Here is a 72,089-nt window from a genome sequence, read left to right on the forward strand (position 1 = left end):
GGCCATACAACTGCTTAGTATCTTATGAAGAATTTATTAAAAACACAAGACAAATGTCAAATTTGATTTGGATAGTCCACCACTGGATTTCAAGGAGCCCCCCCCCCCTCTCCTGGACAAACACATTGCTTGGGAACATCAACATATTCACCTATTGGATATTACTTTTAAACTGTGGATAGGCCAGTATCCCCCAACAGTACTTTACACAATCATCTGCTGTTTCACTACAGCTAGTGCTCACCTTGAGCAAAACTGCTATGTTGATGCACATTACCCAATGCTTCCCAGGGTGTATCACTTGTGCTCTTTTGGTGCACATCACCTCGAGCATCTATGCTGAAGATCTTACTGTGTATGTGATGCACAACACCTCTATCTCTTGTTGCACTAGTTAATGTGTGGCGATTGCTCTGTGTGCATGATTGTTGTGAAAATGGTCTGTGTACATGCTCTATTTGTGAAAGGGTATCCCTATACCTGTGAGGCGCACACACTGTGTGTAGCACAGAGCCGCATAGAGTCGGAGAATAGTAGATGGTTGAACCTGGGGTTCAGGCTATGTGTAGAAGGCAGAAAAACACCCTGCCAGGGTGGCAAAGAGATCCAACTGGTGGTGGAGTTTTTCCTGACATCTGGGGTTCTGAGTGCAATTTTGGCGAGTATAGATGCTCTGTAATATCATAGATTGGTGACCAGTGACACACTTTACCGTGAGACCCAATATCTTACCCGATGGAAAAATACAGAGCGAGGAACGAGACACTAAGCATTTACACTGAAAGTCCTGGTTACACATTGAATAGAGGCTGTTGAAGCTACCTGCACAGCATTATGTCACAGGTGAAGACAAGCAACAGAGGAGAAAAATAATTTTTCAAATCCAAATGACAAATCTGGAAGATATGAAAAGTATGTTGGTTTGAGGCGCACACAAAAATTCTGGAGTGAAGAGCTGGCACAGCGGGAGGACTTGGAATTGTAAGCCCTCTTGCAGTTTATTCTCCAATTGTAAAAGTTGATACATTTAGAACATGTTATTCTATGTATTTTACTCAAATAGGACACATTACAACGCATGCCTTTACAACGCGGTTTTTACATCGCAACATCCATTACAGCGCATGATTTTACAATGCATGCCATCACAATGCATTTTTAGAAACTACATTTGCAACGCATCCCATTACAACCCATATTACTTTTAGGGCAACAGTAGGGTAAGTGTTGGACAGGGTAGAGGTAAAAAATTACTATTCCAACTCCAGTGAGTGCAACAGTAGGGTAAGTGTTGGACAGTGTAGGGTTAAAAATTACTATTCCCCATTACTTACCTTATAATGCGTTGTCTGGCATGCGTTGTAGTGACATGCATTATAATGGCATGTGTTGTAGTGACATGTATTGTAATGGCTGCGTTGTAATGGCTTGTGTTGTAAAGATAGTGCGCTGTAAAGACTACGTTGTAAAAGTTGTTTCCCATTTTACTCCTATGTTTAAATTATAACAAAAATATTATTTTTTCCAGGATCAATGTAGACTGTGGTAAACTCGGGGTCTGGCATGAATTGACCGGTGAAACACAAAACTGATAAATGGGTTTTAAGCTCAGTTTCCATTCCAAATTCTCTTTCATGGGATGATTATGACTTGTGCTTCCCTTGCGTCACAGAAGGAATCGAGCCTCAAAAAAACAACTCGCCTTTTGTCAACAATATTATGGTGAATGTGGTTCCCCTTAGCAGAATCGAGAGCACGAGGTTTATAGTTTCACAGAGAAAAATCAAACCATGAGCCTACTTCCCCCGCACTATACTAAAAAAAAACACAGAACCGCCTTTCCTGCTGCACCAGATGAGGCGTGTATTCTGGTTCCATTTTCACAACTGCAGGATGTCTGTGGTAGGAGGAGAGGCCGGGAGGCTGTTCTCGTCCATTCAGGGCTTATTTATAAGTAGCCACCCGGCCGAGCCGCAGTGGTTCTCCTCAGCGCAGCCTGGCCCTGTGGCTCACACCCTGACCACCTTCCAGAGCCGCAGTGGAGCTCCTCAGCGAGGTTGTGGCCCGTGGCGTAGGCTCTAACCACCCTCCAGAGCAGCGGTGGAGCTCCTCGACGAACCAAGGGCCTGTTGGCGGCTAGGATGGAGGCCTGCCGCGTAACGGCTGCTGCTGAGCGCCAACTACCGCGCTGCGCCTGCGCACTCTTCTGGTGTCTCCTAATAGGCAGCGCGCGACCATCCCTTCTGCAACGCTCCTCTGGTACGTTATGCGCCTTGCGCGTGCAGGCACACGCCCTCCCACTCCGACTGCGTGCCGGCCCTCGCGCTGCACACTCCTCTGAGGAGGGGAGTCTGCTGCGGGGCACCGCGCGACCCCTAGCCAGTCACAGTGCTACGCCACTTTGGTGGTACGTACTGCCTTCAGTGTTGCCAGATTTTTTTTAACCATTCTCTAGCCCAAAGCCAACCAAAAAGTAGCCCAATATTGTTACTTTAAGGAATGAGGGGCAGGGACAGCGTCAAGCAGGTGGTGAATGCATTGGAATTGATGTTGCAACAGGCTGCCAAGTAAATATTAGTGTACTAAAGCGCTTTACCATACTACTTTGATGGAGCGCTGTATATATATATAATCTGGCAACTAGCACAAACCAAAATTTTACTGCACAACCGGGAAAAATATAGCCCAATTGTGCGTGATCTAGCCCAACCTGTCAACACTGAGTGCCTTACGTGCGTGTGCACCACCATGTTCCTTGCCTGAGATCGCGCCACCCCCACCCCGCGTGGCGCTTGCGCACCCCAATGGGATTTGCTGTTGGCCAGCACGCCGGACCCTGCTGGAAGGCCTCTGACCGCGTGCTAACTCCCGCCCTGCAGCTATGCCGCTTCCCTGGGGTCGTTTGCAGAGTAGTGCGTGACCAAGATCCGCCTTTATAAATTGCAGATGTTTGTCTTATTTTAATAATGCTCGACATTTAAAGATGCCTACAAGTCACAGCAGAGAGGCTGTCCCCTCCCCCACAAAAACATAGTAGCGAGAGACAGCAGTGTAGAGGTTGCTTCAAGGAATTAAAATGAGTCATATTTCCAAAAACAACTTTTTTGCGCGCTTTTCAAAATGTACACGTATGTTGGAAAACGGTGTTTAATTAAAGTTCTTTTCCAATAGTTAATCTTTCGAAATGTAGGTAACGTGATATGTAAAGGATGCCTTTTATTAATGGAGCACAGCTACCTTTTAAAATATCATTTTCAATCAAACACTTGGCTAATTGAATTGTATTTGTGATTTTACAGTTTTTAGTTTTAGAACAGTGTTTTCAAACTGATTTCCGAAGAGCGTCAGTGATGTAAATGCAGCTTTAGGCAGCAGAACTATAATTTGTTTATTGTAATTGTAATTGTAATTGTAACTGGGTTTTATATCGCGCCAGGTCACCGAGAGGTCTCAAAGCGCTACTAACCAAGTACAGCAACAAGAAACATGATAAGTATATAAAAGTGTCTGGGGCAAGTGACCATCAACTAAAGAATGAATGCGTCTTTGAAGAGTAAGGTCTTCAAGGACTTCCTAAACTGGAGAAGGTTGGACTCTCTGCGAAGTGCCTCCGGTAGCTTATTCCAAATAATCGGGGCCTGAACTGAAAAGGATCTGCCACCTTTAGTTGCCAGTTTAAAGCGTGGGCAGGATAGCAGAAAGGAACCGGACGATCGTAGGGCGCGCTTGGGTTCGTATATTTCAAGCCTCTCTTTTATATAGGCTGGCGCCTGTCCGTGGATTGCTTTGTGGCAAATACACATACTCTTGAATTCAGCTCTTTGTACTATAGGCAACCAATGAAGCCTATAGAGCAAAGGGGAGGCATGGGTCCGCCTTGGCACTCCAAATATCAGGCGCGCTCCGTCATTCAGAGTAACCTGAAGACGGTTGGATACATTTTTTGGGAGGCCAAGGTATAGAGCATTGCGATAGTCGATTCTCGACACTATAGTGGCTGAGACAATGGTTCGGAGCATGTTCCTTGAGAGTATGGGGACGAGCTTACGCAGTTGCCTGATTAGGTTGGTACAGGAACCAACTACAGCAGACACTTGGTTAGCCATCGAGAGTTCCTGGTCAATTTTCATCCCGAGGCTCTTGACGCTAGGGCACGGTTTTGGTGTAGGTCCAAGTTCTTGAGGCCAAAACAAATCATTCCAGGGGGAGGTCGAGGTTGAGACTACGAGAACCTCCGTTTTGTCTGGGTTGATTTTTAATAAATTGGACGACATCCAGTTTACTGTAAAACGTAAGATGTCTTGGGCCATGGACTGAGCCGATGGTGTGTTGTCGATACTCAGCAGCAGCTGAGTATCATCGGCGTAGTTAAAAACTTTGCAGTTCATGTTTGCCAGAGACTTTATCAGTGGCTGTAAGTAAAGATTAAATAGGAGTGGAGAGAGCGCAGAGCCCTGCGGGACTCCACATGTTAAGGCTCCCGTATCGGAGACCTGATCTGCTACCTGGATTCTCTGCGTCCTCCCAGATTTTTTGCGCGCTTTTCAAAATGTACACGTATGTTGGAAAACGGTCTTTAATTAAAGTTCTTTTCCAATAGTTAATCTTTCGAAATGTAGGTAACGTGATATGTAAAGGATGCCTTTTATTAATGGAGCACAGCTACCTTTTAAAATATCATTTTCAATCAAACACTTGGCTAATTGAATTGTATTTGTGATTTTACAGTTATTAGTTTTAGAACAGTGTTTTCAAACTGATTTCCGAAGAGCGTCAGTGATGTAAATGCAGCTTTAGGCAGCAGAACTATAATTTGTTTATTGTAATTGTAATTGTAATTGTAACTGGGTTTTATATCGCGCCAGGTCACCGAGAGGTCTCAAAGCGCTACTAACCAAGTACAGCAACAAGAAACATGATAAGTATATAAAAGTGTCTGGGGCAAGTGACCATCAACTAAAGAATGAATGCGTCTTTGAAGAGTAAGGTCTTCAAGGACTTCCTAAACTGGAGAAGGTTGGACTCTCTGCGAAGTGCCTCCGGTAGCTTATTCCAAATAATCGGGGCCTGAACTGAAAAGGATCTGCCACCTTTAGTTGCCAGTTTAAAGCGTGGGCAGGATAGCAGAAAGGAACCGGACGATCGTAGGGCGCGCTTGGGTTCGTATATTTCAAGCCTCTCTTTTATATAGGCTGGCGCCTGTCCGTGGATTGCTTTGTGGCAAATACACATACTCTTGAATTCAGCTCTTTGTACTATAGGCAACCAATGAAGCCTATAGAGCAAAGGGGAGGCATGGGTCCGCCTTGGCACTCCAAATATCAGGCGCGCTCCGTCATTCAGAGTAACCTGAAGACGGTTGGATACATTTTTTGGGAGGCCAAGGTATAGAGCATTGCGATAGTCGATTCTCGACACTATAGTGGCTGAGACAATGGTTCGGAGCATGTTCCTTGAGAGTATGGGGACGAGCTTACGCAGTTGCCTGATTAGGTTGGTACAGGAACCAACTACAGCAGACACTTGGTTAGCCATCGAGAGTTCCTGGTCAATTTTCATCCCGAGGCTCTTGACGCTAGGGCACGGTTTTGGTGTAGGTCCAAGTTCTTGAGGCCAAAACAAATCATTCCAGGGGGAGGTCGAGGTTGAGACTACGAGAACCTCCGTTTTGTCTGGGTTGATTTTTAATAAATTGGACGACATCCAGTTTACTGTAAAACGTAAGATGTCTTGGGCCATGGACTGAGCCGATGGTGTGTTGTCGATACTCAGCAGCAGCTGAGTATCATCGGCGTAGTTAAAAACTTTGCAGTTCATGTTTGCCAGAGACTTTATCAGTGGCTGTAAGTAAAGATTAAATAGGAGTGGAGAGAGCGCAGAGCCCTGCGGGACTCCACATGTTAAGGCTCCCGTATCGGAGACCTGATCTGCTACCTGGATTCTCTGCGTCCTCCCAGATAAAAAGGCTGTCAGCCATTTGAGGGCTTGCTCTCCTATCCCGAACCCAGCCAGTCTGCCCAGGAGCAGTGCATGGCTGACAGTATCAAACGCCGCTGAAAGATCTAGTAATATCAGGGCGCTTGGCTTTTTACTGTCAGCCATACATCTAAGCTCGTCTAGAACAGACAGCATTACTAGTTCCGTGCTATGGTGGGCACGGAAACCAGCTTGCCGCTCCTGGAGAAGGTGGTGAGATTCCAGGAGGGGTGAGAGAGATTTAGCACGTGCTGTTCTAGAACTTTTGACAGAAATGGCAACTGGGAGATAGGCCTATAGTTCTTCAGGCTAGATGGATCTGCCCCAGGCTTTTTTATCAGGGGTCTGACGCGTGCTTCTTTAAAGGAGATTGGTAATGATCCAGTGACTAGAGAGGTGTTTAGGAGGTCTAAGATCTGATCCTCTAGAATCGGAGCAGCTAGTCGGAGGATGTCGGGTGGGCACTGATCGGCAGGGGAGCCAGACTTGGTGGACGCTACCAGTTGTCTCAGGGTGATAGGGTCGATTTCGGGGAATCTGGTAAAGATAGGGGTTGAGGGATTTAAAGGAGGCAGTTGTTCAATGTATGATACTGGGTTGTTTTTCTTAATATCAGACAAGATGGTTGCTACTTTTTCAAGGAAGTATCCTTGAAAGGTATCACAGTCGATGGATATGACTATCTTTTCCTCCTTCTTACTTAACTCCTTCAGAATTTGGAAGGTTTCTCTCTGGATGTTTGTAGCGTTGTTTATGCGCGTCTCGTAGTAGTCCTTCTTAGCTGACACAATAAGTTTTTTATATATTTGAAACAATGTTCTATATGATTCCCTATCAGTATCCTTTTTGGATTTCCTCCAACATCTTTCGAGGTAGCGAAGCTTTCTTTTTTGTTCACGTAGACTTTGGGTGAACCAAGGGGCTCCTTTCTCTGCACCCTTTACTTTCTGTACCTTTTCAGGGGCTAACTCATCGATTGATTGCCTAAGGATGGTTGTTATGGCATCATACTTTGAGTCAAGGTCAGTCTCATCTATGCATTTATGCTAAAAGCAGCTGCTTACCTTACCTTGAAACAGTTATAGTGTAAAAGCAGGCAGGCTCCGGTGGGAGGTCATCTAAATGTTTGAGTAGTGTAAGTCAGAGTAGAACACCCATAAAAACATTGAAACAATAAAATAATGTCCATATAGCTCAGCACGGCCTTCAGTTTACAAGCACAGCAAAAGACGTAATCTTTTCAAATCGCATAAGGACGGCAGGATGACTCTATACTCCTGCATTTAAAGTTGTCTCTTGGGGGGCAGATAACATCACAGCGAAACACTCACCGAAAACCCACAGGCAGTTGAACATGTGGGGACCCCTAGACCACGTCCTAACATCACATAAACCCCCATAGGCGTAGAATCCAGACAACAATAGAGGGGGCACACTTTTTGCGGACCCGAGCACTTTCTCTCTCGACCTCGACCTCTATCCTCCCCCTTCCTCACTATCGCCCGGGGCTTGGGAAAGAGATACCAACAAACAACGAAGCATCTCAAAGGAGGAGGCATAAGACAACGACCAACAGAACTTGGACAATCAAACTATTACCCCCCCCCCCCCCCCCCCCTGCGCTTTTTTCTTTTCTTTCTTCTTTCTTCTTCCTCTGGTCTTCCACTCATGTATATCCCATGCTCCATGTAAATATATATTTTATTACACAATAAAAAAGTACAGAAATTTAAAAAAAGTTGTCTCTTGTTGACATAAGCGCCCTTTGGCCTGACGTCATGATGGTTTCCCCAAGCCACGCCTTCTTGATTGGACCACAGCACTTCTTTGCCTGCAGGGATGGCCAAGTCCATACTTAGCAAAGTGAAAATACAACCTCAAGAGTCAAAAGTGCTGCTGGCTCAATGTCAGGACTGGTTTAGGGAGTCCCCTATGTCAAGAAAGGCACAGTTGGGAGCTAAAAACAAGAAGAAACAGACACTTTCGAGCTATGTGAAAGGCTGTGAGTGTGAAAGAGCAATTTCGAAATGGAACTGTGAGAAAACCAAACAAAGCTCCTTGAAAAGGGGTTTCACTAGAACAGAGACAGCCTGAGTTTAGCACAAGTGTGCACTGGAGCAGGGTAATAATCACACCTGTTAATAACTACAAAGAGGTAATGCTGTTTTTGCTGTGTACTATTCTAATAGTCATTATGCGTGCACTCTTTTTCTAAGTTCTCTGTGTGTGCTGCTAACGTTCACCAAAGTAAAACTGTTTATTTACAACAGTACACAAGAGGCCACTAATGGATGTGCTCTAATTTTGGCTGTGTTATAAAATTGGGGGAAAGAGGGGGTAACACAGGCTAAAGTGTGACTTGGAGCAAATGTCTGCCTTAGGCTTGGTATCTATATATCAATTAAGCCATACTTGTATGATGCTTACCTATACTTGTATGATGCTTACCTATACTTGTATGATGCTTACCTATACTCGTATGATGCTTACCTATACTTGTATGATGCTTACCTATACTTGTATGATGCTTACCTATACTCGTATGATGCTTACCCATACTTGTATGATGCTTACCTATACTTGTATGATGCTTACCCATACCTGTATGATGCTTACCTATACTTGTATGATGCTTACCTATACTTGTATGATGCTTACCTATACTCGTATGATGCTTACCTATACTTGTATGATGCTTACCTATACTTGTATGATGCTTACCTATACTCGTATGATGCTTACCCATACTTGTATGATGCTTACCTATACTTGTATGATGCTTACCCATACTTGTATGATGCTTACCTATACTTGTATGATGCTTACCTATACTTGTATGATGCTTACCTATACTTGTATGATGCTTACCTATACTTGTATGATGCTTACCTATACTTGTATGATGCTTACCTATACTTGTATGATGCTTACCTATACTTGTATGATGCTTACCTATACTTGTATGATGCTTACCCAGCTGGGAAACAACAGAGCACTAAACAGCAGGCAAGATACCAAAAGTGGGAATAATCATGATTTAAAATGAGACGGGTAACACGTAGATTTGACATGGGGTCTTATGTGAATGGGTGGCAAGATCTGAGCCAGGCTGCACCTCTCACTTCCCCTGAGTAATGTATCTCAATTAAAAGAAAAACCTCTAACTTCTTTGCTGCTTGTTAATTTATTTTTGTTCCTTTAGTGAGGTGCAGTGCTTCTTATGCAGTAGGTTTGACCATTACCATGATCAATTATTTTTATTCCTCTATTGAGGTTTAGTGCTTCTTATGAAACAGTTTTCATCATTAACTTGTGAATCTAGTTTTGTTCTTCTGTTGACGTGTAGTGCTTCTTACAAAATAGTTTTGATGTTAACATCAGGAATGGTAGTTGATTTTAACAAATAAGTTAAATGATTTACTCTCAGTATTTCTTCAAAAGTGTACGTATTTAGCTCTTAAAAGACACCTGTGCACAAACTTTAGGGCATATTAGCAAGAACCTCGTTAAAAATGATCGCTGTTTAAGCGGCAGGAAACTGCCGCTAAAACGGCGATAATGGGCTTGCTAATATGCGTAATAGAATTTCAATATAAGCCCAGGTTAGATGTCCTACATATCTAACCTGGGCTTCTATTGGAATTCTTAAACACGTATTAGCATGCCCATTATTGCCGTTTTAGCGGCAGTTTCCTGCCGCTAAAATGTCGGTAATTTTAACGAGGTTCTTGCTAATATGCCCCCTTTGTTCTGCGATGAAATTAAGAAACTCTTGTGGCTGAACTGGAGTCAGAGTGACTAGGAAACTGGTCCTCAAATCCTGTTTCACCGCTTAGCTGAATTGGGAGTTCAAGGTAAATTATTTCACCTCATTTGTGCTTCCATTTTCCTGAAAATCAAAAATTAGTAGCAGTTAGAATTGATGTAGCTGAGAGTGTGAGATACAGAAGGAAACTCATCTGTATATAACAAGACAACGATAATGCTTCTGGTATAATAACAATGTGGACCATTATAATGGTTCACACCAACATTGTAATTGCCTTTTAACTCCCTAATAATTGTTTTCTGGAATGTTTCTGGACAGACTGTAATAACTTGATGTCCATAGATCCAGTTTATGTAACAGTTTAGGTTTAATGTAGATTAAAATAAGGTCAAGTAGACAAATAGAATAAGATTGTACAATGATAGAAATAACCCCACCAGGGGCAGATGGACTTCAGCTCAGCCTCTAGATGTAACTGTTCCAGCTTTCAAGCAAATACAATTGGAACACAGATGACATCATAGAGACATGCAGAGCTAGAAATGAGAAACACTAAGGAAGGACACAGAAGAAATGAAAGCAGGATGTAACACAGACTAATTGTTTTTACTGAAACCAATGGCTTCCAAACATCTAAGCATCAATTACAAGTTTTAGAGCCACTACTTCCACATGTAGAAATTCAAGAATGATTGAATGAATAAAAATAACATATTTCAACCATCACAAAACACCAGAAGCAAGTTGTAGTAATGAGAAACGCCCAAGTGATTTACTGGGTTCTTTATTGTGGAAAGTTAACATCAACAAATGCCGTCAGCTTGTCAGCCTGGGAGCCGGGTCACAATCTCAACATTCCACTGTGAGCGCCGGCTGTCCAGGAGACTGTACCATCATATGATAAGGAGGAGGGGGGAAGCGGGAGCAACCATGTGAAGTGTAGCATAATCAATAAAACGGACCCTAATGGGTTTGGCATAAAACAGAAGTTACAACACATCATCCCCCTTAGGGAAAAACACGGTGAAGAAGGATATCCCCCAGCGGGTGCTGCAGGGCACCTGTGTCTGGTGTGTAAGTCATCTCATTATGTACTGTTTGTGCCACTGCGGTGAGGTCCTAGGTCTGTCACCCCTTCTGTCTACTCTGAGGGTCTCACTGTTATCCCTACTTCCTGCTCTTCCCATCTCTGTCCGATGTTCTCCTCCTCCTGCTGGGATCACGCGATCATGACTCCATAATCTTCCGTCGTTTACCACTACTGAGTTCCTGTTCAGCCGCCGGATGGTCTTGGGGGCATAGAACCTACTTCCACCTCTCCATTGTCTCTCTGGTTTCTTCACGTAGACTTCTTGTCCTTCCTGAAATTCCCTCTCCTTCACTCCCCACTTCTTATCATACCATTCCTTGTATTTCTGTTGGCTGTCTTCGATTCTTCTCTTGATCTCCTTATGATCGGTCTCCTCCATTTGTCTTCTCCCCATCCAACCGGGTGTGAGTTTGGTGCCCGCTTTTCTTCCCCTCAGCAATTCGAAGGGTGTGCATCCTGTGGTATTTTTCGGCGTGGTGTGGTATGCCCACAACCTGTCCCTTATGGCCTCCTCTATGTTGTCCCCCGCTTGGTTGGCCAACTGTATGCATTCCTTCAACATTCGGTTGACTCTTTCCACCTTTCCGTTGGCCTTGGGACAATACAGCGGTGTACGGACATGAGACACTGAACAGTCTTTGAGGAAATCCCTCATCTCCTCTGAGATCAGTTGAACTCCGTTGTCAGTCACCAGTGTGGAGGGTATGCCTTCTAGTGTGAACACCTCTTTAAGGAAATCCACTATGACTTTGGTGCTCACGTTGTGAACGATCTTACAGGTTACCCAGCTCGAGAAGTAGTCTACTAGGACCAATAAGTACCAATCCTGAGGCCCTTTGCCACGGATAGGACCCGCTATGTCGAAGCCTAGCTTGCTCCACGGCACCTCCGGCACTTCGACAGGAGACAAAGGGGCTCTCCTCGTGATCTTGGATTTGTCACTCAGGGAACACGCGTAGCAATCACGTACCTTGTCCTCCATTTCTCTGTCCATGGTAGGAAACCAGTAGTCTGCTCGAAGTCTGGCTTTGCACAAGCTTCTGCCTAAATGTCCCTCGTGAGCCAGTTCCACTACTTTACTTCTTAAGTCCTCCGGTGGGACCAATTTCCCTGACTTCAGAATGAAATCGCCTTCCACTGACAGGTCCTCCCTCACGTTCCAATATGGCTGTATTTCTGTTTCGATGTCCTTGCATTTCTTAGGCCATCCAGTGAGTATATGCCTCTTCACCTTCTTCAATACTTCGTCACTCGCCATCTGGGTTTCCCATGATGCTTTTTCCACTGCTGCTAGGCGAACCTCCAGAATGGAACTACTCTCCTTTTCTTCCACCACCTCTTCTCCGTCTGCGGGTGCCCTTGAAAGGAAGTCAGCGACTCTATTTTGTTGTCCCGGAATGTAAGACACTCTGAAGTTGTAGGCTTGCAAACCCACTGCCCATTTTGCTATTCGGGGTGTCATGCTTTCCATGTCCTTCTTGGTGAAAAGTGAGACAAGGGGTTTATGGTCAGTCTGAACCTCAAACGGTATGCCCCAGATGAAGAACTTGTAGTGGCGAATTGCCCAATATACCGCTAGAGCCTCTTTCTCTATGGTAGAGTAATTCTTTTCCGACACTGTGAGAGTTCTTGATGCGAAGGCTATCACGTTGATCCTGTTACCTTCTCTCTGCGTAAGTGTTGCCCCGACACCTCTGTTGCTGGCATCCGTGGAGATGATTGTTGCAGCATTTGGGTCGAACTTCCCTATGTATGGAGCTTCACTAATCGCTTTCTTTATGGACTTCATGGACCTTTCTTGTTCCTTTCCCCATTCAAAGACACTGTCCTTCTTTATCAAGTCTCTTAGGGGCTGCGACACCATCGCGAAGTCCTTAATGAACTTGGCCATATATTCCGCAAGACCTAGGAATGAGAGTACGTCTTCTTTACTCTTTGGTGCGGGCGCATCTTCCACGGCCTTCACAAGGTCATGCTTAGGCTTGATGCCGTCTTCGGATAGCGTGTGCCCCAGGTAATCCACTGAACTTACTCCTAATTTACATTTCGATGGCTTGGTAGTAAAGCCTACGTCCTTCAATTTTTCCAAGACTTCTTTTGCCATTTTATTGTGTTCTTCTTCGCACCCTCCATAGATCAATATATCATCTTGGAAGCAGATCGTGTTCTTGCAGTCTTTTAACACATGCTGCATGACTCTTTGAAAAGCCGCAGCCGCCGATGCCAATCCAAACGGCATTCTCTGGAACTTGAAATTGCCAAACGGGGTGGTGAATGCCGTTAGTATTTGTGAATCTGGGTGGAGTTTGATTTGATAATAAGCTGAAGACAGGTCTAGCACACTAAAGTACTTGGCCCCCCTGATTGTGCTTAGCATTTCCCCTATTCTGGGAAGGGGAAATCTGTCCACCAGGATGTTCGCATTCAAATCTCTCAGGTCCACACAGAGTCTTATGCTGTTACCTTTATCTTTGGCCATGATAACTATCGGGCCAACCAAGCCGAGCTTTCAATTTCTTTGATGACTCCTTCCTTGACTAATCTCTGAAGTTCCTGTTGTAGGGGCTCTCTCATGCGCAAAGGTATGGACCTTGTCTTGTGTACCACTGGTACTGCCCCCTCCTTTAGCACAATCTTGTGCATGTAGTTTTTAAATACTCCCAATCTGTCACTGAACACATTTTTGAACTCTTTGGTAAGATCTTCTGAGATTCCTTCCGGGTCAATTAACAACACTTGTTCTTTGTTATTTGGGTCTAGGGTGATCCCCAACTGCTTCTGATGCTTCCAGCTCAATAGGGTCGACCCTCTCGTGGACACATACACTTTTCCTACTGTGTGCCTATCTTTAAAAGAAATTCTCATGGTCACCATGCCCTCTAGAGGAATTTTCCCCTCGTTGTAACCCTTGGGACTGATATCAGGTGGCAACAATTTTACAGGATGATTGGCAAATTTATCATCAAACACTTTCTTATCTACTAAAGTATATGGGGAGCACGAGTCTGCATACATGCTAAACATTACTCCATCTAGCAAGACATCACATTTAGGATATACATCATCACTGTTATCCTCCCCATCCCCCACTTGGAAGACATAAGACTTTTCTCTTTCCTCTTCATGGTGCAACTCCTCAATAACATGCACTGCCTTTCCTGGTGCCTTACACACTTTAGAAAAATGCCCCCACCTGTTGCACTTTCTACACTGTACATTCCTTGCTGGACATTTCCAGTTGTTGGCTAAATGATTGGGACTACCACATTTATAGCATACTGAGGAACTTGGCTTGCTGCGATTAACCTCTTTACTCTTGTCCCCTACTTTACAGACCGTTTCACTCTCTGCACCCGATTTGCTTTCCATACTCTCTCGGTTGTTCCCCTCAGGTGCTTTCATTTCCCTCATGCAACGCGCCGTGTGCTCAAGTCCCTTAGCTATGTTTATTGCTTCCTCAAGATTAGGGTTCTTAGTCAGTAATTCCTCTTGTGTCTTGGTGTCATTGGTGCATCTCACAAGTTGGTCTCTGATTAAAGAGTCTGTGAGTTGACCAAACTCGCATGTGGCTGACAGTCCTCTCAATACTGCTATATAATTGCTCACTTTCTCCTCCCTCTTCTGCGCTCTCTTGAAAAACTTATGCCTTTCCATCACCACATTTATTTTCTCCTTAAAGTGTGCCGCTAATTCCCTCAGCGTGCTTTCATACACATTGACACCTTCCTCCACCACCTCTTCCTCATCCTCAATTAATCTCCCAGTGACATCTTCATATATCTTCCTCCCATGTGTGCCCAAATTGTGTAGCAATATATGTTGTTTACGTATGTTAGTGTAGTTGCTACCCCCAATGGCTATTAAATAAGACTTGAAGATGCCTTCCCACCTTCTCCAGGGAATAACTGGTTCACCTAACTCATTGAGGAAAGGTGGGGGTTGGCTCATTCCTGCACCTGCCATGGCCATAAAACACTGGGAACCTTATTGTAGTTCAACTTAGTTTGAGGACAAGCAAGATAATCTGGGGATAATTAACTCCAACCCCAATTTGTTGTGGTTCTTAACCTGATATTTAACAAGTTTTCCCTTATGTGCTTCACTATTTCTCCCTTTTTTCACACAAATTCAATAACACATGAGGAAATGTCATAAGCATAGAGGTATCTGCAGTCCCCTTTCTGCTTTCACAGCTCTTTTCCTTGGTATCCAATGAACACTAGCCGCCCCTCAAGCAGGCGGGAACTTCCTGTGGTGAAGCTTCCCCTCAGCACGGTTCCTGTCAAGGTGAAGTCGTTTTCTCAACAGAGCTGCAGATTCAGCGCGTTCCCTACGCAGGACATCGACTCATTCTCCTTCATTTCCTCCCCGACCACACTGCAGCAGGATCCAGACAACGTCCGAAGGAATTGCCGGTGAGCGCGCTGCCTCGCACCAAAGTTATACAGTGCCCCGTAGATGGTGCGCTACTCGGGTTTAAGTTGAGAGGGTAAGGCTCGAAATCCTATCAGAGCGTTGCAGGGTGCGCAGAGTCTATTGCTGTGATGAAAACAGGAGCGCCGTGCATCAGTTGGGCGAAAGATAGTCGCGCTGTCCCCCTTTCTTGAAATGCTGAGACAGGTCTAAGGTCGCCTCTTCAATGGCGAGGACGCGATTGCACAACACTCCTCTCCCTCAGTACACCATTGGAGTCAAGCCAGGCACTCGCTAGTGACTAATTGCGCCTCGACGCCTTAAATTCATACTCCTCTCCTCACATTGCCATTCCTCATTCCAAGTAATACTGTCACTCGATGCCCGACCTGGCACCCGAGCGAGTCCCAACCCCAGCTGTGTACTGTGTTCAAATTATACAAGTCGGAATGCCTTCAATTTCCTTTTTTTCCTTACTTGTGATCTTGAACTTTATTTATAACGTTCTCTGGCTCCTGCTTCGCTCTGCTTCACTGGCTCCTTTGTTTATATCCTTTTCTTCCTCTCGTTGACAAGCACTCACATCAGCCCAGGGAAACGGCATTGACTGTCCCTGGCTCAGTTTCCGCCTCCTCGTCGCCACAGAATGTAGTAATGAGAAACGCCCAAGTGATTTACTGGGTTCTTTATTGTGGAAAGTTAACATCAACAAATGCCGTCAGCTTGTCAGCCTGGGAGCCGGGTCACAATCTCAACATTCCACTGTGAGCGCCGGCTGTCCAGGAGACTGTACCATCATATGATAAGGAGGAGGGGGGAAGCGGGAGCAACCATGTGAAGTGTAGCATAATCAATAAAACGGACCCTAATGGGTTTGGCATAAAACAGAAGTTACAACACAAGTCTTTACTTAAGGTTCTGTATTTATTTACAATCAACTCAGTTTAATTTCAGTGTCTGCAGCCTGCAGACCACACAACTGCTGTTATCACCTTGTCTCATACTTTCTTCTCTCTTGACACAATCAACCATCTAATCCCAATCCACAATCTTGTATTCTGCATCAACAAGCTCTCACTTCACCCTAACTCCTCCACAATATCTACTCTCACCACATCCACAAAATTTCTCTGCATCCCCTCTCACTCCTGCGTCAACCTAACACACCATCACACGTGCACCAGTTGGACACTCCCTGCTCTCTCACCGCTAATCTCCTAGCCACTGTCCATATTTGGAAAGTAAAAAAAAATAAAGAGTCACTATTTCACTTAAAACAAACACACTTATGAGGTTTTAAGACTCAGTAGCTTTTAGAATTGGTATCTTGGCCTTTGTGAAAGCCTGTTTTCTCCACTTTTTCATCTCGTTTCAGCTCTGTAGAGTATTATGTTGCCCAGGTGACTGTTTCAGGGGACCATGAAAAGTGTGCATTAGGAACTTTTATATCCAACTATGTCTTGTAACATAAATATAGGATTAGAGAATTCCACTGGCTTTATCAAAATTTTACAACAGGTTGGTGTGCTGATGACCAGGTAGGCTCTTCCTGACATGCAACTGAGTGACTCTGTCTCAGCCCACCTGCCTTTGGTTCCACCTCTGCACACTTGCATTTTATATTAAATGTAATGCACTTGTTTTACATTTTGAAGACAAGATACCCTAACAAGTGTTCCTTCTTTTGCAGTTGATAAATACATGAGCTCAACGCACAGTTCAAATGAATATCCGATTATTTGAGACAAATAATTTTTAACTGGCAGACCCTCGTTATTCTTGCCCAAAGCTAAACAAAATGCCACAGACATGAATGAGAGATGTATTTATTTTTTTCATGTATTCTTCCATAGGGCAAATAAAAAAGGTGGCCAAGTCAGCAAGAGAGCTAGGGATTAAAATACTCTCTTTGTTGACTGCACCATTGACATATTAAGGAGTTTGAGTGGTTTTTGGGCCCTTTGGTTCCTAAAACAGTAGTAACTAAAGGCAAGATGTTCCTTGTTTATATTTACTAATCCAGAATTGTAATAATTTCCACCCTTTACATCACCGGGTTCTGATATATTTAACCATTGGACTTAAAAATAATAAACTATTTTTGAATTTTAAACAGATTTTTTCTGTTATCTGGTGCACAGCTCACAAATGAACTTTTTGTGGCTGGGCTTGGACGTTGGCTTTAAGACCAAGACAGATCCATGGCACCGCTCTAGCTCAGCATTTACTATGCATTATGTGGCATGGCGTCATGTACAATAGTAGTTATTAGCCTGTGATCCTCCTACTTGGGATCACAACTGTTTAGAAACTAAACAATATTAGCAGGTTAATCATATATAAATTAAAAAGCAAAATTTTAAATTGAAACATTTAAAATGCTGCGAAAATGTGAAATAATTTGAAATTGGAGCCTAAATATAAGTTGATATCCTTCGCTTGATTCATGTGAGCTGCACACGTAACAGCAAACGGGATCTAGTATGGAAGATTGGGTGTCTCAATTGATGCACCGGTAATTTCCAGCAAAAATATAGCGTACATTAAGAGCTTTAGAGTTAAAGTGATTTGTTAGAGTCTAGCATTTCATTTAAGCTTTTATAAGTACAACTACATTTTGAAGTGCTCCAACCTTCCCAGTAAATTAAAATTTCAACCTTGGATTCTAGAACGATTTTTTTTTTATTTCAACATTGTACTTTCATTTATATAAGTACACATTTCTTATATCATTTTGCTGAACACAGTATGGTCTAGTTTTCAATTCATTTAATTGTCATATGGCAGGGATACATGAATGATATCTATGAAAATTCATAAAGTGTCCATAGATATATACCATTCTTATAAAAAAAAACACACATTGGCCATTTATCCATGCCCACTTATGCGAAGATGTGTGTAACACATACACAGAGCTGTTTCACTTTTCTATTCCCTCTTCTTTAAAAGCAATCTGGTTATGACCGTTCCCATAAAAAATACTGTGTACACAGTTTCGACCCTCCCTCTAAGCTCCGATGGACTTCCTCAGCATAGTAAATATTTTCAGATTCTTCATACTGTAAAATATCCACTTTTTGTTGGAGCTTGAATCTAAAATCAGCACATTTCGGTCAATACAGGATCACGAAATCCACAACTAGCATTATTTTTGCTTTTTGCCCATAGGTATATTACTTATATAGTGTCTTACAATCTATTTATATGAATAACCCTTAAAGACAAAATCTATGTATTATACAAATGACCATTTAGTTCCACAGGCATGTTAACTCCACACCACAAACCTCTTTTGCCTAAATAGCCCTAGTTCAATTGGAATGTTTTGCTAAATGAACTAACTGTCCCCTGACCTTTGATCTATTAGCCTTATCATTTAATAGGATGTGCTTCTGTCCTTTTGTATGACAAAGACTTAATAAAGTGGCAGAAATAACTCTACACTTGAACAAAAAAATATGCCTGATTAGGCCACCTTATCTAATTCTCAAGAAAGTAGGTACTAGATTAACTAATAACTCCCTATCAGACCTGAATTTTGCTGAAGTCTTTCTAGGTTCTTAAGAGCTTGCATTTATGTTTATGTAGTCTTTTTAGACTGCCCTTTTGCAAGAAAGCACCAGTATATTTTTCTCCCGGGGGCAGATGATACTTCTTCTTGGTAATTGTAATTTCCCCGTCTTTTTGATAAACTGCAGCATCTGTTATGATACTCATTATTGTGATCATATGTAAAGTGCTTTTTACACCACAGGCCTGGTTTGCACTAAAGAAAAAGTAAATAATAAGTATGTAATGCAAAGATGAATTTGCATCAATACTGAATCCAAACATGTAACTAACAAAGAAACAATCATTCTTTCCACCCCAATTGATCACTGTCAAGTGCTCAAGATTTTGTTTCCTGTTGCAGACGAACACTCCACCCCGGTCAGGCCACGAGAAACCTACCGGCCCGCTCGCTATGTCGAGTCAGATTTCACCAGGGCAAGCATTTTTTAGGGCCTACTGGGCCTGTCTGGTGAGAGAGCTCAAACTGGCAAAGAACAGGTGTTCTGTTCATTCAGAAAGTGAATAAGAATAAAGATGCCTTTAAATCTTGTTTTTATCTTGTCACATTTGCTGTTGTTCAATGATAGTGGTCAAATGTGAGCTTATGTCTGCTTACAAACTGATGCTTATTATATACAAGAGTTTGGTGTTTGCAAAGTCACTCTAACTTTGCATTCACAGGAAGAAAAGCAAGCACACTGCCTGGCAATTGTGATGAGGTACAGGCAGTGTGAAATGAAAGGCTGTCAGATATCAGTTTTTTTCTAACAAAACAACATTTAGATCGCTTGTAAATGAACTGTTATAGCCTGTTTTCGGGCAGACTGTGCATTTCTAGAGCAAAGGGCCCTTTGTGTGTATTTGATGACTGACTGCTGTTTAAAGCTTTCTTTTCTGCATTGGAAGGAGTTCAAGTTTTATGAGTTTCAGGCAACATTGTCTTGTTGGTCAGGGGAGGGGTGGTGGTTGTTGGTGAAGGGATTGAGTTAGGAACTCAGTGTGTCAAGAGGGTGTCATAATCATCTGAGGTATGGAGAATGTGAGGATTTAGACCACATTTGAAAAATTCAAGGCGGAGCATCTTGAATAATCTGGATGTGATGTGGTGGGCTTAAGTTGTCCTATGTGAGAAGGTTTGGAAGTTTAGGATGGAAAGTTAATGCAAAGCAGTTCATCTAGCCCAGAGTGATGGTGTGGTAGACACTATGAGTTATTGGGGTTTGAATGTCGTTGAGCCAGGTTTGTTCTTTATCTTGTTTATTGCTGTTTGTAAATAACAGGAATTTCGTCTTGGTTGAGCTTAACTTCATGTGATGCACATCCAGCTGTGGAGGATGTAAAAGCGACGTATGAGGCGTTGGAAGTCTGAATCAGCTGAGACTTTCAAGTTGGGTTTGAAGATAAATGCTGAGATGACGAGGTCAGAGGAACCTTCTACATAGTGTTTTCCACCCTCTGTGGTTGTGGTTTAGGTGGGACGTGGCATGTTGGGAGTGGGGGAAGAAAAAACAAGAGAAGAACCATTGTTAATGTCATTGGTGAGAGAGAAAGGAAGGTTGTGATGGTCTGAGTGACTTTTGGATGATGCTGGCCTCTGCCAGTTTGTGAGGGCAGAAAAGGTGATGGATGTTGTACCCATGTGAGGTGGCATCATTGGCAAAGAAATTAATGGAAACAGGACTTTGTGATGATGAGTATGTCTAGTTTGTGCTTAGTAAGCAGATCTGCAATGTTGACTCATGGTGAAATGTAAGTTTATTACTGTTAGTATGAGAAACTTAGGGAACTGGGATTCAGGTTGTGGGTGGTGTTATGTATTGCATTGGTGAGTTTTGGACTTGACCCTCTCTGTAGGGTCAATACCAAACTTTTTGCCTCCGTCCCTCCTATTTTTCAAATCCCTTTTTGTTGGCTTTTAGAACTCTGTGCACTTTACCACCATTAACCAGTGCCGAACTGTTCGTGCTCCCTCCTTAAAACATGGTCAAATTGGCTTAGACCCAATTGGCATTTTCTAATTACTTATAAGTCACTAGTACAGTGGTTCAACTTGTACTCAGGGCTTTTAAATTAAATGCAACTTGTGGGCCTGCACCACCTATTATGCCACCCATTTAAGCCACCCTTTAGAACATGTCCCAGGCCTGCCATTGCAGCCTGTGTGTGCAGTTTTAAACTGCCAATTCGACCTGGCAAAATAAACCTTTTGTCAGGTCTAAGCATCTCTTTTTAATATTTTATAATCCACCCCTAAAGAAAGTCCTAACCAGCCTATAGGGAAGGGTGCCTGTATTTAAAAAGTAGGACATGTTTTTGTGGAGTGGTGTGGCTCACCAGTTAGAGGCGGCAGACCTGGGAGCAGAAGTCGGCCGGGACCAGGGTTCAATTCCTGACGTGGCAGGGTCGTGGACTTGGGTCAGCGGACTCGATAATTCTCGCTTCGGTGCCTACTCTAATCTGGGGGTCGCACTCGGCAACTCTGGGCATTAGCTAGCCTAATCTCCACAACGCCCCCCCCCCCCAACGCCGGGGATGCCTGGCTCCACCCTGGGGACTCCCAGCAGGGACCATCCCACAGGGAAAGGCAGGACGGGTTCCCCAGCGTTGCACAGCGCCAGGAAACCTCCGGGTAGCAGCGCGCTTTACAAGTGCAAACATAATAATAATAATAATAATACGTTTTAAATTCTTTGGTAGTGAAAGAACTCCTACTTTCACTTCTGCAAGGCCTACCTCTCCCATAGGATAACATTGGGTTGCCTTAATACATGTAATAAGTACTAACGTTTGATTGGGAGCAGGTAGAATTAGGCTGTTTGGACTCGAATTGAATGTAATTTAAAATCCTCTTTAATGGTAAAGCTGTATTTTAGATTGCAATTTTGAAAATGACACTTTTAAAAAGTTGGCATTTCCTTGCCTTGAGCATTCTGAGGCCTTCTATGAGTTTCCAGCAGCCTGGCCTATTGATTGCTCCCCAATCAGGAATGCATATTAGGCCCAGACAGAGAACAATAGGACTTGAGTGTAGCTGGGAAAGGGCCGTACTGCCTGGATGGGAGGGGCTGAGGTGTTACCTTCCTCACTTATATTTCAAAGGAGCTGCCTCAGCACACTCACAAAAAACTTCGCAGCAGGCTTTTATCACCCTACACCCCTTGGGGCCTGGGTAGGGAGGAAGGAAATTCTAGAATCATATGTGGGAGGAAAACTCCACATATTTCTTCATCTTCAAAGCTATAAAAATAGGACAATCATACCCACTCTTCAGTACACTTCTAAGTCTGCTAAAAACTACTGAAGGACTGCCTTGTTCTTCAGAAACCTGCCCTCCTGCATGAAGGTGAAAGGACCATCTCCTTGAATGCAGGACTACTAGAGTCACTCCAGTGATCAGTTGGCTGATGACCTCTTCTGAGTTACAGTGACACAGCAAGCTTCAGATGCTGTTCTGCACATGTCCAGCTGACCTAACCAACTGGCACTGCCTGGATCTGCAAGTAGACCTGCCTGAGCCATGAAGCCTTGCTGGAGTGAGTTCCTGAACCCCAATTGGTGTCTCTCTAGGCCCTGGAACTTTGGCTGCCATTAGTTTTCCTCCTCCTGTGAAATCCTGAAGTTTTTAACTCTGTGCGCCAGACTTGGAGACGGATAACCTTTTCAACTAGACAAACGTGGTCCCTGTATCCATCCCACACTCCATTGTAGACAGTCTGAACCAGGCAATAAGAGCAAAAAAACTCATGTTCATGAAAACAACTACAGCTCTTGTACATTTCGTGCAGAAAATAGGAAAAAGGCCGCCACAAGAACGGATTAAGATCTATAAAGCAAAATTTCTTAGTGCGGTGATACATGGTGCCGGGATTTGGGGTTACTGCAATGTGGAAAAAATACAAAAAGTGGAAAATGCCTTTATTCGTTACATACTGGCTGTTCCTCTGTCAACCTCGACTTTTATCTGTCTTACAGAGCTGGGTTTAGAATATATAACGGATACGATAAGGGTCCAACCAGTGCTCTTATGGCACCGAATCTGGACCTCTACTAAAACAACGTTTAACCAACAGGTCATAGAAGACTCCCTTAAATTGGATAACGCCCTAGCCATTAGCTGGTTAAAGTATATCAGAGATTTTATGGTGGACCTAGGACAACCTGAGTTATTTCATAATCCAGTAAAAATGAAAGAGATTTCCAGGAAAGACCTTAAGAAACAATGTATGTCGCATCTTGAAGAACTAAGATATACATGTGAGTGCCAAAAAACAACAGTGCAACTACATCAGACCACTCTTTCCTCGATAAAAAAGCAACCCTATTTGTCTTACTATGGTACACGGTACGATAGATTTGTACTCACCCGTTTCAGATTGGATTCTTTTTTCCGTTTAGTATCATTCCCTATAACAAATGATTGGTCAAGACATCTAGATCCCTGTCCTTGTGATGGTACTGAGTCTCAAACCATTATTCATACTGTTTTATTGTGCAAATATTACAGGGAACAACGGAAAAGGTGGATCCTTCCAATTTTAAAAATGTGGGGTCTGAGGCAATGTCGGCCAGCGTACTTTGCATTGCAATTATTGGACAATGAACTATACACAAGAAATATTGCACTATTTTTAAAAGCAGTAATTAAGTCTAGAAAATATGTCAAATGAAACATAGGGGTTTTATCTGGAAAATATTTGTATAGTAATGTCATATGAATGGACAAATGTTGCTCACTATGTAAAACAAAGTAATGGAATGCCAATGTAGCAAGGTTTTGGTAATCTCTTAAAAAGATATCCAAATAGATTATTCAATATGTGTAAATCGAGAACTGAACTACTGTCCCATTTTGGCAAAAGAGTATTAATTAAGTTTGCGGAAGCAAATTTAATTTTAAATATATGTTTTTAAATGGAAAATGGTTTTAAAACAAAACGTGCCATGAATTGATAACATTTTTATACTGTAACTTGGGAGTAGGGGAGAACTGATATAATAGGGTTTTGTTACTTTCCGAAAAAATGAATTCTAATAAGCACGCTCAAAATGTATAAATTTATATCTGTGTATTATGCTTTTATGGTTTTTAATGTAAACAAAAACCGAATAAAGTGAATTTGAATTTGAATTTTGACTTTATCCCGGTCTAGCGCAACTGGAAACCCACAGTACGCTCTTTCTGCTTCTTGGCGCTATTTTTACTTAAACCTGTAAAATTGCATATCTCTGGTTGTACTGATTGGATTTTTCTCATTTTCGTCTCATTTTATGTATTACATTTTACTCTTTTTCTGAATTGGTGTGGAATTTCTTTTTGTGTTGTGTTTTCACTTTATTTTCATTTCTGTGGTGCATACATTCTTCACACATTCCTACTAATTTAAGCCTGACTGCTTTCGTGCAAAGCTACCAGAGGATTAAGCCCAGGTTAATTAAGTGACTTTTGTGGTTCATTGTGACTTGGATTTTGGCTGTTGCCTGAGAAGAGTTTTCACCCCCCCTTCAATCGAAAACCCACTTTCTTACAGTGACTGTGTGTTTTTTGTGCAGTAGTGCGTGCATCTATGTGAAGATTGGAATGAGGGATATTGAGATGAGGCAAAAACTGACATATAAGAAGGATAAAAGTATTGTTGCTTAGGTTCAGATTTGCACTTGAGAGCCTTTGTTTTACCTTCTATTCTTGCACAGTTCATTTGCATGCAGTCTTGTCATGAAAACATATTTTTGCAATCGTTTTAGCACAGTTTGTGTAAATATATATTCTGTCATGGCATAGACAGTCTTGTGTTTATTTAATAATTCACCCAAATGCAAGTTTTGTCATTGAGCAGAAATTCCAGAAAATATATTTAGCAAAGTTCACTCAAATGCAATATTTGCCAGGAAAAAGATGTTGTTCAAGAATAGGTTCTCAAAAACAGAATAGAGCATGTGGTTGCAAACCACCTCAGTTCATGCTGACTTCAGGACATTTTGAATGAGGTCAGAGGCGGACTTAATCTGCACTCATCCCTCTTTAGCGAATTTACGCACTCACTTGAATGTCGAGAACCTGATATTAAAGGGAATAAGAAGAAGGAATGGAGCAAGGGAGGATGCTGGGTTCGATTGGTAGGAGGGGCTGTCTGGAAGGCGGGAAAACACTGACCAGTCTCATTTCTCTTTTAGTGATTTGGGAGGATTATTTAGAAACCACGACAATGAACTGCCAGCGGTATCTGGGGCAGAGTCGACCCCATATCAAATTCTCCTTTCAGTGAGCTTGCCTCTAGCTTCGGAATTTGCAGCATCCTTCCCGGTCAGTCTTAACCTTCCTAAGTTCATGGCCATCACTTCACTGAAATGGCATGGGTGATGAAAGTGGCCGCACGCACCCTTCGAGTGCGGAAGTCCCATTGTTAGCCCCTCAACCCTTCCTCTTTGCTGTTGTGGGTCCAATGCAAGGGCAAGGAGTGCAAACTTTAGAAAGTTGAGTGCTCCCACAGCTCTCCCCTCAGGCCCTGATTTAACTCCTTCCGGTGCTCATGACGAGCCCAGCTTGTCATGAGTCACAGTGAAGCTGTGCTCATGACGAGCTGGGCTCGTCATAACGGCTCCGCTTCACCCACGCGCGACTGATTCCCCGGCTGTGCGGGCAAATTAATCAGCTCACCCCCCGCACCGTGGGGGAATTACCCCCGCAGCAAAGGGGTTAAACTTAGGTGGAGCGAAATAAGCATATATTTTTTTGCATTCATTTTGTTCCAGCTGAATATCACTTTTAGTTTTCCCTCACTGGGTTTAACTGTGTGTGGAAGAACCAGGCACAATATTACTGAATGGTAATCCTGGCCAGAGAAATTGCATGAGGGTTTGGCGTTTCTAAGATGCAACGATTAACACCCCCGTCTCCAACTCTCTCTCCCTGAACCCACCCTGCTAGAAAAAAACATCACCTTCCCTGCTCCACATCCATCATCCATCCACCCTCATATACATTCAACACTTGATCAGAGCAGCTGGTGAATATATCTGGTAAACAGCCTGGAATAGTGGATTCTGTGTGGTTTTACAACAAAGCAATGGGCCTCACACAATAATTCCCCATTCCACAGGGCCTTACTTTGAATTGCAGTACAGGGACAATTGTGTTGGATGGTAATGGTACAATCGCATGCCCCAGTACCATGCCGGTCGGAATCGAGCCCTTAATGTCAATACCTTCTTGACATCTGAAAATAGGGATAAGTAGAGAAGTGCCGGGGGCAACAAAGGATAAAGAAGGGGTATGTCTCTCGTCGTTTGACGACCCCTAAATTACTTTCATGCTTATGTTAAAGAAAATCTGACTAAGACCAAATCTATTAAATACTGAATTCTAAATGTTATTTTTTTTTTCAAGAGGAAAAACTGGTTCTAACCCATGTGCCTTCCAGATCATGGATGCATGTGAGCGAGAGCGTAAAGTTCATCTGTAAAATCTCCTCGATCAACCACCCTTCGCCCAGCAGCAGTGACAGCAAGTCTTACGTCAACTGGCTTGGATCATATAATGGCAGCCAATCTAAAAAGTTTGCAGAATCTAACCAGCCAATAATTGGGAGATACAGAACATCCTGGAATGAAGGCACGAAAACTGCGGAGCTGGAGATCACGATGCTGAAGGAGGAGGACAGTGGAGAATATCAGTGTGAATTCATTCGCCTTCCGAATTCTAACATTGAGAAGAGCAACAAAGTGCGGCTCAACGTTACAGGTGCCAATGCTTTCATTCGTTCATTACAAGGGTGTCAAGGGCAGCAATGCAAGTTCTTCTTTTAAAAATGTTATATATTCATTGGCTTGTTTATTTTATATATGCATTCCACCACAAAAAACATTATATATAAGTAGGATTTCCTGTTTTCAGTTTCTATTGTGAATTCTGGTGGTTTTTTTCCAGTGTTTTCAAATCTTTCAAAAAATTGTAAGAAATAAATCGGTTTTTATCAGTGTTCACTCTTTTTTGCCCCGTACAAAATCATGGGGATGGCCCTTTTTCCTGCACTTATAAAGAAATTTGATTTTTTTTTCTCTTTACTTTCCTCGTTGATTCCAACTTATCAATTGTTTTTCCTTTCTTTCCTGGTTCTACCCCCGTTCTTTGCAACCTTTCCTTAAATTTATTATTTCAAGTAACTTTATGTTATTCTTTTCACCCCTTTCCTATCTAATTTCACATTACTCATATCCCTCTTCCAAGCTCTCTAGTCCCTCCCCTTGACAAGAATGTGCACTGATTGAGATAACTTGATTAACATTTGTTTGTAGCAGATAAAAGGTTAATGGTGACACTTAACACACCGTCCTGCTGCTCTGTTCTTCAGATAAATGACAAACATGAGCTAAATTAAGGTATATATATAGTGGGTGCTCTATTCTTGCAAACCGGTGTCACACTGCCGTGTTCTTTGTCTTGAGATACAAACATGGAGGTGAGCCAATGTCTGAGCCAATTTTCACTGCTCTAGCTGGTCATATGGAAGAAGCCTGCTAAGGAATCAATAAACCTAGGTCTTTAGTGACAGCAAACTGTGCTGCTGTTATGAAGAAGAGGGTTTATTAAAACATTTCATGAGCTTTTGGGTGCCTTTGGTCATCGGTCTGTGCAACTCACTCCACGAACAATGTTTATTTTGACATTGTTGTGCCATAGCCAAGGGATTTTGAGTCTATTTTGGAAGCAGTCACATTGGTTTTATCAAGCATGCAGGCCTTTGTTTATTTGAAAACAATGTAGAGTCAGTGTTTCTGATGGGCTTGTGTGAAAGTTGCAAAAGGCCCTTTACCTTTCTTTTCTGTGCATGTGCGGTTCTAGTGCTTTATCCACCGTACGGAAAGAACCGCACAGCTCAATACGTTACTAGTAAATATGGTCTTGGTGGTTTGTACAAGTGGTGTTGCCAAGCGTCAAGCCTTGGTTCGTCACCATCAGTTTCAAGCGTCATTTTAACGCGGAGGCAGTGGCAAGGAAGTTTAACTTGGTAGTATCATGAATGGGACCCATGTCAATGCACTGGCTCCACTGGTCCATGCACTTGTTATTGCTGAAACTGACCCGTCTGCAGCTCATGCTAGAAAACATAGAGCTCAGTGGTTGCCTCTTCAGGTTTCTTAGTAGAACTGTCTACAACTCATACGCTAACTTTCACATTTTCTGAACTAATGTATTTGTTAGATCCAGAGCTGTTTAACCAAATCAACACTTAGACTCTTCTGCCGCTCATAGGCACCACTGACGTTATTCATCGCACCCATGATACGTCTGCATGAGGGAGTGGTGCTCGTGTCGGCATGCTTTTCGGACCATCATGATGCAATCCGAATGGTTGGACTGTTGGTGGTGGGACCTTGACGACTCTGGAGGCATCTATGTGCACAGGGAGAGTTCTGGTCACAAACCTGATATCTTAGTTTTCAGAAAGCAAAGCTCAGTCCCACTCTCCATGAAGGAGAAGGACGTCATGGAGTTGCTGCTTGCCCTGGATTGAAACACATCTCAGAGTTCAACACTGTGCGGCTGGCCACTGCAGAGGACAATGCAGTAAACAGGGACCATATAAGCCAAGCCATGCTTCAGTGGATGTAGGGATTCATGGTCCAGGGACCTTGTGGGTGGTCGCCTAGGCACCCAAGTGGCTAACCATGGCCGGAGTGGGTCCAGTGATCTCAGGCTCCCTCTGGATAGGATGCAGCAGGTTCATAGGTCAGCAGGACCTGGATTCTCAAGATGGCCAAACACAGTTTGTTCAGACACACTTGGTCAACAACTGCAGGACCTGAACACCAAGGCAGCGGAGGGGTGTGGGTTCAAGTGAGCCTTTGTTTCTCCAGGTGAGCCCCTCCCACCGGCAATGTTACTTCTGCAGGATGCTCCACTGCACTTTTCACTACCATAGCCCTAGTCCTTGCGTATGGAGGACTTTAGGAGATTTGCACAGGGGGACAACATAAAATCTGTATCACAGTTCTTGATAGAAGGCCACCAACTCTGCAGTCTCCCCATAGACTGGACATGCTGTGTTACCTCCCTGCTCTTGAGTGTTCCTCCACTGCCTGTACCTGTAGCGCCTAGAGCTGTGTGCTTAAATCACCTAAATATATCTGATATCAGTTAAAATATACTATGCAAACTCAGAAAACCAAGAAGTTTGAATTAATACATTTAACAAAGCATGTTTTTTCCTAGGACACAAAACAGTGAATTTGATATGTGGATTCTCTTGTTGTTCGAAGTTCACTTGAAAGCAAAGCAGATGGGGGAAAAATCAATATCTATTTACAGGTTGAAACAATCTGAGCAAAAACCTAAGTGATGGTGTAAGCCCCTTTAAAGAGCCAACACAACCAGATATGTAAATATATGTCCAAATACAGATGATTTAAAAACTGTGAATTGGATACATCTAATTTTATATGTATTCGCTTCGTTTTTTACAGCGCTAAGCATGGTCTCGTGAGTACTCACTACACAGCATAGAATAAAGGTGCATGCTGTTGGATAGCCAGAGTCCAGCTGATTATAGGCTGTGACCCTGATCAGATATTCCTCATGCGCCATCTCCAGGTCTGTACTGTAGTATCAGTACTAGTTAGTCCGGGACAGTTTTTGCTTAGATTCTGGAACTTGTAGTCCTGGTTTTAAGCATGGATAAATGAGACTACACACCCCAGAACTCTAAGAATAACCACAGGGCTGGCCTTACTAGTCCCATTGGCCATCTCACAGCCATGTTTCAGTCATGACAGGAAGCCCAAGGGCAATGCTCCATTGAAGAGTCCACGATTGGGTAGAAGTTGTATCCACCTTCTTCACTGGCAGTGCTCTCCCCACCTGATCTCTTGTAACCCTTCAATCTTCCACCTGCACAAAGCGCTGTGAAGTGGATTTCTAGTAGCATTACAAGAATAAATAAGCAGGCATTGGTAAAGCCAATAGTTCTTGTTTTGGAGTGCAGCCAAGATTGTTATTTGTTAGTTTGGTGTGATGGTTAAATGGTTTGTTATATTTTTACTGGAAGGCCACAAAATAAAACATAAAGAAAGAAATCCTGCCTCTGCCTCAAAGTGGCAGCCATATGCCTGAAATAAAAAATGTATAATAAAAACAATAGTCGGTACATATAATAGAACAGTTGAGGTCCTTTTTTCCTGCCAGGTGTACATAGAACAGGCAAAGAAACCATTTTTAGTTTTAATGCAATGGTCCACCTGTTTCAGGAGGCCTAGGTAGTCTGAGAAGCGGCGACTATATAGAAACACTGGACTTTTCAAGCTACAATACAATACTTCTCAAGGCTCCCCGCCAACAGCAACTTGCTCATAGTCCATCTGAAAATACAATCTCCTCTTCTTTTCTTCAGAAAAGTCTTGAAGACACTCTTTTCACCCTTAAATCGCTGACTTGCCTGTGATCTTCACACAAAAAGGTTAGACTAAAGAAAAAAGCATTGACAAACTAAAGTGTTGGCCACCTTCTCCTGGAGTGAAGCACACTTCTGTTTAGGTGGAGGTGCCCATGTGGTAAGGCAAAATTCTACCACTTGTTATGAGAATAGCCAATGCTCAACACTGTTTACTGTGATAGGCAAAAGCAAAATGTGAATGACAGCTGAAATGACCAATGGATGAAGAGGGCTGACGCAAATGCACTCTAGGTATGTATTTTGTATTTATGATTTATTTTTATTACTTGAGGCTGACTCGACAGTTAAAGCTGAAACTGGGCCAGTCCTCAATAAATTAGAAAAACATTTATAAAAATAGATTGCCCTCTTTGATGGCAGAATAAATCAACCTTATAAAATCACCCAGATATAGCACCACCTTCCACACACCAAGCGCTGCTACGTAGGCTTTGCCGCACGAGGCGGCTCTGGGAATGGAAGATGTTTGATTAAACCTTGAGATAATCTGAGTACGTGCTCAGCTGCATGAGTGGTTTTTCCTATGTAGACTTCCTTTATGCAACTGCCACTCATCTGGATTTTATCAGATAAAATAGAAATATTTCCATATAAAGTGCTGTTGAAGGCAGTCTTAAAAATATGATGTGATCGAAACTGTTTGTCACATGTTTGTGGACGTGCCTGTGACTAATTTGTCGGTATCACTTCTATTTCCTTATAAATGTACATAGGCTTACAAATTCCATTATACGGTTTGTCCACGTGTGAATTTACTTTCATGCTTGGGTGATAACTGTTAGATTCAAATTATATTAGAATGTTGGTTTTGGTGTGAGTCTTGGTTAAGAGGAAAGAGAACAAAGTTTGTTGGCAATGGGTATCAGTGCTGTAAATACTCCCACAACATCCACCATTAAGTGTATATCATGGAAAAAATGCCATTGACCAAAACCAATTAACAATAAAAAATAAGATAAACAACTTATATCATTGATTAAACAAAGACTTAATACTTTTCAACATTTAACAAAATATAAATAATTAACATATCTAGATGCTAAAAGAGAAAATGACAAAAATGATGGTCTGAGTGTTTGTTATGCATCTGTTTCTCTTTCCCGCTGATACATCAATTTCTTCCTCTATCTCTCAAGTTAGTATCTTTATAGCTATATCCATTTACCATACGAACTGGCATATTTTGGGTCATTTGAGGTGAAATAAGGTTGTGGGGTGAGTGGAGCAGCCTGAGTTGATGGAAGCAAGAAGAGAGAATAGTTTTACCTCTAGTGTGTTAGCACTGACAAGCAAGTTAGTCAAATTGCTGGAAAAAAGCCTTCATGGAAAAGATTTTTTTTAGTGAAAGAAACTTGCTTTCCATATCTCTGTCTTCCAAATCTACTGATTTTCAGACCCGGGTATTGGATAAAGATTTATTTAAAGGTGTGGTTTTCAAAGACCTTGGAAAGCAAAGGCCACAGTACAGAAATGGAAACATAAGTACTGCTTGAATCTCGTGTGATGAACAAACTGCATAAGAACTTGTGCAATTGTCCCAATTGTACCTGTGATAAAAGCCATACTCAAACACATACTAATGTAAGTCTTGGTAAAGTACAGCGATAAAGTCAACTCTATTAGGTTCTTGGTCAAACTTGTTGTCTACAAGCAGATTTTCATCTAAATAAGTTTAGCATTTAATTCCATGTTTTTGTAAAGTTGTGATTTCTGACAGATGGTTTATTCCTGAAATACTTTTTTAAAGCAAGGAGAGCAGGCAGGGAAAATTGCAAGACTTGATATGGAAAGAAGTACTTTCAAAACACTAAAGTTGTAAGTTCTTTGGATACTTGTTTCAGTTGTCTTCTCGATATGACATTGGTTGCTCTCAGCCTGGAGCAAGGAGACTTTGACTGCCTCATCCTGTTAAAGATGTCGTAAAGAAGAGGAATAAAGTTGGCGCTAGAGGAGGATTTTATGGTATTTTTCACATAGAAGGATTAGAACTGTGTGCATTAATTACAGCACAATCAGAATCCAAACATATGTGGCCCCTGTACTCGCATTAAAAGTGAGGACCAGGCCTACCCACCATTAGTGTTTGCAAGTAAACATAGCAGAATTCAGATTCAGTTGGATTTGCTCACCATACCGATCCCAATGTTGTAATTTAGTAGTTGTGACGAAAAAGAGATGGTGCATCCGCTGTGTTTGTTGTGAAATGGAAACCTGATTTCAGTAAAGAGAATTTAAGTTTCACGATTGAAGTAAAAAATGATTGTCTTAGTAGTAGGTCAATTGAATTATATGTGCACAGCACGGTGCATATTGAAGTATTGTCACATTATAAGTAGCTATAAGCAAGATAAGAAGGAAAATCAAGTGGACATGCGGGACTACGGTGTAAAAGTGAACCATCCTTTCAGTACTACTTGCGATATATGGTATATTGTCCGGGTGGCTGTGACTAATGTGAATTTAAATTTGTATACAAGAGGCTTTAAGTGCATTTTTATATTTGTTAATGGTTTTTATGAACTTTTACTGTAATAAATTCTACTCCTGACGAGATTCACGAGTATCTGTAGCCATTGGCTAATCAATAGCAGCCCAACCCACCAATAAGAAACTTTACCACAGAGACCAGCAAACGCGTTACAGCTCTAAAGAAGGAAGCGGCTGGTTGGACCTGAAGAGGTTTATAGCGGATGAAAACAGCACATTCGATATTAAATGAGAGGGTTAAGGCATGATAGCTACTCTATTTTAGGAAATGTTTGTTTTTTGTTTTTAATTTTTTCTTTTCAAATTGGAATATCTCTGGAGGACATGAAAATACAATAACAACATAAAAGGGTAAGTTACTAGCAAATCAATTACATTATATAAACCGCTACTCCTGTAGAACTACAGCTCAAACAGGCTCAAATCTAATCCAGCCAAGGTTTGAAGTCAGTCCTACACCCCGCATTACCAATCATTGGGGCCGATTCACAGAACTAACTTAAGACAAAATCCTAAACTTACTACTTTTGGTATTCACAGAAGTTAGTATTTTTTCTTAAGACAGACTTAATTCAGACTTAAGATAGACTTAGACAGATTTAAGACAAAATCCTGTCTCACGTCTGTCTTAAGACAAACTTAAGACAAAATCCTAACTTCTGTGAATACCAAAAGTAGTAAGTTTAGGATTTTGTTTGAAGTTAGTTCTGTGAATCGGGCCCCATGGTCACTGCAAAGTAATCACACAGAAATAACCGTAAGCAGAGAACAACTACCAGTGCAAAGGCAAACACCTAAAAGAAATAGAAAAAATAAAATATGTGGTCATACAACTTTAGATATTGAATACACCCACTTAAAGTATATTGGAAACATGCTAGAATGTTTAAAAAATAAAAGATATAAAGTAAATAACATGAATGTAAAATATGGTCATCTTACCTTAAACATAGAAGAACCTGCACAAATCACACTGTAGAAATGCAAAAAAAAAATACAAGAATTATAATTCGTGCAAATAATGATCATATACCTTTAGACGATGCCAACAAAGAAAAAAAAGTATTAACATAACAGATGCATATACATAGAAAATTACAAACATAGAAATTGTTAATGAATTAGAAAAGACTCGTCCCACATCTAACCATATTCTACTCATATAATAACACATTACATACCTCCCCTCGCCCCCCCAACAAAAGAGAAGGCTGAGCCATGTGGGCTGTACTTATGAGCCTCCAGTATTAAGAGGTCTCCTGATGAAGGTCCATGATTGACTCCCCATGCCCACTTCATCTTCAAGCCCAGCAGCATCATTTACAAAGCCATCACAACCAATACCCCGATTGTCGTCTCTGGTGGTTCTTGGCACACCCACAGTCAGGACATGATCAGACTGCAGACTATGAATTGTAAAAAAGAAAAAACAAAGCAGCCGGCCATTTCTATCCATCCACGCAGGATCTGAGCAACATCCCCATATCCATCCCGACCGCTCCAGCGCTGCTCCAAGCGTTGAAGACGGACCTGTTTAGAGAACAGTGCATCGCGGTGCATTACCAGTGCACAGCCAAGCTGCCTCTCCTGCAACTCGTCGACTTTATGCTTTCATTTGACCCTGTACAGCGCTCCACTACATTTTGGCTAGGATCCCAATTTAGAAAAACCATATATATATAAAAAAATTACTGATAAATCAGGATTAACAGAAAGCACGCAAGACCTCCACCAATGGACAAAATAGTCTATACGTGTACTCCATACCTCAAAAATACCTCAGACCAGCATAGCCTACTGCAGATGAAGTCTGACATGTGCAGTGGTGATCCAAAATGCATGTTGTTGCAGCCATACCTTTCCTAATGCATCCCATCTCTACTCTTGCTCTCCACTCTGCCTTGACACTTTGATGGTGTCCTCTTTGCTAGCCTCACATTTGTTTTTTCACACAACTGCAATCCTATGCTGTTCTTATAGAACATACATAGTATTTGCATATTTGGAGAATATAAGATTATCAAGCAGCTGTGTTTGCCCATGGATGTACTTCCAAGGGCGTGGCTGTAACAAAACACAGAATATCACAATCTACCAAATGCATCAGCGTATGGTAGGGCTTAGCCACCAGGCCTCTGCGTGAAGGAATGGCAGCACACTCCCCTAAGAACAAAACAATCACTGCTGCTTTCTGTTGAGTTGTGCCATTGCAGGACATGTGCAAGGCAGGCACCTGGTCTTCCCTTCATACATTTGTGAAACTGGACTCAGGTGTCAAGGCTGATGCATTGTTTGGAAGATCAGTGGTTCAGCAGATTTTCAAATAGTTGTTTCTCTTTTTCTATTTCTTGTTTACCTGATGGCCTTTCTTTCTAATTCTTAGACCTTGCAAGGAACTCTTTTAGAGTTAAAGATCTGCATATCTGCCATTTTCCCTCATAGACCTTGGATCAATCAATCAATCAATCAATCAATCAATCAATCAATGCATTTCTAAAGCGCGCTGCATACCCGTGAGGGTCTCAAGGTGCTGGGGGGGGGGGGGGCTGCTACTGATCGAAGAGCCAGGTCTTGAGGAGTCTTCTGAAGGCCAGCAGGTCCTGTGTCTGTCGTAGGGGGATGGGGAGGGTGTTCCATGTCTTGGTGGCGAGGTGGGAGAAGGATCTGCGGCGGCTGTGGTTTTCCTGATACGAGGAACTGTGGCGAGGGTGAGGTTGGTAGAGCGGAGGCAGCGGGTGGGGGTGTAGAAGCTGAGTCGGTCGTTGAGGTATGCTGGTCCGGTGTTGTGAAGGGCTTTGTGTGCGTGGATGAGGAGTTTGAAGGTGATCCTCTTGTTGACGGGGAGCCAGTGCAGGCCTCTCAGGTGGGGTGTGATGTTGCTGGGTCGGGGGATGTCGAGGATCAGTCATGCCGAGGCGTTCTGGATTAGTTGTAGTCGTCTCAGGAGCTTGGTTGTTGTTCCTGAGTAGAGGGCGTTCCCGTAGTCGAGTCTGCTGGTGACGAGGGCCTGGGTGACGGTTTTCCTCGTGTCAGCGGGGATCCATTTGAAGATCCTGCGGAGCATTCGGACGGTGTTGAAGCAGGATGCGGAGACGGCGTTGACTTGCTCTGTCATGGATAGGGTGGAGTCGAGGATGACCCCTAGGTTGCGTGCGTGGTCGGTGGGTTCCGGGGCTGTGCCTAACAATGTGGGCCACCAGGAGTCGTCCCAGGCTGATGGGGTGGGCCCGAGGATGAGGACCTCCGTCTTGTCTGAATTCAGCTTCAGTATGCTGTCCTTCATCCATTCGGCGACGGCCTTCATTCCTCTGTGGAGGTTGGCTTTGGCGATGTGGGGGTCTTCGGTGAGGGATATGATCAGCTGGGTGTCGTTGGCGTAGGAGATGATGTTGATGTTATGTTGTCGTGCGACGTGGGCGAGCGGTGCCATGTAGATATTGAACAGCGTTGGGCTGAGGGAGGATCCCTGTGGGACGTTGCAGATGATCTGGATGTTCTGCAGATGGAAGACCTGAGATAAGGCAGAAGTGTGTTGATGTGTTGTAACAGCTAGTTTGTGTCTCATGACACTTTTGCAACACTTTGAAACATCAGTGGGAACCAGATAAAGAATCTGCAGAAAGAACACCATTGTTGGGAAATGTACATTCATTCTACTGCACCTCTCACAGGTCTTTAAAATGCCGAAGTCACTCCTGTTTCTACAGATCTTCTAGTTACTTCATCATCAGTTACCCTGTGTGTTTTGCTGGAGATTTTGGTCCTCTCTCACTCTTCACTCTCTTTCTCTCGCTCCAATTCACCTCTCTTCCTTCTCCTGGCGACCATGAGGAGTAATTAGCTCACATGAAAGTCCACTTAGAAGATGTATTTAAATTGATCCTGTAGAGTAGCAGTCACAAATTGACTGGAATATCGATCAAACATTGCGTTTATAGGGAGAAAGGCAAATGCGTGGATGGTTGGTGGCTGGTAGTTTGGATAAAGAGACACTGTGTAGTTTCTAAGGGAGTTTACGACCTGTGGTACCTACTCTTGGCTGTGAGAGGAAGTGAGTTTCAGTTACCTTTTAATGACTTCCTGAATGCAGTCCAGTTGACTTTAGATATGAGGGATTGATGTGGTGAAGGTTGTATCATCTCAAGGGGCAGCCTGTGTAATGAAATGGCTCTTTTCTCTGCTGACCATCAGGATGCAAGACTTAACCCAGACTTTTCTGTGTCTTAGGAGCAGTCAAGATAATATCTACTGAAACTCCAAATGTTACCCAATGCCAGGAGAAGAGGACAAATAGCGTCGGCGTGGAAACTGGCATCATACTGGGGGTTGCACTAGTGGCTTTCGTCCTGCTGCTGGGCCTCATTGTGTTTATGTTTACATGGAGGAAGAGAGGTAAGTTCAGCTTACTGTATGTGTTGTATTAATGCAGTTTGTCATGTTATTGTGTAGTATTCTGATTGTTCATTTACCACCCTTGTACACATAAGTCAGAACTTGATATCAAATACTGGTGTGTCTTTGTCCAGCTTACTTGCATCTTCAATCCAAGTCAGTTGAGTTATTGGGTTATGTAAGTCGATTGTATACAGAAATGGGCGTACATTTTCTGTTAATGACTCTAATGGGGCAATATCTGTCTAAATGATATTTAGGATACAATATTTAAGTCAGACAATATTCGGAAAATCACATTCTGCTACTACACTATTATAAATAATGTGCTTTAAAGAATAAACCAAGGCTCCTGGAAGCTCTTACAGAAAAGAAGGATGAAGAGATTGTGGAATTAAATGATAGATAATACTGAAAAAGGTTGGTTGTTCTTAGAATACACCTCAAACATTGGGAAATCCATTCTTCACAATGCATATTGGGAGATGTCTTAAGTACTTTGAACGCCTTTCTTATAACACCCCTTCCTAAATGTGAGAACCTTGCTCCCTAGATGCAGGCACATGTATGACTGTTAATAAGAAAGTTAATAGGAAGATTCCTGCTTACTTCAATCTCTCAACATTTCTTCTTTTTTAAATACCTCAACTTCCCTCTCTATTAATCACCTTGCCTCACCAGTTGTCCTGTTTTTTTTCTATGTCTTGTGGAGATAAATGTCCCCCTTTTCTAGTGGGTACACAGTGGTTATGTGTTTATTCCTTATTGTAAATTATGTTATTTTCTTGTAAATATGATTTCTGGTTAAAGATCCCCCAGCCCCAAGGTAGTGTGCTCAAGCTAATGTTGAGGAATGCTTGCTGGTGGCAAGGAGGGGCAGGTGTGTTGGATAGTGGGCATTCAGAGGGGGTCTAATGTGGATAGTGATGCTCCAGGGACATTTGGTACCTTCATAGAAGGCATGATTGACCCAGTTATAGGGCTGGCCTCCCAGGGTTTATTATAATTTACTAGGTCTCATGACAACACTGTTGTGGTGTAGTTGCAGCTCTACGTTTACACCTCTGCATTTCATCTCTTTCCGCGGTCAGGCACGGAGTTGTGGAGGTGAGGAGAACAATGGCCCCACGTCTCCTGCACGTCTGTGGCACCACAGCTGGTTCCTGCTTCCCTGTAGCCCTGTAGCAACAGGAAACTCAGGGGCAGATAAATGTGACTTTAGTTTAAATCCTACAGAAAGCCAGAATCGCAGCCTCCTGCTATGCTGGCCATAGGCGATGATGATAGTGACTATGAGTAGTAACAGGCAATCTTGTTTAAACAACAAGAGAGTGTCAAAAATTATAAAGAAAAATAGCACACATCAGAGATAAAGATTTTCCTGTCGGATTCACAGTGGAAATCATTTAGGATTTAATCAGAAGCCCTCACTCACCACCCTGGTGAGTGAGTACATCACTGTCTCAAAAGAAATCCAGCTCCGCAGTAATCTGGCGATGTAGAACCAGTGAGGCACTCCACTTCTCCTGTTGGGCCCGATGATGAAGCATGTCACCACCCAGGGTGGTGAGTGAGGGCTTCTGAATAAATCCTAAATGATTTCCACTGTGAATCCGACAGGAAAATCTTTATCTCTGATGTGTGCTATTTTTCTTTATAATTTTTGACACTCTCTTGTTGTTTAACCGATAGTGACTATGACACAGAATATATTTTCTCTGGTTCTGAGGCTAAAAGGAGATACAACCTTGGGTATCAGACAGAGTTGCTTCAACACAAGAAACACAACATAGGTTTTCCATTGACCTCAGTGGACCCACAAAACATGATTTGTGCAACCAGTTTCCAGCCTCAGACTTTGGCCCCGGTCCACCTCACTCGGAAGTAGGAGAAATCTTAATAACAGAGAGGTGGAAACGTTAATATTCCCTTGTGTTTTTTCCCTTTTATCAACCTGTGGAGGGATCATAGACAAAGCTTCTGGATATGTATTAGTGGATTCCCTGCTGTACAGTGTGAGCAGTCCTTCATTTGTGTCCACTATGATGCTAACTCATCCTACCCACTTGATGACAAGGTGGAAGCATCAGTGAAGGGGTTTTTTGGCCAAAGAACTTGCGTTACATTCCAGTATATATGTAGCCTACACTCCCCAGTCACTGCTTCATGGTTTCCACATATTATCTGGCATAATTTAGAAAGGAGAGGGTGGGGTTCCCCTCCAGGGGGTTATGAATCAGCCAGTGTGGTTTTTAATTAGTCACTTTTGATTTGGCTTCTTTAGTAGCTTCAGCAGCAGGATTTGCAGTTTCAGCTAAATAGTATCAGGCACATGCATCAAAGCTTTTTGCGATCGCAAACGGTGCGATTCGCAAAAATCGTCCATTTGCGATCGCAAAATTAGCTTTTGCAATGCATGAAACAACTTGCCCCTCACAATTTAAAAAATTGAAATTTTTTGCAATTTATTAAATTGCGATTGCATTTAAAGAATCACAATCTACAAAAAGCAAATAAGGAATGTGTGGGAAACACTATTTTTATAGTGATTCCTACATGCATAGGCTTTTGCTAGTCCTTAATTGTGATTCCTTAATTATCACAATTAAGGACTCGCAAAATCATACCTTGATGCCTGTGCCAGTATACCTGGGTGTTTGAGAAATGAATAGCTCATTGGACAGCCAGATAGTCCATCACCAACTTTTGCTTCCATAGCTTTTCAGGAGTGATCTGGATGATATGATGAAGCAGTCGACAGAGGATCAAAAGTTGTTATTTTCATTCTGACGGGCGGCCTGAGGCCATCGAGCTTCAGAATGACAATTTTCGGCCTCTGGGTCTAGGGATCTCCCGTAATCTGTCACAGATCCCAATTAGCTGCACTGTCTAAGACTCAAGCTCTCCTGTTTGCGGCATGTTGCATCCACATCCAATAGAAGTAGGTCGGTGAATCACTTCACTTCACTTCAAAAAGCTTTATTTCGACAATATTGTCATAAAAGCAAGGCAACACAGTATACATAATTTGACTAATAGATTGATCTTACAAATCAATATATACAGTGGTAAAAGCAAAAAAACCAATTAATCATTACATCTTAGAGGATTTAAAAATAAATAATTTCATCAATGGTATCGCCACAGAATTCATATATCATACACTATACAGTACAAGCATGATGTATAATGTAGTAAGATACCACAACTCAGGGGCACAAACCTCAAGACGCAAGGTTAACCACTTTAAAGGTAACCTATAAAATATATCAAGTTAATACAATCAGCATTTAATAAAACTCCATACGTGATATAGATAAAAGGGTTAAAAGGTTATTAAACAGATTTAAGGTGCAAGTAATAAAAGATGATACACCATAAGGTTCAATCGCACTATGCAAAGATCAAATGGATGCTGCAGCGGAGGGTGAACCTGGTAGCAAGGGTGCTAGGTTATTCTCGGTAGGTACAGTTTTTGATCAGATGCACCAAACCCACTTTAGATATTTGCCCAAGGGGATAGCAAAACAAGCAAGGGATCAGTCCTCAGGATTCTAAAGGCTTTGCTGCTTTGCCTGGTGACCAAGTTCTTCCACATAGGCACTAGCTAAATCTTTCGTGGGGCAACATAGGCGGAACATATAAAGAGAACATGTTGGTACGTTTCTGCGTGTTCGGCACAATATGGGCACTTATTATCTCCCGCTTCTGACCACTTTGCGGTGTAGCTGGAGGGGTGACCCTATGCCCCTTAGCATAGGGTAGATGGAGTACCCTATGCTAAGGGGCAAGACTGATTTGGGCAGGAATGCTGCTTTTGTCTGGAGAAATAGTTTGTCTCTGAAGAGTGAAGTCGTAGTGGCATCACAGACAGCGCCTGCCGTTCACTCACTTCCTTTGCTGATGTTATAGTGAGAGGGAATCTATCTTGATGGTTAATCCTTTTTTTTAATTTCAAAGTATTTTATTGAAGATTATATAGATATATAAAACCCGTTCAATGCTCATGACGGAACCCAGCCGCCATGAGCCACGGGTGGCCTGTGCGCATGACGGCTGTGTTCTGTCACGACCCCGCCCGCGATTGGAATGTCCAGCACCGGGCTGGAATTCCTGCCGCAGTCAAGGCGTTAACATGTTTATGTAGGTGGGAGTGACATCCAACCGCAAAAGGCATTTCTTGAGTGCCCCTCCAGAACTGTCTGTAAAACTATGTTTTTAGCCAATATATTCTTCAAATTGCAGTTTAAAGTGCACCATTGGGCCCTATTTCACTTAAGGTTTGTTACCTTGGCGACCCCTTCCACGGTCGATCCTGTTTAGCTGAAGCACCATTTGCCCTACCAGTTTTAGGGTTTGTGCAGTGCTGTGAAAACACGATTACGGTAAAAATAAAACTTTCGCTTAATGTGGAAACTCACTTACCAGCTCACTGAAAAAGAAACATTTGCTTTGCAGGAAACAGAAAACCTCGAAGCGGAACCTCGCACTTGGTAAGTTTCCTCCCATCAACCATGCTTTTTTTTTTATTTCTTTTTGACAGCTGAGGTGAATGTGGCGGCTTGCTCGTGGGTCACTGCTTGGGTGGACAATCCTGTGTGGGTTTTGAGACCGGTGTGTAAGCCGATGAAAAAAGCTTCAAATTCTGACAAAACATACTCAGCATTTCATCCTTCAGAAGTCAATAACATAAGTACCATTGAGTTGCTCCATTACTCAGAACACGCTTAATGTGCTAATAGACAATTTTGTTTCATTGAATTTATGGATCACTTTTTACCAACCAAGCAAAAATGGTACAAAAGGCTGAAGAAGTAGGCCACATCACAAAGCAACAGAACAAAAATATGGTGAGCCCAAGGTACATTAAGAAGGTTACAGTAAGGGAGAAGAATGTAGTGTATCTAAAAGGTGAGGAGAAAAGAGGTGAGTCCTTAGTCTCTGAGTTTCTGAATTCCAAGAGGTTTGGAGCACTTCTCTAGTCAATGGAATGTTGGGGCCAATTCACAGAACTAACTTATGAGAAAATCCTACATTTACTACTTTTGGTATTCAGAGAAGGCATTTAGTAGTCTTTAGTTAGGAATTTGCCTTAAGTTAGGATTGTCCTTTAAGTTAGGATTTTGTCCTAAATTATGATTGTGTTCTAAATTAGGATTTTGTCTTAAATTTGGATTTTGTCCTAAATTAAGATTTTGTCCTAAATTAGGACTTTGTATTAATTTAGGATTTTGTCCTAAATTAGAATTTTGTCTTAAATTAGGATTTTGTCTTAAAGTAAACTTAAGACAAACTTAAGGTAAACTTAAGTTTAACTTGAGACAAAATCCCAATTTAAGATAAAATCCTAATTTAGGACAAAATCCTAATTTAAGATAAAATACTAACTTTGGACAAAATCCTAATTAAGACAAAATCCTAATTTAAGACTACTAAATGGCTTCTGTGAATACCGAAATTAGTAAATTTAGGATTTTGTCGTAAATTAGTTCTGTGAATTGGGCCCGTTGTTCCAGATCCTGGGTGTATGGACTGAGAATGCTGTTCCCTTCTTCTTGTGTGACATTGTCTACTTTAGATAGGCAGTTTTCAAGCTCGGTATGTTACAATATTGTTTCGGAAAACCGTGTATTTGATGCACCTGGGGCTGTAGATGAAACAGGCCTGGATGGAACCCAGTTGGATTCTCCAGCTGGTTTAAACTCCGACTGCCTTAATTGTAATACAGTAACGTAAGAGTTAGAGTCGAGGATGTCGTCGAGTAGATTGTTGCCTCAGTTCAGATAGAGATGGCCAAAGCTTCCACAGCTGATCTGAAATCAGTTCCAAGTATAAAAAGGCTCACCTTTTTCTGGAGTTAGTAATGGTGCCAAACTGTCATAGTTTGTTAGCAAAGGAGAGGTCTGCGTTGAGAGTGAGCCCCTTAAATTTAGTGTGTTCGCTGTCCACTTTGGGTGAAGCCACCATGACTGGTGTGTGCTAGCCCGCCTTGGATCATGGGGTGTTTGGCAGTGTTAGAGAAGGAGAGAACTTCTGCCTATGTGTGGTTGTGTTTTAAGTTGGTGCCCAACATCCACGTCTGAATTAGTGCACAGGATGTTTTGAGCCGCTGAGAGGTGTCCACTGAAGAGTTTGTAAAGTAGTTTTATTTGTCTAAGTATCAATGCGTTCTGAGGTTGTCTGTAAGTTAGGTACCCAGGGATTCATGTAGAGGATGAAAGTTGATGTGGCAGAGAATGGCTCCTGGGACTCTAGAAGGAACAGGAGGTTTTAGGCCTTGAGTTACTGATCTGGACAAGCTGGTAGCAGTTGTTCAGGTAAGACGTAAACCATTACAGAACTGTCTTAATGAAACCTGCGCTTGTTTCAAGGGCATTGATCGCTGCTTGTGAGCAATAGTGCAGGCCAGGGTCACGGGAGACCACAGCAGGTTCTTAGCGGGTGACACGTCTTGATGAAAGTGTAACAATAGATGGTACCCCTCCCAGAATCCTGAATTTGTGCCTAACACTTAGAGTGTTTTCACAGTGGGTCCGTAAGTATACTGACACCACTGAGCACCACAACACACCTTAGCGCGTGTGTTGAATATTCACTTGTCAAGTGGCATGATTTTTGCCACTCACTCACTTTTCACCTGTTCCTGATGAAAGCCCTCACATTTTTCCTAGGGCTGAAACATGTAGACCAAATTTTAGACAACTAAGAGTGCAATTCACTCCAGTAGTTGCTATCTATTTTTAGTTGTATCCTGGGCCACCATCATTAAACACGTAAGGGAAGTATTCCCAGAGATACTTTAAAATTTTCACTATACCACTTCACACACCAGTTCCGCTGTAATCAGGCGTCGTAGCACAACCGGGGCGACACTCGGCACCCGGTTGGGACCCCAATGATGAAGCATGACACCCACTAGGTTGGTGTGTGAGGGGTCTTTTAACAAAACCGAATGGTTCCCTGGCACTGTTCACTATAACAGTGAGTCACAATTCTTTCCTCAGTGGGTTCGTCCACTTTGTTTCAGAGCTTAGAGGTCTAACAAAATCAGCAGGCAGCAGTGATCTCTGTAATTGACCAGCATAAGTGAGTACTTGTAAGGGTGCTTTCACTGTGCTATAGCATGGCGTGATGTCTGGTTGATGGACCTGCAGATGGTTGTTCTTGATATTCTTACCCTGTACATGATGTTCGGTTCATAGGGAGGTGGTTGATGGGTCTCTAGCTGTCAAGTTCAGCTGGATATGTGTTTTCAGCAGGGGGGTCTTTCCTGTTTTGTGGTGGTCGAGGAACTATCCTTGGGTCAGGGAGTCAGTGGACAAGTTTAGGGGAGGGGTTTGTTCTTCTCCAAGAAGCGATAGCTGAATGTTACCTTGACATTAGGTGGCCTTGAGTGCATGAGGCTCTCAGTTGGGTCTCTGAGAGGTATCTAACGTTGGTCCATTTGTAGATCTGGGATTATAGGTTAAGTGTATGTCTGCTTTGTGTTGTTGTGTGGCCTGATTTTTCTTATCTTTTGTGGTGAAGAAGTGGTTCAAAATGTGCGCGTCAACCGGTTGTGGGATTGGGGTTGGGATGCCATGAGGTAGCCAGGCAAGCCCTACAGTACCCTGACACCTTGCTACATCCACCACTAGAACCAATTCTGTCTGGAGAAAAAAACATGCATTAGAAAAACAGGAAGAGGAAGAACAGAATATGATACACCCAACGGGGTGCAGGAATAACAAAGGATGGAGCTCTGAAGCTCTTTTGGAGGAGTCTCTACAACTTAGCACGTATTCATTTGTTGTTTTTACAGCACCGGCTCACACCCTTAGCCTGTTTGTTATTGTTTAATAAAAAACATATAGAAATTAATTCAGATTGTAGACACTGACCCTGAAGCAGGAGCCCAAGAGGCACTGGGCGGTGATTGCTTTAAGAAAGACTTTGAAGGTAAGATGCGCCATAAGTCTTTAGCATGTACTCCATGTATAGCCTCGAGCCAAATACCAGGGGAATAATAAAGATGCGGGTGTACTGATGTGCTTGACATATAGGTCACTCTGCAGCAACTTGCTATTGAGAAGGAAGGAAATAGCTGAAAGCAACACCCAGGTTGTAAGTGTAAGAGACAAGCAAAACAGAAGTAGCAGAAAATATGTGGCAGAACAAAAAAAGTCAAGGCAGTGGTGTTATCTGACCCAAATTGTAGAGGAAGTGACTTCACATAGCCTTTGTCACCCATGACATCACAGGAAATCAAATTGCTCGACCTAACAAGTCTGAAGCATATCTGTTTGTGTCTTTTTAAAAATGTATTCCTTGAAGCCTGCAGAATGTTATTGATAAGAGCTTAGAAACCTTTGCCAAGCCAATAAAAGATAAAGGCGGATGCCCACTTGTAATGCCATGTTGCTTAAACACAAGGGTTGTAAAGCTGTGAGAAGGGCCTGGAAGCTACAGTATAAGAGTATTGGTTACTGCCCTATAACACTCCTAAAGGATGTTTCTGAGTCACAACTGGAAAGAGAATGTTGCTTGTTTTTGAGGAATCGGATGAAGATAGTTCTTAGAAATATTTTAATGGAGCACCAGTGAGTCCAGGCTTGTCAAATCACCCTCAAATTTTCGAAAATCCATTTGCTGGTTTTCTTTCTGCCCACACTTGTCAACCACTTGCTGATTTCTCTCTCTCTGCCTGAACTTACCAGTGTGTGAAAGAGAAGGAATGAGGGTGAAGCAGGCAGGAGCATCTAAAGAGGAAGGGGCACTGCCTGGAGCAAGGCAGATGGCACAGCAGTGGCAGCATTCACCACAGAAAGGGTTGCAGCATAGGCTGTCAGCTGGTAGACTCTCCATGAAGGGTGTGTCTCAAGGCGCTAGCTCTAGAAATTGGAGAGAGTAGGTAAACATTGAATCAGGGTTGGTGATGTTTATCTTGCATTTACAGAAGCATAACATCATAACCTTTCTGAATAATATATCAGTTCTGAAACATCAGACTGAACCCATGTTGCGACTAAAGAAACCATCCTTGACCAACAGCGGTGCATTATGCATGTTTTTCTGCCCCTTGTAATGGTTGCTCTCCTCTTCCAGAGAAAGGAAACGCCAGATGAGCCTGTTGATAGTTTGGACTACAGCGTCTTGGAATTTCAGACGGCGAAGAAGGCGGACAGGCTCAGCTCTGTCCTTGTACCGGACAATGTGGAGTACGCCACCATCATGTTCACACCAAGCCTGCCGACAACAGGAGGCTGGCACTGAACCAGAGTGGAGGGGTGGGCGTCTGTGAAGAACCCTCAGCAGGGACTGGATGGAGGCTCATGGAGTGCACTGGACCACTCTTAAGAGGGCTTCAGATGATGACACAGAACTTTCACAAAAGTATATGTATTTTATATGCATCTTCTCCACTCTACTTGAATCATCTTTGTGTGCTTGAAACTTCACCAAAAATTCAGAAGTTCGAAACTTTATTTTTTGTCTGTTAAGGAATTAAGGGGGCGCCTTCCACAGTACCCCTTCTTAGAACACACACTTAATCCAAGTACTTACGAGTCCCTGAAACTCATAAATGGTTCTCTGTAAGTAAGCGAGAGAAAGTGCCTGGGCAGGAAGGGTGCGAAACACGTTCCCATGGTGGTGCCCATCTTCTGTTCACCCAGGCCACCAGGGATCAGTTGAATGGCAAATGTTAAATGGTCCACCCCCTGATAACCTCCTGGGTGAAAGCTAAAATCCCTGGTAAAAAACTCATCTACCTTCTCACCAAGAGCTGTGTTGGTTGAAGAGATGAAGAAGGCCTTTAAGACCTTCACAGCACAGACTCTCGACCATTCTGTATTTGCCCAGTTGCTAACAATGTTTACATTCCTTGTCTGTATTATTAACCACCTCTCCATCCTCTTCTGAGTCCACTTCAGCCTTCTCTCCCTCTTCTCTCACCCTGTGTTACCCACATTCATACACGCCTCTTCTTCATACCTCTTCTACTCTCTTAACCCTATACTTCTCTCCTCCTCCCCCTTCATATACTCTTCCCTCAGGCTCTCCTCAGGTTCCTTCTGCTTTAATTTCTGCTTCCCCTCCACCTGCCTCCCAACCCCTTCACCCACCTCCACCGACCCTCTCCCTACCTCCACTCCATCATTTACGCCTTCTACCTCATCCTCTCACACTCCCTCCTCCTTCTGCTCCACTTTCTTTCTTTCTTTATTTAATGTGATTTTCTATAGTGCGAACATTACCCGAAGGTGTCAGAGCGCTTTACAAAAGAACCAGTTGCGATACATAAGGATTTAGGATTACATGAGTTACATAAAAGATACAAACAGGAAAAAAAATTGCAAATGTACAAGTTGTAAAGTCACACAGGGAAGAGATACAAATAGAAAAAATTGCAAATGTACAAGTTGTAAAGTCACTCAAGGAAGAGATACAAATGGATAAACTCTAAGAATCACATAGGAATGTTAATGAGTACAAAGGTCTACTGCATATACTAGTGGTTAGAGTTATCTCTATATACATATATATACAAATAGTAGATTTTCTCAGGATTCCATTTTACCAGCGATTCGGCTTGGAAAAGTATATATCACATATTTACAGAGTGAAAAGAGAAATGAAAATAAATAAATAAATAAATAATTAAAATTAAAATAAAAAGGGGTAGGGAGCGGTATGTGAGGGAGAAAAGTTGGAGGCTGAGATTGGTGAGAGGAGAGTTGTTATTTATTAGTAGAATGTATTTGGCATGTTCAATTTTTTAACCCTCAGGTCCATGATAGCTGCATGATTGTGCCTCATACCTTTCAGTATTCAGCGCTATATAAATCTAATACATGTAAAAAATAAAATGTATGAACTTTTACACCGAGAGTTGCCACACCTTCGTGTGGTGTTCCTCTTGTTGCTTCCCTCTCGCCCTCGCTTTTCAACCAATCTCTGGCTCCTGCTCAGCATGTTTCAGGATGTGTTGGTGTCCCTAGAATCCGATGCCAATGATACCCTGGTGTATTGGATTCTTTAACAATTCTACTTCCATTCCAGATTTACCCTCATTCCAATGAGAATTTACATCTCGGATGAGCCAAAATAGCCTTCAATTATTTGTGCCAAGTTGGAGCTTCTTACGCTTTGGCCAGAAAGACGAACAGTCCTGAGTGACCTTTCACCCCCAGAGCCTTTTGAACAATAGGTTCGAGTTGCACAAAACATCAAAAATGTGAATGTGAATTTTATTTTTGACACTATTATTTTCTTCAAAATGAGATCAGTGCAGTCACTAGTAAGGAGCTGATTCTTGGCACTGAGTAAACTAAAACATATACCCCATTACTCTCCATATCAAACTGGTAATCTTAATGTGGCTACATTTTCGTGTTTGCCTCCACAAGGTTTTCCTTTTGAATTTATTATTTGAAGGTAGACAATAAATCTAGTTTTAAGCTTATTCATGGTCAAGCCATGCTTCTGGCATAAGGTGGAGAGGCTGTTCAACAGATTGTTTAACCCCATAGGTGTCCTTGACAAAAGTGTTTCATTATATGCAATAAAGTGGCTAAACATAAGAGTGTAACATACGCCCAGTGTCCCTGCGGTGCAGCATGACTCCACTTTTTGCATCCTTTAGGGGGCCCCTTTGCCACCTCCACAGCCTGTGTCAAGTTCCCCTAAACTTAGCAGCAGACCCTGCCTGGCTGCAGCCTTCACAACATTTCCAAATGGTAACACAAACATTTTATTTTGTTGCAGTTTTATGTAGGGCGAACTCGACTTGAAGGTATTTGAGCGCTTTACATGACCACTAGTCATATTACACAAAGACACGTGCATTTTGTTTAAGCACGGAGAGATTACGGGCCTAATTACAATTTCGGTCAAAACTTTCCGACCGCGATGTATTACAATGATGGCGGTTGGAGTTTAAACTGGCCGCGATGTATTACAATGATGGCGGTTGGAGTTTAAACTGGCCGCGATGTATTACAATGATGGCGGTTGGAGTTTAAACTGGCCGCGATGTATTACAATGATGGCGGTTGGAGTTTAAACTGTCCACGATGTATTACAATGATGGCGGTTGGAGTTTAAACTGGCTGCGATGTATTACAATGATGGCGGTTGGAGTTTAAACTGGCCGCAATGTATTACAATGATGGCGGCTGGAGTTTAAACTGGCCGCGATGTATTACAATGATGGCGGTTGGAGTTTAAACTGGCCGGGGAATCCGTCTGGGAGAGAGAGAGAAAAAAATAAAGAGAAAGCAAAGAGACTGCTGAGTGAGAGGATACAAATGAGAGAGGCGGCAGAAAGGTAATGACAGCTGCGACAGAGAGAGGTGAAGAAGAGACAGCTGAGTTTGCAAGGTCAGGAAGAGGTGTGGCGCAGCGGCCAGGGTGCCTGACTCCAGACCACAGGGTTCATGGTTCGATCCCGGCACCGGCGGCAGGTTAGCCCAGCACCATGTGACTCTAGCCAATAGCTTGCTTAATCTTCCCGATGCCCCCAGCGCCTAGAGACCCTTACGGGAGATTGTGCTCTTTACAAATACTGGATTTAATTTTTATAAACAGGTGAGGAAAGAGACATTTGAAAGAGCAGGGCAGGTGATTGAGAGAGGAGTGACAGACTGAGTGAAACGGGGGAGAGTGGTGATAACTCAAAAGAAACAGGTAAGAAGAAGACCTGATTGAAGGAAACAGGTGAGGGATGAGAGAGAACTGAAGGTGACAACACATGTCAGAGTGAGAGCGGGTAGTATTGTAAGAGAGTGATAAAGAGACAGACGGCAGATAGATGCTGCTAAGGGGAATAGAGTGGCGAAGGCGATAGCAAAAATGTAGACAGAGAGGTGAGATGTGAGAAAAGGCCGAGGTGAAAGATGGATGTGTGGGAAAGGGGCAGCTGTGCAAAGTGTGAAAGGCAGCAGAGAGAAGTGGCACAGAGAAAAAGGTGAGAAAAATACATTTTATAGTAGAGTAGACGACAGGAGATTCAAAATGATGGGATAAAAAGATAAAGGTGAGAATGATCTGGGAGCGTAAGGAGGGGCAGGTGAGAAAGCAAGATGATAGTAAAGAGACGGGGAGAGAGGAGCTTGAAAGTAATGGGAGAAAGAGAAACAAGTGTGGGGAAGAGCTATGAGAGACAGTGGGAGAGAAGAGAGGCGAGAAAGAGTCAACTAAAATTGAGAAGAGCAATGTAGGAGTTAAATAAAGACAGGTGAAAAACAAGAGAGAGATGAGCAGGCCAGTGAGGGAGGTGATAAAGAGTTAGGGGAGAAGAATGCAGCTCAGAGAGCCTGGTGATAGTTGAGAGGGGCAATAGAGACAGAAACAGGTGACAGACAAAAGAGGGGGGGCATGGGTGAGAATAGAGACAGGTGAGAAAGGATGCTGAGGAAAAGAGGCAAGAGAGGTAAGTGGTAAAGAGACAGTACCGAGACAGGATGGGCTGGCGAGGGAGGAGACAAAGAGAAAAAAAATGACGGTAGCTGATTAGCGGAGAGAAAGGAGGACAGTGATAGAAAGACAGCTACCAAAGGGCAAGAGAGCTAAGATCGAAAGAGGGGTACAGTTGTAACAGAGATGGGTGCAGTGGCGGCCCCTCCGCTAAGGTGGAGTAGTGTCGCCCCACTACTCTTAGAGCTGTGAAAAAGGGAAAAATATAATGATAATAACAACATAACTTTAATTTTATTTTTTGTTACTGCAGTGCTGTGTTTGGGCGCTACTTTTGGCTCAGGGAGGAGGCGTGGTTTGTGCACACTTAAGTAAGCATAACTGCTTGGCCGCCCGTGTTGGCCCCGCCAAACAGACATGCGCACTTTGCATACTTCCCACCAGCCGGGTGGGGAATATGCACAGGCTTCCTGTCCCCATCTGAGCACCGATCCACGGCGCGCAGACCACTCACAAAGCTGCATTGCAGCATTGTGATTGGCTCAGGGAAGCTGGTGTGCCTGGTGCTTCCTGCAGCTTCTTCCAGACTGGAGTCAGGAAGAGAAGAAAAGTGATTACGGAGGAGAGGCGGCAGAAAAGGTAAGTAGTTTAAAATATATATATTTTTAACCCCCCTGTCCCTTCCTGCCCACGCCCGTTCCCTACCAGCTGCAACTGGACGGGTGATATAGAAAGGGGTGAAGAGAGACAACCAGATGAAGAGACATGAGACTTAGAAAGATCGCGGCAAGAAGCAGAAAGTTCAGGGGAGAGGAGTGAGCTGTAGGGGACAGGACATGCCAGGCCTTATGAACCTGGGTGGTAAGGGTCAGTGATTGCATGAGGGTATGATTGGGCCCCCATTACCCTTCACCGTGGTGACCTAAGAATTTGTGGCGTCATTTGTTATACATTCTCCTCCTAATACAGGGGCAGAACATGTAACCTGTCTCAAAGAGTGAACCCCGTTATCAAAAAGGAGGAAGAGAGAGGAACCGTTTCACGCCACCGCCACACTCCACGGATGAATGGAAAATATGTTGTCTCACCCTTCCACCCAATTAACTCCTGGGTGGTTTCCAGGATGCATTGTTTTAAAGGTTGTTTAAGAAACAGGGGGCACTTACACTATTCCTAAACCTCCCACAACGTGGACTTGGCCCTGGCAATGCCCTTGAAACTGTTCATAGGTCTGTCTATGGCATAAGATGTGGGTCTTTCTTTAGTTGAAGAGGCTTCATAACCCCAAGCATGGGTCTCAATGCTCATTAATAGGTCCCAGCCCATGTTGAAAGTCAGCTTGCACCTATGATAAGATATTGTTAATCTTCAGCAATCCATCCAGTCTGAGTAATGTGAGTTTCCTATAAATAAATTGAGCTGGGTCCAACATACAACCTGGAGAATCCTAGGATCCCTGTGAGTGAACAGGAACCAGCTCAGCGCCTTCCCAAATATTAAGAAGTTTCTCTTAAAGGACTACCTTTAGCAATAAAAATCAAAGGCTCCACAAATATCAATGTTTGTATGCAAGACGTCAATGAAAGGGTTTCAATAACTGAGCTCTTTAGATATCACCCAGAGTAACTAGGATGAAACCAGGATTATGACTGTGCTCCACACAGAACACATCATCGTTCAAGTGGAGATCTATTTACCACATTGACTCAGAAGCGATGTACGGTCGAGGGTCAAGTGTCTTTCTCCTTTGTATTGCTTTAGTTTTATTAAATTATTTCTACTAACATTTGTATATAAGAGTCCTGCACCACTGAGAGAATTAGAGTGCTTTACGTAGAAGCCCCCGCGTCATATCTTAATAGAAAGAAGTTAAATAAGGACTGACACAGGAATGAACAATAATACTACAAATAACGTCATTGAATACCAAAGAGTAACCGCATAAACATAAATCACTAATCCAAAAAACCTAGTTCTCCACTTGACTATTCTCTTCCACCTGATACCACCTACTCTCTTGCCCTGCCAATTCTGCAACTGTTTCTCTATCCTGTTGTCTTCTATGCCCTTCTCTCTTGAGACTCCTCTCTAACGACACTTTGGTTATCCTATATTCCTGCGTTATCGCTTCACTTGATGGGTGTTGGCCTCTTTCAGCGTTCAAACACCTCCCTTCTTCCCTCCCATTCCTCTAGACCTATCCTGTTTCTCCTTCAGTCAGCCATGGTTCGCTGCGACTACCTCTGTTTGTTCTACTTCTATAAGGACTGTCGCAAATTAGATTGAACTATTGCCTATTTAACCATTTTACTATTATCAGATATCCTATACTACGAATGTTACCTTTGCTACTACCGCTTATTCTGTCTACTGAGCTATTGCTAGTTGGACTATCACACCTTGGATTGAACTGTGACTATTCTACACATATTACCTTTGTTGAAATATCTGACTTGTTTCTAATCTAACTAAATTAGATTTTTAGGAATTTCCTAAAAATTAAGCAGTAGTTCCAGGATGAGGTTGTGGCTCCAGCAAGATGCTGAACTTAGGTACTTGAGGTTGTCGAAAGACGTCTGAGTTCTCTTTGACCTTGAGAGGCAGTTAGTAGTTTAGATGATTGTTGGGATTATTGTAGACCCCATGGGAGGGAGCAACCTACTTACTAATATACACAATTATAGAAACTTATATACTTTCAAAATGAAGCTGTTCCGTCAATATTTGAAAGATGTTGACGCCTTATGCACACCTTGATATAATGATTCACCGGAATATACAACTTGATACTTTGGGTTTGAGGGCTGTATGAAAACCAACAAACACACACATCTTCACTTCTAGGTTAATGATGCTGCTCATTCACAGAAAGCCTAGAACATGCGCACTCAGGACTGAATATCCAACATCCCTAAGTATTGCTGAAGGAGGATTAATGTTCCGCAAAATATGTGATTGGCAGTCTCTTCACGACTTTATGTTATTGGTCGTAGATGATCTGGCTTAATTCCACGTAGAAACCTCTTCAATTAAACATATTAGGAAATATTAAACGAGATGCATCATCCAATGTTAATACAACTGAGATAATGTTTTGAAAAAGGCATGCAAATCTGTACTTTCAAATAAATGATTCCCTTTTTCCATGTGATTGCTTTCACATTGCTCTTTAGTGCTTTCACATTGCATTTAGTATAAAAAAGGTATTATAAGCATAAGAAAGGTGTCATACTTTAAGGAAAAGCCCACCTCTTGAGAAAGTAGGTGGTTGGTTTCAGGTGAAACACTGGTGTTTTCTGATACACTTGTCATCTTTACACTTATATTCTTAGCCTGTAAATTCCGTCAGAGAAATGGCGAATAAATAAACCTTTGGATTTTCACTACAACACCTAGTGTTGAACCTTCTGCTCTTGAGTGTGGTGGTGTGAGGTTTCATGATGAGCCCCAAGCCTGTACACGGTTCACTGATACATCGATGTAAAAAATATCGATGTTAACAATATTGAGTACAAAATATAGACAACAAAAATTTTGACTCTATACTTAAATAGGTAGGTACAAAAATATTGACTAAAAACATTGATGTAAAAAATAACGGCTTTTATATAAATATAAAATTAAATTATATAAATTAAATATATTAAATAATACATATAATTTTAACAAAATAAAATTAATTTAATATACATTTTAATAAAATATAACAAATACACTTAATACAAAAATAAACACACAAGCATAATAATTTATACATATATATTTACTTTAAAACAATTAATAAACTATTTATGTTTAAAGTTTAAAATAATATAAAAAATAACAGTATATATTAATGATTTAAAATAAAAGAGCTCAAATCTAAAATAAACTAAAACATTAAACTATTAAAACATATTTAAACTTACATTTCACAATGCAATCAGTGCAACAATAGCTGGATAGCAAAGGGGTAAAAATAACTATTTCCACTCCAGTGAGTGCAAAAGTAGGGTAAGTGTTGGATAGCGAAGTAATTAAATTTACTATTCCAACTCCGGTGAGTGCAACAGTATGGAAAGTGTTGGATAGGCGAGGGGTAACATTTACTATTCCCACTCCAGTGAGTGCAACAGTAGAGAAAGTGTTGGATAGCGGAGGGGTAAAAATTACTATTCCAACTCCAGTGAGTGCAACAATAGCTAAACTGTTGGCTAGCGGAGCGGTAACATTTACTATTCCCAATCCAGTGAGAGCAACAGTAGGGAAAGTGTTGGATAGCATAGGGGCAAAAATTGCTATTCCCACTCCAAAGAGTGCAACAGTAGAGAAATTGTTGGGTAGCGGATGGGTAAAAATTACTATTCCAACTCCAGTGAGTGCAACAGTAAGGAAAGTGTTGGATCGCTGAGGGGTAAAAATGACTATTCCCACTCCTGAGAGTGCAACAGTAGGGAGAGTGCTGGATAGCGGAGAGGCAAAAATTACTATTCCCACTCAAACCGTTAAAATATATATATATATTTAAAAAATCATACAAATGAAGAAACAATATTTAAAAAATGAAAAATCTAATATATTAAATATATAAAAAGAAAACATATGATATTAATTAGATATAACCAAACGTACAAATATATAAAATAAAATAACGAATACATTTATAAAAATTAATTATTTTAAACTAGAAAATAATTTCAAACAAAAATATTCATTAATACATAAATGTGTTTATTTTATTTCCTACCCTATAACACCACACCAACAACAAAACACTTCAACATTTTACATTACATTTACTTCCATAATTGACATAATTAATAATTAGAAAAATATTATTAATAAAAAACGATCACACATTAATTTACTACACACAATTTAACACTATAATAACCACAACACCCACCTAAATTAAACTATAAAATTATAGAACACAATTAAAACTTATTTTTAAATTAAAAACTATTACTATTAACAACTAATAATAAAGTAATTAAAATGTATTTAATACCCACCCTTTTCCCCTTTAAGAGTAAAAACAACACACACAAAAATAAACAATTACACTAACTAAATATCAAATAACTAACATTAATTACCAACTATATATTTATTCATTAGACAAATAATTACTTCCCACACTTTACTCCTATAAACACCACAAAACACCTAAAATTAATTACACAATTACCATAATTAACTACCAATTAATCAATTAAAATGAATTAACATTTAATTATTAATTCAATTTAAAATAAATTAATTCCCACCCTTTATGCCTATAAACACCAGAAAACACACCTAAAGTTAATTACACAATAACCATCATTAATTACCAATGAATTAAAATTAACTAACAACCAATTATTAATTTATAGATTAAAAGAATACTTCCTACACTTTACACCTATAAACACCACAACACACTCCTAAAATAATTACACAATTACCATTATTAATTACCAATTAATTAATTAAAATTAATTAACAATCAATTATCAATTTATTAATAGTAAATTACTTTCCACATTTAATACTATAACATCTCAATTAAACAAATATTAATCAATAAAAAATAATCAATACTTTTAATATAATTAAATTACTTCCCACCCTATTCTTCTATAAACCAACAACCTGCTACTGAACTAAAAACGCAAAACTCAAATGAAAAAGAAAGTAATAACTACAAAAAATGTAACACGTATATTAAAAATAGAAACAATTCTTATACAAAAAAACATATGTCACATACATATAAAATATATACTAAAATTCATGACATTAATAAAAAAAGGATATTTTTAACAACTATATTTTTGCAAACTATAATAAACACAATATTTTTAAAATCGATACTACTTACCTTTAGTTGATATTCTTGACCACGATATTCTTGCTGTCGATATTTCTGAAACACGATATTAATGACTCGATATTTGTGCAACTCAATATTTTTTACTCGTTATTCTGTCTCTGAACCCCTGTACACACCGACTGCACATGGGATGTAGAGGAATGGTGGGTAACTGTGGAGTAGTGGTTGTTAACTGTGGAGGAGTGGTTGGTAACTATGAAGGAGTGATGGCTTAACTGTGGAGGAATGGTTGGTAACTGGGTGAATGGTTAGAAACTGTGGGTGAATGGTTGGTAACCGTGGATGAATGTTGGTAACTGTGGAGGAATATTGGTAACTGTGGAGGAATGTTGGTAACTGTGGAGGAGTGGTTGGTAACTGTGGTGGAATGGTGGGTTAACTGTGGAGGAGGGATGTGTTAAGTAATGCTGTGCTGTAAAAAAACTATATGATGTCTCCAAAATATATTGAAATCATAGCCCAATTCTGGCTGACCTCCAAGTCAGGACGACTTTGTACCGCCCAAAACTCAATCTACTTAAAATAGTTACTTCTGACTTCTCCACCAATCTGCGTCCAGGTTCAAGCTTGGCTCAACGCAGGCCGTCCAACCCTTCCTTGCATAATGCATCATGTCTCTTGAGATCACCTTGGACAGAAGATTTGAATCTGCAGGTGCACCCCAACTCTCTAGCTGATGGGGTCAGCAGGAGCTCAGACTCTTATGGGGTATCGAGCCCTTCATCCCAGCAACTGACTTTAAACAAATCATTCAAGCTCTTCTAGAATTGGCGTTGGGCTAGAGAATCTCACTGTTAGTAGGAATCACAACACAACGCCTAGTACCTCTCAAAGCAGCATTGTACTCAGCAGCTATAGTAGCCACTGGCAGAAGACCTGCATTACGTGCAGTGTCAATACTAGCTACTGGCAGAACACCTGCATTACATACAGCTCCAGTGCTAGCCACTGGCAGAAGACCTGCATTACATGCAGCGTCAGTGCTAGCCACTGGCAGAAGAGCTGCATTACGTGCAGTGTCAATACTAGCTACTGGCAGAACACCTGCATTACATACAGCGTCAGTGCTAGCCACTGGCAGAAGAGCTGCATTACGTGCAGGGTGAATGCTATCCACTGGCAGAAGAGCTGCATTACGTGCAGTGTCAGTGCTAGCCACTGGCAGAAGAGCTGCATTACATGCAGTGTCAACGCTATCCACTGGCAGAAGAGCTGCATTACGTGCAGCATGAGGCCTAGCAACTGGCAGAAAGGATGTATTACATGCAGCGTCAGGGCTATCCACTGGCAGAAGAGCTGCATTACGTGCAGCGTCAATGATAGCCACTGGCAGAAGAGCTGCATTACGTGCAGCGTCAATGATAGCCACTGGCAGAAGATCTGCATTACGTGCAGCGTCAATGATAGCCACTGGCAGAAGAGCTGCATTACGTGCAGCGTCAATGATAGCCACTGGCAGAAGAGCTGCATTACGTGCAGCGTCAGTGCTCGCCACTGGCAGAAGAGCTGCATTACGTGCAGCGTCAGTGCTCGCCACTGGCAGAAGAGCTGCATTACGTGCAGTGTCAATGCTAGCCACTGGCAGAAGAGCTGCAGTACGTGCAGCATCAGGCCTAGCAACTGGCAAAAGGGATGTATTACATGCAGCGTCAGGGCTATCCACTGGCAGAAGAGCTGCATTACGTGCAGTGCCAAGGCTAGCCACTGGCAGAAGAGCTGCATTACGTGCAGCATCAAGCATCAGGCCTAGCAACTGGCAGAAGGGATGTATTACATGCAGCGTCAGGGATATCCACTGGCAGAAGAGCTGCATTACATGCAGCGTCAATGATAGCCACTGGCAGAAGAGCTGCATTACGTGCAGCGTCAATGCTAGCCACTGGCAGAAGAGCTGCATTACGTGCAGGGTCAATGCTAGCCACTGGCAGAAGAGCTGCATTACGTGCAGGGTCAATGCTAGCCACTGGCAGAAGGGATTTATTACATGCAGAGTCAGGGCTAGCCACTGGCAGAAGAGCTGCAGTACGTGCAGCATCAGGCCTAGCAACTGGCAAAAGGGATGTATTACATGCAGCGTCAGGGATATCCACTGGCAGAAGAGCTGCATTACGTGCAGCATCAGGCCTAGCAACTGGCAAAAGGGATGTATTACATGCAGCGTCAGGGATATCCACTGGCAGAAGAGCTGCATTACGTGCAGTGCCAAGGCTAGCCACTGGCAGAAGAGCTGCATTACGTGCAGCATCAGGCCTAGCAACTGGCAGAAGGGATGTATTACATGCAGCGTCAGGGATATCCACTGGCAGAAGAGCTGCATTACATGCAGCGTCAATGATAGCCACTGGCAGAAGGGATTTATTACATGCAGAGTCAGGGCTAGCCACTGGCAGAAGAGCTGCATTACGTGCAGGGTCAATGCTAGCCACTGGCAGAAGGGATTTATTACATGCAGAGTCAGGGCTAGCCACTGGCAGAAGAGCTGCATTACGTGCAGGGTCAATGATAGCCACTGGCAGAAGAGCTGCATTACGTGCAGGGTCAATGCTAGCCACTGGCAGAAGGGATTTATTACATGCGAGTCAGGGCTAGCCACTGGCAGAAGAGCTGCATTACATGCAGCGTCAATGCTAGCCACTGGCAAAAGACTGGCCTTACCCAGTTTCTTTGTTAGCTGCTGGCAGAAGCGTGACATAACACTCAGTGGCTGTGCTAGCCAAAGGATAAGCCGCAGCATTACATGCAGCAGTTGTGCTACCCACTGGCAGCGAGTAGCATTACAATTAACTGATGTGCTACCCCGTGGTAGAAAAGTGTATTACACGCATCATTGGTGGTACACACTAGCATAAGAGCAGCATTACACTCAGTGGTTAGTCTAACTACTAGCAGAAGAATGGTATTACACTCCATGGTACCGCAAGGCAGAGGAAGGCATAAGGCAAGGGGTGTGCAAGCCGCTGGCAGAAGAGCGGCATTACACACAATGGCTAGGCTAGCCACTGACAGAACAGCATTATCCGCAGCAACTATGGGAGCCATTATACATTATGGCATTATACGCAAAGGCTGCGTTAGCCACTAGCAGTAGGAAGGTGGCTCATAAAGCATGCAGTCATTATTTCGGCCATGGACAACCTATGTGTTTTTCGGGGAAAGGGGTTCAGGAGCATTATTACTCCTGGACCGTCCTGTGGCCTTTGATATGGTCAACCATGAGATTGTGCCTTTTTGTCTGAAACAACTGTAGGTCAAAGACCGCTTGAAACTGGATTGATGCCTTCCTGTTGGACAGAACCCAAACAGTGAATCTATGCCTCGAGTCTTCGGCCTCTACCCGTTTGATCTAGGTGTCCTTCAGGACTCGGTCTGTCCCCTCATCTTTTTAATATGTATCGGTTCCCACCGGCCAATCTTCTGAACAAGTTCAAGGTGACGTGCTCTCTTTACACAGGTGACACACAGCTTATTATGGACCCAAAAGACAATCCATCTGTTTAGACCATGGAAGTTCAAGTTAAAATGAACATAATTGTCCACAGGACGGCCAAAATTTCTTGAAATAAATCCCCGAAAATTGGACATTTTGCTAGTAGAAAATTACTATTTGGGTGAATTCCCTTTGGCCCTCCAATTTTAGGGAATGTACTGCCATGGTATGTAAGTTCAGGGATTTGGCTGTCATCCCAGGCACAAGGTTGAAATTGAACCATCGACAACCAATGTCACCAGGTTGTATTACAACCGATCTGGCTACTAAAGCGGATTACGCCTTTTCTTTTTTTCCCATAACGTAGTTGTTGCCCATGCCTTTTGTCCACGTTAGTCCCAATGATGGTAATGGTATTCATTCGGGGTTCCCTAAAGCAGCCGTCGAGCTTCATCCAAAAATACAGAACGCCTTGGTGCACGCTATTTTCCGGCTAACGAGATTTGATTCCACTTCGGCTTATCCCCGTCAGTTTCATTGGCTTCCAATCCACAGGCATATCACCCCCAAAGCCTCATACTCTTTGTATAAAATCCACTCTGAACATAGTTCTTTACATTTTCAAACAAGGTTCAGAAGCATTGACATGACCGGGTTCCCAAATCTAGCTCCAACAATAGGTTCACCACAGCCACATTTACACCTGAAAGATGGGATGGTAGAGCATTTATTGGCATATTCACAAACTGCTATTTGTAGTATGTTTAATACTATGGAGTATGGAGAGGATGTGGTGTAATGGCCAGAGCTACTGACTTTTGAACTAAGGGAACTAGGCTTGAGCGTCAGCGTTGGCTCAAATTCCTGTGATTCTGGGCATATCACATAACCTTCCCATGCCTCAAAAAATAAAATAATGTGGCCTTGTGTAATATAACTGATGCTCATGTAAAGCGCTCCAATACCTTCCGGTCAAGTTCAAGCTATATAAAACTGCCAAGAAGAAATATAGCCCTACAGAAGTATTACTAACGTACTACAAAATGCTATTCACAACCCTACTTATAGAGCTCTCCGCCTTTGCCTCTCTTAACTTTTAGGTGCAGAGATTTTTACCCCAACAGTGGAGGTCTCCGCACACCGAAGTATACATTTTAGAAGTAAATGTGGGTGGAACAAAGAGGAGCGCCCGGAAGGTGTTTGAATACTTATGACCAAAGGAGAGGGGTTCAGTTAGGAGTAAGGAGGGGTTTAAAGAGAGTTTAGGGAGGGGTTCAAGGAAGGAAATCCATCCACCCTCCAAAGAGTAAGCCTTTGCCAGTCAAAAACTGCCTTCTATAGTTACTGCAGCCAAAAAAGGACCCAAATCAGTCACAAATGTACACACTCCCTTGGAAAATAACGGAGGTAGGGGCTTAAAATAAAGCCTATTGGAACTAGTGTTAAAATAACTTAAATAATTAAACTATTTAAAAATATAAGTTACTTTTAGTTTAAGTAAAAAATGTTTATAGCTAAAACAATTATTACATTTATTTTACAATAATTTATTAACCATTTTAAATTTAAAAAATAATGTAACATTAATATTTATAAAAAATAATTGCAATGTTTAAATTAATTGTATACATTACTTTTACTAATGTTTAATAGATATTTAAAAAAATCATTTTTTTACTTTAGATGGGATTTTTTCTTTATGTACACTTCTACAAATAGTGTTCTTTTAATTTAATTTGCTCAAAAGGATCTCATTTTTAATTCACAATTAAGTTAATAATGCTGTGCCATTTTTGATACTGTTCTACCATAATAATATATTTAAAAAAAATAATTACCGTCAATATTTAACATTAAAATATATGTTCTGATTTTTAAAACCTTTAAAAAACTTTTTACGTTTTCATTATACTTTACTATAAGGAGATCTTCACCTCAATGGTGGAGACCTCTTCCTACATGTAAAAGGTTACTAGCAGTAACTTTACACTTGTAAATTAGACTCCACTTACTGAATTCAGGGGGTGGAAACATGTAAGTCTAGACTTTGTAGTAAATGTACACTTGTAAATGGTGAATACTAAAAAGTGTAAGAGTAAACTTATATGTGTAGATTTATTCATGTGTAAATTTACCTTTGTGGATAGCCCCCTAAGTGCCCACGGAGCTAAGCTGCGGAACTGTATTCCCACTCGGATCAGAGCTACTCCCCATCGTCGGCATCTTAAGACAGCCCTTAAAACCAGGAAGTTCAGTCTGAGGCTTGTTTTTCCTTTCTCCCTTGCAGTACCTATAACGCCATGAGACTCCTTTTGGAGTGCATGTTTGTGGTTTATAAATCCCCTATAAGTTGATATCTCTCCAAACCTAATCATACTGAGTTGGCTTCTCTGTTGAGACTAGAAATATCCATCAGCTGGTGTAAATTACCCATAAGGTCCTTCACTCTGGTTGTATGTTTTTACAACGCATTCCGTTGCAACGCATGCCTTTACCACGCATGCGTTACAATGGAATGGTATTTCAACGCTAAACCTTTTCCTCGTATTCTTCCTTGGTGACGTCGTACGTCGTTAAGAGGAAGCGGAAGTTTCTTTCCGTTTCCTCTTAAACAACGCCGATTGCCCGCACATTCTGATGTGATTTCAGGTGAGGTTTTTGTTTGGGGGGGAGACCCCCCCAAGCCCCCCTTTTTTAATTTGAACCTTTACCACATATGCCTTTACTACATACCTCGTAGTAAAGGTATGCATGGTAAAGGCTTTTGTTGTAACCACGCATGCGTTGTAATGCATGCGTGGTTAATGTATTCATGGAAACGGCCGCGTTGTAGTGGCTGTTTCCCCTTCACTCTCGCTCTCCCAACTTTGCGAAGTTTGTTTGTTCATGAAGGCAAAGGGCCTTACTTTGCGGTTGGTGGACAGGGTGTTCTGTTATCAAAACTGTGGCAGATGTCCTGGTTCAATATTATAAGTGCATTATAGTCAATGACACTCTAAATATGGCAGACAGGACATCGGTTTTGTGTCAAAGGAGTACCCTGTCTGTCTGCCAAACTCTAAATATAGACCAGAGGCAGGAAAATAATCCTTCTCAATGTGGGAGCCAAGGTTTTGGAACTGCATCCCGTCCATCAGAACATTACTTCCTACTCTACATTTAAGAGAGAATTCAAATGTCTCTTGTTTCTCTGTGACACCTTCACAGCCTGATGGACATGTGTCAGCGACTACTACTTTTGTTTCTGAAAACTCTGTATTTTACCATTTTTGATAGACATGATTCACTCTGTATTTTATACTTTTTGATGGACTTGTTTTAGCGGCGAGTACTGTTGTTTCTAAAAACTCTGTATACGATAGTTTTTAATGGACATGTTTCAGCGGCAAGTACGCTTGTTTTTAAGTACATGGGGCCAGATGTACGACGGATGTTTGCATGTGCAAACGGTTCTTAGACCTGTTTGCGCATGCAACAATCCTTTTGGCCATGTACAGACCCTATTTTGCGAGTCGCAAAATAGTGTTTTGCGACTCGCTACTAGGAAGTGAGGTTCCCTTCCTAAATGCAACACAAAATGCCATGTATTACTGTTTTGGTTACAAAACAGTCGCCGTTTACCACCCTTCACAGAAGGGTGGTAAAACACTCGCAAACGGGAAGGGGTCCCCAGGGGACCCCTTTCCCTTTGTGACTGACTCTAAATATATATTTTAAGGGCAGGCAGTGGTTCCAGGGGCCACTACCTTCCCTTAAAAAATGAAACTAATTCATTTCATGAAAAACAGCTTTATTGAAAAGCAGCCCCAGACACGGGGGTCTGCTGACCCCAGCAGGCCACCATACCTGGGAGGGCCAGCCATTCCCAATGGGGTTACAAATTGCGAGTGCCTCATGAAAATGCATGAGGCATGCAATTTGCGACCCCATTGGGAATCGCAATCAGTGTCGCAGACACTGTTGTACTTACCAATTTGCGACTCGCAAATTGTGATTCGCTATTGGGACGCAATTTGCGACTCGCAAATTCCTTGGTCGTACATCGGGCCCATCGTATTTTATAGTTTTTTGATGGACATTATTCAGTGGCAAGTACTGTTGTTTCTGAAAACTCCGTATTTTATAGTTTTCGATGGACTTGTTTTAGCGGCGGGTGATCTTGTTTCTGAAAACTTAGTATATTATAGTTTTTACTGGACATGTCTCAGCAGCAAGTACCCTTGTGTCTGAAAACTCTGCATTTTATAGTTTTTGATGCATGTTTCAGCTGTGAGTGCTCTTGTTTCTGAAAGCTTTGTTTTCTATAGTTTTTGTTGGACATGTTTCAGCGGCACGTATGCTTGTTTTTAAGAAAATGGTATTTTATAGTTTTTTGATGGACAGGTTTCAGCAGAGAGTACTCTTGTTCCTGGAAGCTCTGTATTTTATTGTTTTTGATCGACATGTTTCAGCAGTAAGTATGCTTGTTTCTGTAAACTCTATATTTAATAGTTTTTTGTTGGACATGTTTCAGCGGTGAGTACATTTGATTCTGAAAACTCTGAATTTTATCGTTTTTTTGATGGATGTGTTTCGGCAGTGAGTACTCTTGTTTCCGTAAACTCTTTTTTTTTATAGTTTTTAATAGACATTTTTCAGCAGTAAGTATGCTTGTTTCTGTAAACTCTATATTTAACAGTTTTTTGGTGGAAATGTTTCAGAGGTCAGGACTCTTGGTTCTGAAAACTCTGTATTTTATAGTTTTTGATGAACATGTTTCAGCGGCGAGTACTCTTGTATTTCTGAAAACTCTGTATTTTATAGTTTTTAATGGACATGTTTCAGCGGCGAGTACTCCTGGTTCTGAAAATTGTGCTGTCCGCTAAGTCCAGTTAGCACTATAGAATGCTGCTACTAAAGAAAGTGACAGTAAGTTGTTATTGTACTATAAGTAGAGTAATCTTAGCCCCTCTTGCAATCATAACCTTAACAAGACATGTATATACAATGTTTGTTATTATTTTGTCATCTTTAGCCTCATAGCTCGTGCACTGACTATGTACCTTTGGGCACATTTATAAGCCCCGTGGGCCACTTTTGCGTCACTTTTCCCATTAGAAGTGACGGAAAAGTGGCGCAAGGGTCTTGTAAATCTGCCCCCTTGATTTTAACCCGTGAGGCCGGTTGGAAGGTGGCTCAGGCCTGCCCACGCCACAGACTCTCAGCCAGACGCGGCGGTGGCGCGGCAGCTGCTGCACTCAGCAGTTTTCAGTCTCGTTTTCTTGTAATTCGCGACACAGACGGAGGCTCTTAGTTTTTCCTTTCCAGCCCAAGAGGTATCGAAACCTCAAGCGTGAGTTGATGTTGCGGCGGGGCCAGCAAGCATTATTAGTTTCTGTTTACTGGCACACCACCTGTGTGTGCACCGGTGAGCAGCCGCTAATTCCGTTACTGGGAAACACCACACAGCATCAACGTGGCTGCCAAAGGCACCCTTGTGGTTTATTTCAACTGATCTCTCAGATAAAACAATTCAGATGCATTATCTCACACCCGCCGTACTAATAATTTGTGGTTTCCTTATGCAAATCAAATGCCCCCTCAGTGACAGAATCTAGATTTTGTTGTGCAGAAATAGGAGAAAGATTGCTGTTTCTTCCACAGAATAATTTCCATATTGTGTCTGTCATAAGCAGTTTTTTAATTTAAAATGCAAACTTGCCCTCCACAAAAATCTATTTAATAAGACAATATTTTGTTTTTAATACTTGAACTATTTTTTTAATACTTCAACTATTGTCAATTGTTATCTACTTCCAACAAAGACTATCTCACAATTCAAAATGTGATAATTGAATATTTTACGCAAAAAGAAGAAACACGTAGGGGATGAATTGTATTTCACTGTGTTGCAATGTGTGGTTATTTATTTACTGCTTTCCATGCTCTTTCGGAGGAGCCCTAAAGCAATTCTTTCATAACATTTGTTGCAATAGTTAAATAAGTAATACTACACCACATTAAAATGCTGAAGATAATATTAAAAATATTAATAATCACAATGATAAAGATGCAGCATTATATCCTGCTGCCAAGGTATGTAATTGTTGTTAAAGGCCCCATGCCCAAGTTACTTGCTGAGTAGGACTTTAACAACTGTTTTAGCCAGAGGCGTAAAGGCAATAATACTATTAAACAATTCGACCCAGTGATGGTAGAATATTTAGAAAACAAACTGAAAAAACTAAAAGACAAGCATTGGAACTGTGGAACAGAAGGCCTGACCTGCCCATCATTGGCCCAGGGACGTCCCAGTGTCTTTAGCTGAGTTCTCAAAATTCCAATGTGGTAGTAATGATAGTAATAAAAATAGTAATTCTTGAACCTAGGCATTTCTTCAGGGTCACCCTGGATTTTTGCCTTCCTTTGCGGAACCCCTTTTTGTTGGCTTTTAAGAATCTGCGTACTTTACTCCTGCTAACCAGGGATAAAGTGCTGAAGCTCTGCCTTCTACACATGAAGAAATTGATACCCACCTGTTTGGTCCTTTTAATTTACTCATAAGTTCATAGTATATGATACTACATGTACCCAAGACTTGTAAATTAAATACTACTAGTAGGCTGCAGCACTCATTGTGCTTTCCACTTAAGTAGCATTTTAAAAGGTGTCCCAGGCCTGCCATTGCAGCCGGCAGAGCAGTTTTAACTGCCATTTCGACCCGGCTAACTAAATAAACCTTTTGCCGGGCGTAATTTTTTATATTTCTCAGTCACCCTTAAGCTAGTCTTTAAAGGCTCATAGGGCAGGATGCATGGCATTTAAAAAGTAGGAAAAGTGTACTTAAGATTTATATGTCCTGGCAGTGAATAACTCCTAAAGTAGTTTTTTTCAATGTGGGAAGGCTAGCTCTCCTATAAACTAATACTTGGTTTCCTTATTACACTTAATAAGTGATAACTTCAGTTTGCAAGTAGATAGGGTAATACTACTTCCACTCAATTGAATTGTAATTTATAAATCCCTTTTAATGGTAGAGTTGATTTTTAAGTTGCTATTCTGAAAATGGCACTGTTAGAAAGTTGGAAACACAAGGAGATGATGGATGGAGCGCTGAAGCTATTCAGACACTCACCCCCAGTCACAGATCTGGGTTGAATCCATCATCATTCTTTAGCTCAATTCACCACCCCAGTTCAGACCCAGCTATATGCAAATCAGTCTTGACCCTGTGCCTCATGGGAACAGTCCAGCCGAACTGCCAAGCCAGGTCTTCCCTGGACTGGAAACAAGCATCCTCCGACTGGTTTCGGGGTAACACCCCTCATCAGCCAGAATAGCTTGAATCCAGTGGCAAAGTGAGCAAGGGACCCACGTCTGGGCATTCTCTAGCAAGATAGGGCGAACAAAGCAAACACAAAGAGATGATGGACGGAGCGCTGAAACTTTAAGACACTCCCAGTCACAGATCTGGGTTGAATCCATCATCGTTCTTTAGTAAGCATGGGCGAATTTTGCGAATCTCGCGTTCGCGAATTTTGCGGATTTGCGAACTCGCAATCCGCAAAATCCGCGAATTCTCGCGAATTTGCGGATTTTTTTTTTGTGTTTGCGCGGGTTTCTGCCAGTTCGCGAGGGTTTTGTACAATGTCGCAAATTGCGAACTTACCTGTCGGGTCGCAAGTTTCGCGAACTTGTTGTTTCTACGTGTCCAGCCTGTTTAATTGGGACACTCTTCTTCATCACTGCCACTCTCTGTCACCACTGCCACTCTCTGACTACTCATGCCACCCTCTGGCCCACCCATGCCACCCTCTGTTTCATCACAGCACCCTCTTGTTGTCCAGTCAGTGTACATTATTGTGGCAACGCAAGCACACCTTCCCTGCCTCAAGTGACCTGAATTAATTTGGGGCTGATTAATGTGTCACAGAATATTTTTTTAGCTGGCACCTGCTTCCTTAGTGCTTCCTGATTAGTGATCTTTTGCACTTGCTAAGTGCTTTCATTGTTGCAAAATTAGTTACAACACCTGCCCTGCCCCAACTGACAATAATGAATTAGGGGCTGATTAATGGATTTGAACTTCCAGCCTGGCTCCTGCTTGTCTCCCTTAGCTGTAATTCAGGACCTTTGTGGCATATGTGTAACTATTCTGAGGTTCAGAGCAGGGTCACATAATAGTTGCAACTGGCAACTGAACTCTGGAGGGGCCCCTCAGGAAGCACTACAGGAAATGGCTACTAATGATGAGCCTGAACTTTTGAACCTGGTAAGTAGTTTCAGTTTTGCTAAGATCGTATTTCTGCAATTTTGCACTTATTCGCGGGGCGCGAAGTTGTACTGGGAAGCCGCGAACTCACGCGAACAGTGCGAACAGTGCGAGCAAAATCCGCTGCTCGCGAATTTGCGGATTTTGCGGGAGATTCGCGAATCTCGCGGATTGCGAATTTACCGAAAATCCGCAAAATCCGCGAGCGAAACGGATTTTCCGCCCATGCTTATTCTTTAGCTTACTTTGCCACCCCAGTTCAGACATGGCCATATGCAAATCAGTGATCACCCTGTTCCTCATGGGAACAGTCCAGCCCGAACTGCCAAGCCAGGTCTGCCTGGACCGGAAACAAGCATCCTGGGAACGGTTTTGAACTGCCTGGCTTGGCAGTTGATAGGCCCCGGTTGGCGCTTACCTTCGGACTTTGTAAAAATGTCTGTTAAAAGTTGTCTGTGAAGATAAAGTTCAGCGAGTCAAGGTTGCAGGCGGTGTCCAGATCTGTGACTGGGGGGGAGTCTCTGAAAAGTTTCAGCGCTCCGTCCATCATCTCTTTTTGTTTGCTTTGTTCGCCCGAAGTTGGTAGGGTATGCCCAGACGTGGGTCCCTTGCTCACTTTGCCACTGGATTCAAGCTAGCCTTGCTGATGAGGGGTGCTTACTGGTGCTGTGTGTCTGGTGTGTTGCTATGTGACTTTCCCTCTTCCTGCCCAGTGAGCACCAGTGCATTGTGTCTGCTGTGCTGCTATGTGACTTTCCCTCTTCCTGCCCAGTGAGCACCAGTGCAGTGTGTCTGACGTGCTGCTATGTGACTTTCCCTCTTCCAGCCGAGTGCACACCAGTGCAGTGTCTCTGATGTGCTGCTACGTGGCTTTCCCTCTTCCTGCCCAGTGAGCACCAGTGCAGTGCCTCTGATGTGCTGCTATGTGGCTTACCCTCTTACTGCCCAGTGCGCACCAGTGCAGTGTCTCTGATGTGCTGCTATGTGGCTTGTACTCTTCATACCCAGTGTGCACCGGTGCTGTGTGTCTGATGTGCTGCTATGTGGCTTTCCCTCCTACTGCCCAGTGCGCACCTGTGCAGTGTGTCTGATGTGATACTATGTGGCTGTTCCTCTTCCTGCCCAGTACGCAGCAGTTCAGTGTGTCTGATGTGCTGCTATGTGGCTTGTCCTCTTCCTGCCCAGTGCGCACCGGTGCAGTGTGTATGATGTGCTGCTCTGTGACTTTACCTCTTTCCGTCCAGTGCGCACCAGTGCAGTGTGTCTGATGTGCTGCTATGTGGCTTTCCCTCTTACTGCCCAGAGCGCATCGGTGCAGTGTGTCCGATGTGCTGCTACATGACTTTACCTCTTCCTGCCTAGTGGGCACCGGTGCAGTGTGTCTGATGTGCTGCTATGTGACTTCCTCTCTTTCTGCCCAGTTGGCACCGGTTCAGTGTGTCTGATGTGTTGCTATGTGACTTTCCCTCTTTCTACCCAGTGCGCACCGGTGCAGTGTGTCTGACGTGTTGCTATGTGACTTTCTGACTTTCCCTTTTTCTGCCCAGTGTGCACCGGTGCAGTGTGTCTGACGTGTTGCTATGTGACTTTCTGACTTTCCCTCTTTCTGCCCAGTGTGCACCGATGCAGTGTGTCTGATGTGATACTATGTGACTTTCCATCTTTCTGCCCAGTGCGCAGTGGTTCAGTGTGTCTGATGTGTTGCTATGTGACTTTCCCTCTTCCTGTCCTGTGCGCACCAGTGCAGTGTGTCCGCTGTGATACTATGTGGCTTTACCTCTTCCTGCCCAGTGCGCAGTGGTTCAGTGTGTCTGATGTGCTGCTATGTGACTTTACCTCTTCCTGCCCAGTGCGCACTGGTGCAGTGTTTCTGATGTGTTGCTATATGACTTTCCCTCTTTCTGCCCAGTGCGCACCGGTGAAGTGTGTCTGATGTGCTGTTTTATGCCCTGGTGCAGTTTGTATGAGGTGCTGCTGGGTAATTTGCCCTCTCCTATCCACTCCGCGCTGGTGCAGTTTGATGTGCTGCTGTGTAACTTGCCCTCTTCTTGCCAGTCTGTGCTGGTGCAGTTTGTCTGATGTGCTGTTTTATGTGCTGGTGAGGTTTTTATGATGTGCTGCTGTGTAACTTACCCCCTCCTATCCACTCTGCGCTGGTGCTGTTTGTCTAACGTGCTGCTGTGTAACTTGCTCTTCACTCTGCATTGGTGCAGTTTGTCTGATGTGCTGTTTTATGCACTGGTGCAGTTTGTCTGATTTGTTGTTTTATGCACTTGTGCAGTTTGTCTAATGTGCTGTTTTATGCACTTGTGCAGTTTGTCTGATGTGCTACTTTATGCACTGGTGCAGTTTGTCTGATTTGTTGTTTTATGCACTCGTGCAGTTTGTCTGATGTGCTGTTTTATGCACTGGTGCAGTTTGTCTGAGATGCTGTTTTATGCACTGGTGCAGTTTGTCTGATGTGTTGTTTTATACACGGTTTGTCTGATGTGCTGTTTTATTCACTGGTGCAGTTTGTCTGATGTGCTGTTTTATGCACTGGTGCAGTTTATCTGATGCGCTGTTTTATGCACTGGTGCAGTTTATCTTAACTGTTGTTTTATGCACTGGTGCAGTTTATCTGATGTGCTGTTTAATGCACTGGTGCAGTTTATCTGATGTGCTGTTTTATGCACTGGTGCAGTTTATCTGATGCATTGTTTTATGCACTGGTGCAGTTTGTCTGATGCGCTGTTTTATGCACTGGTGCAGTTTATCTTAACTGTTGTTTTATGCACTGGTGCAGTTTATCTGATGTGCTGTTTAATGCACTGGTGCAGTTTATCTGATGTGCTGTTTTATGCACTGGTGCAGTTTATCTGATGCATTGTTTTATGCACTGGTGCAGTTTGTCTGATGCACTGTTTTATGCACTGGTGCAGTTTGTCTGATGTGCTGTTTTATGCACTGGTGCAGTTTATCTTAACTGTTGTTTTATGCACTAGTGCAGTTTATCTGATGTGCTGTTTTATGCACTGGTGCAGTTTATCTGATGTGCTCTTTTATGCACTGGTGCAGTTTATCTGATGTGCTGTTTTATGCACTGGTGCAGTTTATCTGATGTGCTCTTTTATGCACTGGTGCAGTTTATCTGATGTGCTCTTTTATGCACTGGTGCAGTCTGTCTGATGTGCTGTTTTATGCACTGGTGCAGTTTGTCTGATGCGTTGTTTTATGCACTGGTGCAGTTTATCTTAACTGTTGTTTTATGCACTGGTGCAGTTTATCTGATGTGCTCTTTTATGCACTGGTGCAGTTTGTCTGATGTGCTGTTTTATGCACTGGTGCAGTTTGTCTGATGCGCTGTTTTATGCACTGGTACAGTTTATCTTAACTGTTGTTTTATGCACTGGTGCAGTTTATCTGATGTGCTGTTTTATGCACTGGTGCAGTTTATCTGATGTGCTCTTTTATGCACTGGTGCAGTTTATCTGATGTGCTCTTTTATGCACTGGTGCAGTTTGTCTGATGTGCTGTTTTATGCACTGGTGCAGTTTGTCTGATGCGCTGTTTTATGCACTGGTGCAGTTTATCTTAACTGTTGTTTTATGCACTGGTGCAGTTTATCTGATGTGCTCTTTTATGCACTGGTGCAGTTTATCTGATGTGCTCTTTTATGCACTGGTGCAGTTTATCTTAACTGTTGTTTTATGCACTGGTGCAGTTTATCTTAACTGTTGTTTTATGCACTGGTGCAGTTTATCTGATGTGCTGTTTTATGCACTGGTGCAGTTTATCATAACTGTTGTTTTATGCACTGGTGCAGTTTATCATAACTGTTGTTTTATGCACTGGTGCAGTTTATCTGATGTGCTCTTTTATGCACTGGTGCAGTTTGTCTGATGTGTTGTTTTAAGCCCTGAGGCACTTTGTCCACTGTGCTGCTTTGTAAGTTGCCCTTCACTCTGCTCTGGTGCAGTTTGTATAAAGTGTTGCTGAGTAACTTTCCCCCTTCTACCCAAGTGTGCACTGGTGCAAAGTGTTTGGGGGC

General features: G+C 42.4%; 1 protein-coding gene across 1 annotated transcript; it reads left to right on the top strand.

Annotated features, from left to right (window-relative positions):
• Nucleotides 1-1,921: 1,921 nt before the first annotated feature.
• On the top strand, nucleotides 1,922-53,666 carry LOC147684210 (programmed cell death protein 1-like). The gene is made up of 5 exons (XM_086944612.1): nucleotides 1,922-2,259; nucleotides 26,188-26,541; nucleotides 36,965-37,129; nucleotides 41,588-41,622; nucleotides 46,214-53,666. The coding sequence occupies exons 1-5, from the start codon at nucleotides 2,142-2,144 to the stop codon at nucleotides 46,379-46,381; spliced, it is 840 nt and encodes a 279-aa protein (XP_086800738.1). The 5' UTR covers nucleotides 1,922-2,141; the 3' UTR covers nucleotides 46,382-53,666.
• Nucleotides 53,667-72,089: the final 18,423 nt, after the last annotated feature.

Source organism: Lissotriton vulgaris, chromosome 11 (genome assembly GCF_964263255.1).
Source record: "Lissotriton vulgaris chromosome 11, aLisVul1.2, whole genome shotgun sequence".
Taxonomy (NCBI): domain Eukaryota; kingdom Metazoa; phylum Chordata; class Amphibia; order Caudata; family Salamandridae; genus Lissotriton; species Lissotriton vulgaris.

Bases quoted from the DNA above. Each gene is read 5' to 3' on its own strand.
- LOC147684210 (XM_086944612.1), top strand. From the start codon at position 2,142: ATGGAGGCCTGCCGCGTAACGGCTGCTGCTGAGCGCCAACTACCGCGC. The intron at 2,260-26,187 runs GTACGTTATGCG...TTTTTTTTCAAG, and splicing joins CCTTCTGCAACGCTCCTCTG to AGGAAAAACTGGTTCTAACC. The intron at 41,623-46,213 runs GTAAGTTTCCTC...CTCCTCTTCCAG, and splicing joins GAAGCGGAACCTCGCACTTG to AGAAAGGAAACGCCAGATGA.